This window comes from Azolla caroliniana, unplaced genomic scaffold (assembly GCF_043228905.1).
Source record: "Azolla caroliniana isolate FFs.n. ecotype wild unplaced genomic scaffold, voAzoCaro1.0.p SCAF_14, whole genome shotgun sequence".
Taxonomy (NCBI): domain Eukaryota; kingdom Viridiplantae; phylum Streptophyta; class Polypodiopsida; order Salviniales; family Salviniaceae; genus Azolla; species Azolla caroliniana.
Window position 1 is genome coordinate 2892434 of NW_028230449.1, and position 72089 is coordinate 2964522.

General features: G+C 40.2%; 6 protein-coding genes and 1 long non-coding RNA gene across 12 annotated transcripts; 4 read left to right on the top strand and 3 right to left on the bottom strand.

Moving 5' to 3' along the window:
* Nucleotides 1-20443: 20443 nt before the first annotated feature.
* Nucleotides 20444-23343, top strand: LOC147855170 (zinc finger CCCH domain-containing protein 24-like). Its single transcript, XM_087330246.1, has one exon. It carries the CDS (start codon nt 20444-20446, stop codon nt 22847-22849), a length of 2406 nt encoding a protein of 801 aa, XP_087186372.1. The 3' UTR covers nt 22850-23343.
* Nucleotides 23344-26447: 3104 nt separating this feature from the next.
* CLPR4 (CLP protease R subunit 4) lies at nt 26448-30911 on the top strand. Its single transcript, XM_087330631.1, has 7 exons — nt 26448-26833; nt 28264-28467; nt 28552-28607; nt 28881-29007; nt 29107-29184; nt 29320-29433; nt 30636-30911. Exons 1-7 carry the CDS (start codon nt 26516-26518, stop codon nt 30702-30704), a joined length of 966 nt encoding a protein of 321 aa, XP_087186757.1. The 5' UTR covers nt 26448-26515; the 3' UTR covers nt 30705-30911.
* Nucleotides 30912-33684: 2773 nt separating this feature from the next.
* Nucleotides 33685-38671, bottom strand: LOC147855172 (uncharacterized). 2 transcript variants are annotated; one of them, XM_087330420.1, is made up of 5 exons: nt 37812-38671; nt 34811-35312; nt 34552-34668; nt 34067-34109; nt 33685-33955 (listed from the first exon to the last, which is right to left on the bottom strand). In XM_087330420.1, the coding sequence occupies exons 1-5, from the start codon at nt 38300-38302 to the stop codon at nt 33948-33950; spliced, it is 1161 nt and encodes a 386-aa protein (XP_087186546.1). In that variant the 5' UTR covers nt 38303-38671; the 3' UTR covers nt 33685-33947. The 2 variants fall into 2 exon arrangements, with proteins under 2 accessions (XP_087186546.1, XP_087186547.1); XM_087330421.1 differs by having other exon boundaries at nt 33685-33944; nt 34059-34109; nt 37812-38670.
* Nucleotides 38672-39563: 892 nt separating this feature from the next.
* On the top strand, nt 39564-43589 carry LOC147855173 (uncharacterized). Of its 5 annotated transcripts, none has more exons than XR_015530778.1 (7): nt 39564-39702; nt 40404-40534; nt 41351-41451; nt 41997-42133; nt 42249-42326; nt 42506-43001; nt 43126-43589. It is a non-coding gene; the product is annotated as an uncharacterized LOC147855173 (long non-coding RNA). The 5 variants fall into 5 exon arrangements; XR_015530780.1 differs by lacking the exon at nt 39564-39702 and having other exon boundaries at nt 40018-40534; nt 42506-42657; nt 42942-43001; XR_015530777.1 differs by lacking the exon at nt 39564-39702 and adding an exon at nt 40018-40260.
* A 1189-nt stretch (nt 43590-44778) lies between these two features.
* Nucleotides 44779-45832, bottom strand: LOC147855174 (seed lectin beta chain-like). Its single transcript, XM_087330823.1, has one exon. It carries the CDS (start codon nt 45777-45779, stop codon nt 44859-44861), a length of 921 nt encoding a protein of 306 aa, XP_087186949.1. The 5' UTR covers nt 45780-45832; the 3' UTR covers nt 44779-44858.
* A 2305-nt stretch (nt 45833-48137) lies between these two features.
* Nucleotides 48138-49185, bottom strand: LOC147855175 (seed lectin beta chain-like). Its single transcript, XM_087330661.1, has one exon. The coding sequence runs from the start codon at nt 49135-49137 to the stop codon at nt 48214-48216; it is 924 nt and encodes a 307-aa protein (XP_087186787.1). The 5' UTR covers nt 49138-49185; the 3' UTR covers nt 48138-48213.
* Nucleotides 49186-53483: 4298 nt separating this feature from the next.
* On the top strand, nt 53484-54380 carry LOC147855176 (lectin-like). The gene has a single exon (XM_087330598.1). The coding sequence runs from the start codon at nt 53484-53486 to the stop codon at nt 54378-54380; it is 897 nt and encodes a 298-aa protein (XP_087186724.1).
* The last annotated feature ends 17709 nt before the right edge of the window (nt 54381-72089 follow it).

A 72089-nucleotide genomic window follows, 5' to 3' on the forward strand; every position in this document is an offset into this window, starting at 1 on the left:
TCCCAGCAACAACAGTGCTAATACCTCATCTGCAAGAGGTACTTCCAAAGAGGTGGTTTGATTCATCAATCCTTGGAAGGCATTGATGTGCTCCGCCATGTTGGAGCCATCTTGATACTGGAGTCTCACAATTTTCCTGAAAACGGAGACTCTGTTCACGGCGTTCTTGTTTTTGAACATCATGCCAATCTTCTTCCAGAGGACGTCGGCACTCGTCTCTTCATCAAAGTTGTTGTATAGACTCATGTCTATAAAAAACCTTATATATGTTGCCGCCTTTAGATGCATGAGATGCATGACTTCCCAAGTCGATGCATCAATCTTGTCTGGTCTTTTGTCTCCGAACTGCACCGACAACCAAAGGTCTTTGCACACGAGCATGTCTCTCATCTTCGACTTCCACATTGAGTAGTTGGAGCCGATTAACTTGAACATGCCGCCGAACGAGTCTTCCATCGCTTTGATACCACTTTGTTGAGAATCAATCGGCCACAACCAGTTACACGTATGTGTTTGGGTGCATAGAAACGAACGAGACAATGCACAGACAGAAACGAGTGGCAGAAAACGAAGAACAACAGAAAGAACAAAGACACCGATATTTTACGTGGAAAACCCGAAATGGGAAAAACCACGAGGGTCGACAAAACCTGAGAAACAGAATCACTATATGTAGAGAGGAAATACAACAAGAAACTCAGAGGCTACGACCTCAAGATCTTCTTCGTCAACAGACGGCTATAGAGTTACGCACTAACTCTCTCTCTCTGTCAAGTACACAGTTACAGAGGCCACTACCTTCTTGTAACTCACAACCTAATCATACAACAATGATCTACCCAAACATAAAGTTTGCCCTAGTATATATACTTATACAAATTTATGGCTATTTACATACATAGCCCACATGGGGCTCATTTCGACTATTTACAAATATAGTCTCTCAAGTTGGTTATATCCTTGATGAGTAACTCAGCTCATCAACTCGGCTCTTCTCTTCCCATCTAGAGGGACCTGTTTCCCAACTCTAAGATGGAGGTTGAAGAAATTGTTTCTTAAAGATGTCAACAAAGTCATCCCATGCACTAGGCAACTTTTGGGCATTGTCAAGCCCATGCCACCAAGCAACAACTTTACCTCCAAGCTCATGACTAGCATAGGCAATCATCATATGATCTAGTTTGGGATGAAGCTCGAAACGAGACCCCCAAAGACCAAGCCAAGTACTAATAGCTTCTTTGGTCCATTCCTTCTTATTTCATATGTAAGGTTTCATCACTAAGGATTGTTCACCTTGCTTGTCCTCTTTCAAGGAAGAATTCACGTGCATATCCAACACGTGAAACTCAAGAGCTCCGTGAGATCTCTGAAACCCTAAATAACCACTAAGGAGACATAAAATAAATTATTGTTCCTTATCTCTATATTGAATGACCATGGCGCCTCCTGGAGGCTCAATCATGTTTGTTGACAAAAAGCATGATCCAATCACTTTAAGAATGAAATGCAAACATTGCCCACGTATGTGGTTTCAACTCCTTAAGTCCAACTCTGGGACCCCAAATTACACATTACAAATGCAAGATTGAATGTCTATGTTTACTAAAGTCATCTCAATGTTTATTCATATTTATTTTTCTCATCATGAGCATATTGATGACATATGATACTCAAGTGTGTGTAAGGTCATGGTTCGTCAATTCTTATGTATTGTGGTCAATAAAACAAATTTTAATCCAACCCAATTGTAAAAATATACACTAGAATATGAGAATGTTAACAATGTGTCACCGACTGTGCACCTATATAATTTATTTATTTATTTTTGTTGAAAGTATAGATCTATAGCAATAAATCAATATGTATGTTAATACAGATATATATACATCATATAGGTCAACAAAATACAAGAACATAAATAAATAAATATAGATTATCAAAATTGAGTGAAAATTAATAAAAGCATCCTAGAGCAAGAAAAAAAAATGCAACATAACACCATAACTATTTATGGAGTTTTGTTAGTTGTAGATAATTTTAAAAGAAAAAATTTATTGAATTTATGTATTTAGATATATATCTATATAAATGTGTGTGTGTGTGTGTGTAATTTTATTTTTTTAAATTAATACATTATAAAAAACTAGGTGGAACAAGCAAAATCGGCGATATGCAACATGTGCACATGTACATTAGGAAATGTACATAAAAATAAAAGGAAAAGGAAAGGAAAGGGCATTGATGGAGTTAATAAAAGGGAATAAATGTGATGTGTGCAATGGTCCACATACACACGTATAGGGTAGTGGGGGAGTGTGAAAGTGAGGGGGATTAAATGTACTTCTCCCATCGCCCCTCTAGATATTGAATTTGGTTGTACCCACTGAAGCCATCCAGGAAACTGTACATCTCATGGCCTATGACCGCGTCTAGAACCCCACCAATGAATGGTGGAGGGAAACCATCGGTGATGGTCGCGACATTCAACTTCTGATAGTTGATGCAGACTCGGATCTTGCCATTTTTCTTCAGTACGATGACAATCAGACTAAGCCATGTGGCTTGTTTGACATGTTGACTATTAGGCCGATAGGACGGCCATGATGACTATTAGAGCTAGATCCTAATATAAGCATATGATAATGATATAATAGATAGATAGAATAGAAAGGAGAGAGAGAAAGAAGGGTGTTGATCTTTTGAGAATCGTACTCGGCCACAACCGAGTTTCAAACTCTAATGGAAGATTAATAGAGAATTGGAACAATGCACTTACACATATAAACGAGACAACACCGAATGTTAACGTGAAAAACCTCGAGAGGCAAAACCATGGGAGTTCTCTAACTCCGAACACAATCACTATAGAGAAGAGGTACAACAATGTGAGACTCGGAGGCAACGACCTCACGCTCTAGCTTCGCCAACCGGCGGTTACAATAGGAGACTCTCTCTCTCTCTCTCTCTCTCTCTCTCTCTCTCTCTCTCTCTCTCTCTCTCTCTCTCTCTCTCTGTATTTGGATGTTACATTCCTCATCAAGATTCTAACTTTTATGCTTGTTTGGATAAAGATTGCCAATCTAGAAGTTATTGCAAACTTCTATGGCATGCCTGAGATTTCAAATACAGAAACTTACCTACAATATACCCAGAACTATACTAAATGCCTCTCTCTGTAAGAAATAAAAACCAAAGCACATAAGACCCAAATATCCAAAGCCTCTTCCATAAACATCGTTTAAACATACAGAATCATTTGCAAGAATCTATATGAGTTATTGCTGACCAAAAGCAAATTCTTTGCGAACACTTTATTCCCATCCATTGGTTGACATGTCTTTGCCTTCAGATCAACGAAGTGGCTGCGCAACCAATTGCTGCCCAGAAGGAAACTCTCGGTTGATACTTTCATCAAGATTCTAACTTTTATGCTTGTTTGGATAAAGATTGCTTTGGATATTGCTTATTTCAAATCCAAAGGGGAAGTTATTGTCTTTGGTGACATGAATGCTCATACAAGAAGTTTCCAACTTGATTCACAAGAATCTTTCATGCCACATATCTCAAGGATGCAAGAGGATATGCAAATGTATAGCCGCTCTTCTAGCGATGAAAAAGATCCATACCAATTTGGGAAGTTGCTCTTACAAATGTGCAATAGTACCGGATTGCTTATTGCAAATGGTATTTCTTTATGGCCCAACACTAATGGTTTTACATGTAGAAAACACAACGGAAATAGTGTGATTGACTATGTGCTACTTTCCGAAGGTATTTTGGATCATATACATAAATTCTCACTTGGTGAATGGACACCGGAATCCGGTCATAAGCCTTTATGTATTGATCTCAAATGTATGCATAGGTTTGATTGTGAGAAGAATATGGAAGATAATAAACAACCACACTTGAGCATGAACCTTAAGCGAGCGCCCATGTATTCCAAGATGGTTGAGGATATGTTCCAAATGACAAAGATACAACATGGTGCCACACTAGAATGCAAATGGGAAGCTTTCAAGAAAGTCATTCTCTCATGCACAAACAAATATTTTTCGTCCAACCGCACATCTTCGAAATGCACCAAGAAACTTAGGAAAAAATGGTTTGATAAAGAATGTCGTGAAGCTCAAAAGTGCCTTATGGTTTTGGATGTAGTTAAGGATAAAGAGAATTACCAAAAGCATTTGCATGAGTATAAAAGGCTTATTCAAAGAAAGAGAAGAATATGGGAAGATACTCAACAATTTATCGAAACTCAAGAGAAAAGCACACGCATGTGCTAAATTTTGGGGAAATCTAAAGGGGAAACGTGTTGAGAGTTATGGTGACTTAACTCTTCACGACTTGTGTATGCATTGTAAGAATTTATATGAGTTATCTCTTGCTGGAAAGATGATGTGTTATGGTTCTCTTTCACATATGTCCCCCTTCTTTACAATTGAAGATATATGCATAGGACTTAAGAAATTGGCCTCTCGAAAGGCAAGCGATCTTCAATGTATAATGGCTAAAATGCTCAAATGGATGGGAAAGGAAGCACATGTATGGATAAACGATATGTTTAATGATGCATTGCAACATGGTATGTCGTATGATTGGACTACAAATTGGATCAAACCTTTACATAAAGGTGGAGATATAAATCATGTAAACAATTATCGAACCATCATGGTTGGCTCATTAATGCCAAAACTATTTGGATGTATAATGGAATCAAAGACAAGTGTATGGGCTGAAAAAAATGGTAAGAGAGCTTATGGACAAGTTGTCTTTCGAAAACACCCTAACACCATTGATCACCTTGTCACCCTTCAAGTATTAATGGAGGAAAGTCGCCTTAGAGGTAAAGGTATATATTGTTACTTTGTAGACTTCAAGAAAGCTTTTGATATGGTACCTCGTGAGCATCTTTGGAGGCGAATGGAAGAACTTGAGGTGCTAAGTGAATATATGCTTGCAATTTCCCAAATTTATGAGAAGATTATATGTTGTCGGCGTATGAGAGATAAACTTTCAGATTTTTTCAAATGCACTATTGGTATTAAGCAAGGATGCCCACTCTCACCAACACTATTTGGTCTATGCATTGATGAATTGGAAGAAATGGTTACCAAATTTGCAAAGGAAGAATGTGTTGAAGATGTTGCCATTGGGAATGTTGTGACTATGCTTTTACTATATGCCGAGGATGTAGTGCTTTTAGCAAATACTTTAGGACATGCACAAAAGCTTATGAAGGCATTGGAAAAAATTTGCATGCATACTAAATTAAGTGTCAATAGCTCTAAAACAAAGATTATGCTTGTGAAGAGCCAAAAAAGAGATAAACCATGCATTATGTACAACAATGAGCCACTTGAATGTGTGGAAAGCTTCAAATATCTTAGCCTTGAAGTTCCTTCAAATCATAGATGGAATGAATGTGCTACACGCCGCTTAGAAGGGGGTAAGCGAGCATACTATGCATTTGAGAACACATGCAAACTTGGAGATATTAAGTGTTGGGTCCTCAAGAAATATCTTTTTGACGCTTTGGTGACACCGGTTCTTCTCTATGGGGTGGAAGTATGGGGTGGTAGCATCCCTAAATCTATGTGGAAAGAGTTTGAAATTGCCCAAAAACATTTTTTTACAAAGTTTCTACAAGTTAAGAAACAAACGCCCTACTCCCTCCTCTTTGAGACAGGATTGCTTCCCATTGAGATCATGGCCATGGAAAGGGTTGTTGAATACATGCTTAAGGTTCAAAAAAGTCCCTCACATCCACTTCCTAGAATTGCATGGGAAGCAAGGAAAAAGATCCAAAAGACGCATAAAAACAAGATTTTGTGTTCCGGTTGGATGCAAGATATAGAAAAATGGTTTGGTAGATGGGATGCGAGACACTTGCTTCATGATGCATCACTAGGTTCCTCTATAAATGAGGCCTTTTTGTAACGCCCATGTATCATGACATGGGACAAATGTAAAGGCTCACGCTTCACACATTATACTACACATGTTGCACCTAACTACAAAACCATATTCTTTGCGGAACGGGGAAACCGTACACATCGATACATGTTAGAGCCCATATTGTTATCTGCCATTTGAACCATTGCTTCCATGCGACTTAGCTCACATGCATTGCAATGTGAGACAGAGCGTTGGGGCACAAGTGATGAGCGTGGTCAACTATGCACACTTTGCCCTAAACAAGTTCGCGATTCTGAGTATCACACTTTGATACAATGCTCTGCCTTTGATCATATTTGACCATGCTTTCCACATCTCTTCGACCGAGCTCAATCCTTGCATGAATTCCTCTCGCAACCACAACGTGCTCTCTCAATTGCAACATTCATTGGTAAAGTTCTTGAACATCGAGAGTCACTACTCACTTTCATACGTATCACATGAAATGTAATATTTTTGGTCTCATAGGTCATATTTAACCTCCGAAGACGATAATATATTTTCTGGATCCATCCGATCCGGTTTCCCAACATTAAATTCTCGAATTATTTTAGAACGTAAATTTTTCGTTTTAACATCAAGAATTCTCACTGATACATGTGGTTTAGAAGATAATTCCTCAGAAGTAACCAGAGTTTCAATTGTAACTATATTGTTGCCAGAACCAAGAAGTTCTTTTAGACAACTTACATGAAAAATTGGATGGATTTAGACGCCATCAGGAAGAGAGAGACAGTAGGCTAATCGGCACCCTTCTTTCTCTCTCTCCTTTATTTTCTATCTATCTATTATATCTTTATCATATGCTCATTAGCATATAGCTCTAACAATGACCTACTATTGTGCATAGTCGGTCACATTGACCTGTTGCAGGTACCTACTTCAACAAGTCATGTTGACCTCTTGTTGGTTTTATCTTCAGTTAACTAGTTGCAACAAGTCACGACCCAAATATATATATATATCATAAAAATAAAGAAAAAAATAGATATATGCATATACATGCATGTGTAAAGAAAACTCAGATAAATTTAATTATTTATTTTTAAATATAAATAAATAAAACCTCGTGTTATTTGTCGGTAGCTATGAGCCCGGTTTCAGCTCAATCCGAACAGAATCGTTAATCCATGGTTTAACGGTTTATCAATTCCAAAATAATTAAATGGTTTGGTTTGGTTTTAATTATTAATAAACCGTTCGTTTTTAGTTCGGTTTAGTTTTGAAATTCGAGTTTATCAATTTATAAGTTTAAAGGTTTATTGGTTTTTGGGTTAACCTTTTTTTCCCTTAAATGTTTATGTAGTTTAATGGTTTAATTAATGTTTTTTATTGATTTAACTTAAATGTTTCTTTAATTTAATATCTTAATTTATGTTTTTTTATTGATTTAATTAATTTAACATACATGCTTATTTAATTTAGAGCATTTTTGTTTATTTAGTTTTTTAATTAGTGTTGATGAGTTAGGGTTAAGGATGATGATGATGATGATTGACGGGAACTGGTTGTTCCTTATGCTCAACGCTCGGCCACAACCGAGCTTAGAATCATACACAGAAAAAACGGGAACTAAATGCACAACACAAAGGAGAGAAAAAGTACACAAGATGTTTACGTGGAAAACCCAAACTAAGGGAAAAACCACGGCAGCCCACAGGCTGCAAACTATCACTATGTTGGAATGTACAAAGTGAGTTCACGGAGGCAACGACCTCGTGCTCACGATCTTCGCCACAAGCAGCGGTTACAACAGAGGCAGCGACCTCTTTCTCTCTCTCTCTCTCTGTACATTGTTACGCGCTCTGATCTCACGCAAACAAGAAATAATAACAACAAACTAAAAGTTTGCCCTAAGTCATATTTATACTAATATGACTTTTCGGCTATTTACAAATATAGCCTCGATGGACTCTCAAAAACATATTTACGAATATGTCTCTTCATCCAGTGAGCATTCCTCACCGGGTCTGCACCATCCAGCTCTCCGTAGCCGGGTACTCCTCATCCGATTCTCACCGGGTTTGCACCATCCGGCTCTCCATAGCCGGGTGCTCCTCATCCGGTCTTCACCGGGTCTACACCATCCGACTCTCCGTAGCCGGGTGCTCCTCATCCGGTCTTCACCGAGTCTGCACCATCTGGCTCTCCATAGCCGGGTACTCCTCATCCGGTCTTTACCGGGTCTGCATCATCCGGCTCTCCGTAGTGTTGGGAATCGACGCTCCGATTAACCTTCACCACTCGGCCACAACCGAGGAAGCGCGAATCAATGCAGCAGAAAATAGGAAACACAGAGAAAGACACGAATACACAGGGATTAACGTGGAAAACCCTAGACGGGAAAAACCACGGGAGTGCAAGACTCCAACTATCACTCTACGCTGGGAAATATACAATGGCGAGCTGCAAGGCGACGACCTTGAGCTCGCTATCCTCGCCACAGGCGGCGGTATTACACAGAGGTGTCGACCTCTTCCTTCTCTCTCTCTCGGCTGCTCTCACTTCGCTCCCTCTAGATGAAAACAGAAAAATGAGCAACAACATTAAAACTGTTTGCCCTAAGTCATATTTATACACATATGACTTTTGGGCTATTTACAACTATAGCCTCAAGGGCCCTTGGCAAACATATTCACAAATATGTCCCCGCATCCGGATCTCTCTCCGGGTACATTCGTCATCCGGCTCCGTAGCCGGGATCTTCATCATCCGGTTCCGAAACCGCAACCGGGCTTGTCGTCATTCATCTCCGACATCCGACCATCCCATCCGAAGGGACCGTAATCCCAACAAACTCCCCCTTCACTTCGGCATGGGATGTCTCTCCAATCCGATCCTCTTCCGGCATGCTTCCAGCTTGTTGGGTGTGAGCACCTTGGTCAGCATATCCGACCCGTTCTCGTCCGTGTGGACCTTCGTCAGCACGAACTCCTTGTCTTCTATCCTTTCCCGGATCCAGTGATATCTTCGCTGGATGTGCTTCGTCCGGGAGTGATAGGCCGCGTTCTTCGCAAGGTGGATGGCACTCTGACTGTCGCAGTAGAGTCGGTACTCCTCCTGCTGGATACCGAGCTCTCTAATGAAGTCCTTCATCCATATTATTTCCTTGCCGGCTTCAACAGCCGCCATGTACTCCGCCTCCGTGGTTGACAATGCAACCGTCTTCTGCAGCCTCGACTGCCATGAAACAGCTCCCCCTGCATACGTCATCACATACCCTGATGTGGACCGGCTGATATCTGCATCAGCCGACATATCCGAATCGGTAAAGCCGTCGAGTTCGGGCTTACCGGAGCCGAATCGGAGGCACACGTTTGCCGTGCCCTTCAGGTATCGGAGTATCCACTTGGCCGCGTTCCAATGCTCTTTGCCGGGATTGCTCATGTACCGGCTCACCACTCCGACTGCGTATCCAATGTCCGGTCTTGTACACACCATTGCGTACATCAAGCTTCCGACGGCAGAGGCATATGGCACTTTCATCATGTCCTCCTTCTCAGCCTTTGTCTTGGGGCTTTGCTTGCTGGACAGCTTGCAGTTTGCCGGGAGGGTCGATCCGACCGGTCTTGCTTCCGACATGTTGAACCGTTTAAGCACCTTTGTCACGTACTTCTCCTGTGACAGCCACAACTGCTTCTTGCTCCGGTCCCGGATGATGTGCATCCCTAGTATTTGTCTCGCCGGACCCAAGTCCTTCATTGAGAAGGTTCGGTGAAGAGCCTTCTTCAGCATCCGTATCTTGACCTGGTCCCGTCCGACGATCAACATGTCGTCCACGTACAGGAGGAGTATTAGAAAGTCTCCTCCTTCGAACTTCTTCACAAACACGCAGTGGTCGGACTGCGTTTTGAGGTACCCTTCGTCGGTCATGAAAGAGTCGAACTTCCGGTACCATTGCCGGGGAGCCTGCTTCAGTCCGTAAAGGCTCTTCTTCAACCGGCATACCAGGTGCTCCTTCCCTTTCTTCTCGAATCCTTCCGGTTGCTGCATGTAGATCTCTTCTTCGAGGTCACCGTGAAGGAATGTCGTCTTCACGTCCATCTGTTCTACCTCGAGGTCCATGCTTGCCGCTATGCTCAGCACCGTCCGGATGGAGGTCATCTTCACTACCGGGGCAAATATCTCGTCGAAGTCGACGCCCTTCTTCTGCTGAAACCCCTTCACCACGATCCTGGCTTTGTATCTCGGGGGGTTTCCGGCATCTCCCGGTTTCAGCTTGAACACCCACTTGTTTCGAAGTGCCCGCTTTCCTTTCGGCAACTCCACAAGTTCATATGTGTGGTTCTCATGCAGGGAATCCATCTCGTCCTGCATGGCACTCAACCAACTGCGGCTCTGGGTGTCATGCTTTGCTTCTTCAAAGCTCTCCGGCTCCCCCTCGTCGGTTAGCAGCACGTGCTCTGGTTCCGGAAATCTCCGGGGGGCCCTTCTCTCTCTTAGAGGATATCTCCGTTCCGGAGCTTCGGTAACCGGCTCCTCCGTTTCCTCTTCATCCGAATCCATTTCGGGATCGGGGCCGGTTCCGGTATCAGTTTCATCTTCCTCGGCCGGTTCTGTTTCTTCACCGTCTTCGGCCGGATCCTCGAGTGCTAACCGGTCCCTTGCCGGTCGGGACTGCTCCTCGTAGAGTTGATCCTCACCGGTCGACTTGGAGCTCTTCATCTTCTTCTCCGACTCCCAGTCGGCGAGTGTCTTGTTCTCCATGAAGATGATATCACGACTCCGGAATATCTTCTTGTCGACCGGGTCCCATACTCGGTAGCCGAACTCGTCATCGCCGTAACCGAGGAATATGCATGGCCGGGTCTTTGGATCTAGCTTTCCTCTCCGGTCCTTAGCCACATGCACATATGCGAGACACCCGAACACCTTCAGATGCCGGTAGGATACTTCCCTACCGGTCCACACTCTCTGCGGCGTGTCTCCGTCCAAAGGTACTGAGGGTGATCTGTTTATCACGTATGTCGCCGTCGACATTGCCTCAGCCCAAAACCCCTTGGGTAATTTCGCATGCGCCAGCATACTCCGGACCCTCTCCATTATGGTCCGGTTCATCCTCTCGGCCAGCCCGTTCAGTTCCGGCGTCTTCGGCATAGTAAACTCGAGCCGGATTCCCTTCGAGCGACAGTACTCCTTGAACTGCCCCCGGTATTCCCCTCCGTTATCCGCTCGTATCGCTTTCAGCTTCTTGCCGGATTCCCTTTCCACTCTCGCGTGGAGTTCTTTGAAGACGCACAACACTTGGTCCTTTGTCTTCAGCGGTGCCGTCCACAGTTTTCGGCTATGATCATCTATGAATGTTACGAAGTACTGGGCTCCGCCATGTGACTTCGTTTCTACCTGACACACATCAGTGTGCACCAACTCCAATGGTGCGCTACGTCTCGTCGGTGGCCTTGAGTGGAAGGAGGTTCGGTTCTGCTTACCGGCCAGGCAATCGGTGCACTTCTCCAGGTGCACATGCTTCACTGGAATAAGGTTGTCTTCTGCAAGCCTCTTCATCCCCTTCTCACTCATGTGGCACAGTCTCTTGTGCCACAGCTCACCGGCAGTGTCGGCTGCCACGTTCAACTCTTCCGGACACAACCAGGCATTCATAAGGTACAGTGTGTTGACTTTCCGGGCCCGAGCCACTATCAGGCTCCCCTTGCTGAACTTCATTACGCCGTTCCGGATGCTACCTGTGTAGCCTTCATCGTCTAGCCTCCCGGCCGAAATCAGGTTCAATCGAACCTCCGGAACGTGTCTGACATCCTTCAGCAGCATTTTGCATCCGGTCGAGGTTGTCAACCACACGTCTCCTACGCCGGCAATCCGGCACGTACCTTCATTTCCCATCCGAACACAGCCATGATCACCGACTGTGTAGGATGAGAAGTATCTTCTTTCCGGGGTCAGGTGGAACGACGCTCCGGAATCGACCACCCAGGTAGTCTCATCGCCGGCAATGTTTAGTTCACCTTCTTCAGTGATGAGCATGATCTCCTCTTCACTTGCCGCGAGTGCCGTCGTTCCTTTTCGGTCCTGCCCTCGCCGATCCGAACCATTCCGGTCCGTGGCTCCCCGGTAAGCACCGTTCCGTTCCGAAGACTTCTTCGAATCGGTGTCGTCGGCTCCGTTGTCTTTTCGGTAATGCCGACAATTCTTTCGGAAGTGCCCCGGCTTCCCACAGTGGAAGCATGTGGGCCTTCCTCTTGACTGCGACCGGGTCCCCGACTTCTCCCGTCTTTGCGGACTCCGGTTCCGTTGTCTTCCCCGATCCGATTCGGTAAACAACATCTTCGGATCGGAGGCCGGTTCTTTATCTCTCCGACGCGCTTCTTCGTTCAAAATACTTGTCTTTACCGTTTGTAGGGACAAGTTATCTTCGGTGCAGGAGGTGCTGAGAGTCACCACCAAGTTCTCCCAGCTTTCCGGCAATGTACACATCAGAATGATGGCTTGCATTGCATCCTCCAGCGGGAACTTGATCGCCGCAAGCTGGTTCACGAATCCCATGAACGTGCTTACGTGTTCCACCATACTCTCGCCGTCCCGGTACTTGAGGTTCACTATCTTCCTCATCAGGGAGGTCCGGTTCAACGCATTCTTCCTCTCGTAGAGGCCCGACAGCTTCCGCCACATCTCATATGCGTTGGTGTCGTTCGCCACATGTTGTAGAACGCTCACGTCGACGTATTGCCGAATGGTTGCAACGGCTTTCCGGTTCAGAAGCCTCCATTCCGTCTCAAGTACCCCCTTGGGTATTTCCGACCTGTCGATCGGTTCATACAGGTCCCGAACAATCAGCAGATCCTCCATCTTTATCTTCCAGTCGGCGTAGTTCTGCGCATTCAGCACCATCATCCCCGGCTGCCCGCTGCTGCCGCCTTCCATTTTCTGCACTGCAGTCGCTCTGATACCAGTTTGTTGGGAATCGACGCTCCGATTAACCTTCACCACTCGGCCACAACCGAGGAAGCGCGAATCAATGCAGCAGAAAATAGGAAACACAGAGAAAGACACGAATACACAGGGATTAACGTGGAAAACCCTAGACGGGAAAAACCACGGGAGTGCAAGACTCCAACTATCACTCTACGCTGGGAAATATACAATGGCGAGCTGCAAGGCGACGACCTTGAGCTCGCTATCCTCGCCACAGGCGGCGGTATTACACAGAGGCGTCGACCTCTTCCTTCTCTCTCTCTCGGCTGCTCTCACTTCGCTCCCTCTAGATGAAAACAGAAAAATGAGCAACAACATTAAAACTGTTTGCCCTAAGTCATATTTATACACATATGACTTTCGGGCTATTTACAACTATAGCCTCAAGGGCCCTTGGCAAACATATTCACAAATATGTCCCCGCATCCGGATCTCTCTCCGGGTACATTCGTCATCCGGCTCCGTAGCCGGGATCTTCATCATCCGGTTCCGAAACCGCAACCGGGCTTGTCGTCATTCATCTCCGACATCCGACCATCCCATCCGAAGGGACCGTAATCCCAACACGTAGCCGGGTACTCCTCATACGGTTTCGGCCTCGGCCGAGTTTGTTCATCAGCATTGTTCTTCTCCCTTTCCATCCGGAGGGACCTGTCTCCCAACAATGATAGGGTAGTGATGGGGATATTGATAAGCATTACGAGGTGGGGGGTGGAGCCATTCTCCCAAGGGGGTTCAACGTGAGGGAGGAAGAGAGAGAGAGAGAGAGAGAGAGAGACGTCAAGAGATAGAAAATAAAGCGAAAGATACTTCATGTTTCATTCATTCCCCATAAGGGGGTTAAATAATACAATGGGGGGTTACATACATAGGGGTGCATGCCCCTTTAGCCATCCACACATATCACTCACTCACACCCTTTCCTATCTGTCCACACTTACACATATACTCACACTCATAATCGTATACATTACACATTCACACAACACTATAATCATTCACCCTCACTCATCACACTCAAATCTCCGTACATCTCATGCGGTAACAATTAGTTTGACTTCAATGTGGTTAGGTTTAAACTTTTTATTAAATGGTTCGATTTGGTTTCAACTTTTCCCTAAATGGTTTGATTTACCTTTTCTTAAATGGTTTGGTTTAAATGGCTTGAATGTTCTTAATTGGTTTTGTTTGGGTTTTGTTTTATATAAATGATTTGGTTCGGTTCGGTTCGGTTTCTTTGTCTTGAAACCGAACCGGGCCCATTGTTAATTGTCAGTTAAACAACGAAACCCTAATTGGGTATTCAATGTGAACTTGAACCACCACAAATAATCACACATATCGACGAAAACGAACCGATGCTCGTAGAAGAGAAACCAAATATTTTACATAACTACGAAAGAAAAAGAACCGAGAATACTGAAGTTCTTGAGTTGGTTGTCATTGATTGAGAAAACACACTCCATTAATTACTCCGAGATTAAGAAAAACATAAAAAAAAACAATAGAAGAAAACATTAACCATGCTTTGATACGAACTTTTAGAATCTTAATTAATGCTAAGCAAAATTAAAGAAAAAAAATAAAGAAGAAAGGGTGTGAGTCCACCCGACCACTACTTAGCGAAGTTTAGAGATGGATCCAAGTCCCCCATTGGTGTCCCATACCACCGTGTACGAACATGGATTGTACCTTGGGTTTAAAGAAGGAGGCACACATGGATGAAGCTAGAGCTTTGCTACAATAGAAAAGACATCCCCTTCATGAGGTAGCTAGCCTTCTTATATAGGCTCAAACCCTAGCTCCATGTGTGCGTTTCATACTTAGTTGCTTTTTTTATAAATAGTAACCAAATGGTGAAACAGTCTAAAGTTATCTCTCACCATAGGATAGAGATTAACTCGATCCTCATCCTTCATCCCTACAAATTAGCCCACAACTAGCTTACGGTTATGCTCATAACACCATGACATGGTTAAGATCGACTTCTGACATAATTTCAAAGCAAAGGGTAGAAGGAGGGGTTGGTGAATCAAACTGTAATGAGCTAAGAGAAGTGGAGAAAGAAAGCAAAACTAGGTGGAATAAAATGGGTAAAGATGGGTTAGAAAACTCTCTAGAAGAGCGTTCTAACAAGCTATAGATAAAAGAAATGGAGGTCTGAGCTAGAAATTGTGTGAATGACAAGAACTAAGATATACTAGTACAGGAGTACCATATTATAGAGATATAATAAATTATAACTCTCTTAAAAGTTGAGATAGAAAGCTATGTAATGCTAGAAACAGAGCTCCGAGAGGAAATGATTGCACGACATAAGACACTATTTCGCTAAAACTAGCATTGATCCTCAAAGGATCAAGAAGACGAGTTCTCCTTTTGTATTAACCTTAGGATTAGATGTACCACTAATGTAAATCCCTTTTTTTAGAGGTTATGTGTATCACTTCTACATGCAATATTCACATGTAACCACTCTTTTACAATCAACTTTAATAAGAGCCACTCAATCAATCTTAACCTTTATAATAATTCCTAAACATCACATTTATTCCATAATGACCAAAATGGTAGAATGTGTGACTTGTTACAGGTCCAAACTAAGGGTAAACATTTGCAAGATATAATATGGTTCAATTTATTGAACTAAAGCCTATTAATATTATGGGTATTTCCATTTTCCACTTTCATTTTTGGGCATGTCAAAACAATCTTGAATCTTGATTAGTTTGAACCTTTGAACTTACAATGCACGATGGACAAATCAATCCGTTTGAGTTAAATCATCTTCACGTCAAAGTTCTTTTATTTAAAATCTCAACTCAATGACATGAAGTTAATACTTCACAATAACATCAACTCCATAAGAAAAACTTGAACAACCAACTTTGATTAATTCTTAAACATTTAATAACTAATCCAACTAACATCAATCTCACTTTGGTTAAGTTGATTCTTAAACATTTAATAACTAATCCAATTTGTTTGATTTCTAGACTCAAAACATGTGTTCCACCTATTTGTCTCTGGGACATTAATACCATGATAATTGAAACTTTTCGTCACGTGTATTGGTTCTCTCTTGTATTTAAAAGTGGGGTAGTGTCTTTATTGTATTGCCTTTATTGTCATTGTTTTTGTTTTGTTCACGTTTAGTAGTAGCTTGCTGATTCGACAAAATATTTGCAATGTGTTGACTATTCTGTATCATCCAAAGTATGTGAGAACAATATACAAGTGTTTATTGTTTCTTCTAGTTTATTGCTACATAGACCCAAGAGTGTGGAAGAGATTGGATGCTTTTCTTTGTACCCATATTGCTTAAGAAGTGCTTCGAGAAACCATTATCCAGTTTCTATTGGCATCTAACTTGCTCATACGGTCTTGCTACAACTGCTTTATATTCTTATAGCAGTTGGATATCTAACATTCTTTATATTCTAATGGTATAGTTGCAAAGTCTTTCTTGAAGTCCACAAAACAAGAATGTAGTGTTTTTATTCAAAGTAATCTTTCTTCCATAATTACTCTTAGTGTAACCAAATGATCATTAGTGGTATCTTTTTATTCTAATCTACTTCACCAAGTGCTCTTTTGTGATGATGTTCAAACCAAGGTCTACTTTTTTGCTCCATGATAGTGCTTTGTAACTTGGCTTTAACATAGCTAGCCATGATAGTTCATCTCCTCCTTTATAGATCGGTGTGATCCAATTCGTGAGCCAAAATTCTAGAAAAACTTGTTTGATAGTTTGATCAATAATAGTTGTTATCCACGGTGAGTTTGTGGCCTTATTCATTACAAGAGCTCGATTTTTGTTAAAATTGCATTTGACGCTTTGCCCTTAGACATGTTTTTGCCCTACTATTCACATCTCAATAGACACGAATGCATTTTATGGTGTTTCCATAATGTCATAGGTATTTTCCCATCATATAAAGGTTATTATATATATATTGTTCCATCTCTTCATTGGTCAATTCACCAACCATATCTTCTTTTTTTACCCTTCTGTTGTCCATTAACTTTTTGATAGCAAGGTCATATTATGTGACTCTTTTCCTTTTGTACTCTAATGAATTAGTCAATGTGTGAGTTTTTTGTTGCATTGTGTAAGTATAAGGGCTCGTGGTCTAAGTTTGGTGACAATGGGCCAATTTTGAATATATTCACCATGGATGCAACACATTCTCTCATTGATCCATGGACTCATCCATGGGAAGTTGCTAAGTAATGCAAAAATAAAATGAAACACTTTAACACTTTCCACAAACAATATAACACATTGAAAATATGCACTAACAATTCAATTCAGCAAATGACAACATACACATTCAATGCATTTATCCAAAAAGAAGATATTTAAAAGTAGTAGTGAGGAAGCATGTGATAAATGAATTGTTTTCAATAAAGATAACAATACCATGTTTGTTTATGGCATGATAATCATTCAACAATCTCAGTGTGTAAGCTATAGAATCATATGAATCGTGTGGGTGTGGGTGGAAATTTCACGCACCCTCGACATCATTGTTTTTATACGTATAGCAAAAATGAAATGCCATTTACTTTGACAAAAACACGAACATTCACATTCAATGAATTTATCGGTGTAAAAGATATTATCAAAGGTAGATAATGAATCAACATGTGATAAATCAAACGCTTTCATTTAAGATACCAAGACAACATTTGCGCGCTGGCATGATATTTGAATTTGAAGGATCCCCTTGCGTAAAACGTACGCATTATAACCATGTTGTGTGGATGTGTATGTAAAGTTTACAAACTAGATTATTTTGTTTTTATTAACAAACAATGTGATTCATTTTCTTTAGATGAAAGTAATTCTCATCAAGTTTTGATCTATTTGTGTCCTTCGTTACTAGGTTTTACATTTATATATATATATAGACTTCATAAAAAGGGAGTTGTAGAATGTTTGATTCGGCACATCATAGTAAGTTAATCAATGAAACCTCAATAGAGTATGTGAGTTTGTACCCTACTTGAAAGGTAAGGACGTAGCTCTCATACTTTTACAATAAATCTAAAACTTAAAATTTTTAGACTAATTGTTTCCTTTTCAAGCTCATGTGTTAATTCAATTCATTTTTGTAGAGATAATTTAACATGACGATATTCTAAATAGATTTTGTAATGTTGGCAACCTCAACAAGGAGGTTCAGTAGTGTTTACTTCATGTATAGACCTATTCTAAGACTACGTCCAACAACATTGCCCAATGATGATCTCAAAAGGTCAACCCTGATGCTTTTGTTGGAGAATATCATTGTTTCTTTAAGAGCGCAGGTGATTCGATAGGTCATAGATGAACAACATGTCCATGTAAAATAAAATAGAGAAAAAGATTTCTTTACCAAGTTGCATTTATGTCACTCTTGAAAAAAGGGAACAATAGAGGTCCATAATGACAAAACAACCATTTTACCACCACTAATGTTTTGTTTTGCCACATCCACCGAAGACGTATTGTTTTGCAACATAAGTTCGGATTTAATAGACTACGAGGTAATTGTATTGAATGGGTAGAGTGACTTGTTAATGGTTAAGGAAGCCTGTGCAAACAAGTAGCATTAATACTAACATTGGTATTTCGAATAGCTCAATGAAACAAATCAAGCCACATTAGAATTTTGATTTTATGGTATTGTCATGAAAATCTAGATTAAAAATATATGATGGTGTACACATCGTGAAGCCTCTCGTGCTTCTCAACATTTGTCATAACGTCTTATTATGGGTTTTGAGGTTGTGTTCAACATATAATTCTAGCCAAAGTGACTTTACACCAATCAGTTTGCACTAGAAAAAACAAAGTGGTTTCACAACATTGAAATTGTCCCATGTCCTACCAGGTGAAGCTTGAAAAACAATGGGATTATCGTCTTCGAAATGACAACACTAAATTGAAGTGCGTGAATGTGGTATGAGAGCATGGTCATGCTATATAAGGACATTCGTGTCAAGAGATGAATCTTATCTATTCTCCTAATAGTGCATATAGGTGCTCACAAGATCATCTAGAAAGAGAAAGCATAACTAGTAGAGATGTTTTGTTATGAGGAATTTTGTAGTTTGAAAAGAGGATCATGTGCTCCTCAGAAAAAGACACCACTAGCTTGTTGTTTTTTATATATTGGCAAGAAACTGGTGTTCACAAGCCTTTCCTATCTCTTGATTTAGTTGGAGAGCATAATTAGTCACATGTGTATTGGATGGGTCTCTGATGTCTATAATTGATTGATTTGCATCTTAGCATATGTATCTAATCATTACAACGAGGTCTATGGTTTGCTAGGGGCCTCATCATGGTCTCAACTCGAGATATGCACAAAGAGGTAGATAGATAGATTCTATTATCGTCTTCAGAGGGCAATATATGATCTATGAGACCAAAAATATTACATTTCACGTGATACATGTGAAGTGAGTAGCGACTCTCAATGTTCAAGAACTTTACCAATAAATGTTGCAATCGAGAGAGTGCAAATTGTTATTGTGAGAGAAATTCGTGCCAGGATTGGGCTTGGACGAAGATGTGCGAAAAGCATAGTCGAATATGATCAAAGGCAGAGAGCACTGTATCAAAGTGTGATATTGAGACTCTCAAACTTGTTTGAGGTAAAGTGTGCATAATCGGCCACTCTCATCACTTGTGCCCCAACGCCCCGTCTCACGTCGCAATGAATGTGAGCTAAGTCGCATGGCAGCAATGGTTTGAATGGTAGACAATGGGATGGACTCTAACATGTATCGATATGTACGGTTTCTTTGTTTCGTGAAGAATATGGTTTTGTGGTTATGTGCAACACGTGTAGTATAAAATAGTAGACTTTAGAGAGAGAGAGAGAGAGAGAGAGAGAGAGAGAGAGAGAGATGCCACAGAAATCATGTTAAGAAAATAGTAGTAGACTTTTTTGGAAGAAGAAGCAGAAGAAGCAAATAAAACAAAATGAGATAAAAGAAGAAGGTAATAATAACAATAAATTGCAAATGTAACAAGAAAGAGAAGAATCCAATAATAAAATAAAATGCATAAATAATAAATAAGATAAAATAAAATGCATAAATAAATAAATAAATAAATAAAATAAACATGAAGGAATAATATAGAAGTCATTGAAGCAAGGTTATGGAAAAGTAGAGAAATAAAAAAAAACACAAGCACTAAAAAAAAATCTAAAGAAATAATTAAGAATAATAATAATAATAATAATTGGTAACAAATATGTACATAGTAGCAGGAGTCAGCAGTGCAGTCATTATAACGGCGGTGTAACGTCCGGCCCACGTCGGGAGGCGCGCCGTCATAGATGACGTCCGAATAACGGCCGGCGTCAAAACAAGCGGCCGCTCAGGTGCTCATCTTTCAAAAGGGAGGGGGGGGGAGCACGTGGATATTTATTTTATTTAATTATTTAATTCATTTGTTCCCTTAACTAACTAATTAATTAATTAATTAATTAATTAAGTAGGTAATTAATTAAGCACCTGCATGCAGAAGAGGTCTTCTTCGTTTCAGAATCCCGCCATGGCCATGGAGAGCTTCCATCGGAGGAGGAGGAGGAGGAGCTCAGACGCAGAATTAGCAGAATCATTAGCAGAAGCAGAGGCCCTTGCTTACCATCCTGACCTTCTCGAGCTCGCCTCTCAGAATGACCTGCAGGGCTTCAAACAGGTTCTCCTGAAGCTTGGCCATGGCAAGGATATGGAGGCATCTTCGATGTGCCTAGGGTTCGGCGTATGGTACTGCCGCCGCCCCGGCACTCCCTTCATGGCCTGGGAGCAGAGGAATGCAGTCATGATCGCTTCCCTGTATGGGAGCGTGGATGTGTTAATCTATGTGTTGAGTCTCCTCTCTCGTCACGATCCTGGCCCCAAGGGCACCTCCGAAGAAGGCCATGGCCATCGCCGCATCATCAACACCGCCTCGGCTTCCGATGGTAGCACGGCTCTGCACTGTGCGGCTTCGGGCGGCTCGGCCCGCTCGGTGGAGACTGTGAGCCTCCTTCTCGCCCATGGAGCAGACCTCGATTCCCCTGACAGCCATGGCAGGAAGCCATCGGATCTCATATCAGAGCTTCCCGCAGGGATCGGCAAGAAGACATTGGAGAGGTTGTTGAAGAAAGCCAAGAAAAGTGGCCGAGACGAAGAAGAAGAGCCATTCTATGATCCACATCAGGTAGACGATGATGATGGTGATGGTGATGGTGATGGCTCTTCTTGTAGACCAGATTATCCTGCAGATGACATGGATTCATTACCAGTAGGCAGATTATGCTCATTTCGATCATATTCACATGAATCGGCCATTTCCGCGAAGGATTGCAGAGGAGGAGGAGGAGGAGGAGGAGGGGGATCGAATGGAGGAGTGGCCATGGAGTATCCCATCGACCCGTCCATGCCGGACATAAAGAGCAGTATATCGTCCATCCCGGACATAAGGAGCAGTATATCGGTCATCGATCCATCCATCCCGGACATAAAGAGCAGCATATATGCATCGGACGAGTTCCGTATGTACTCCTTCAAGATCCGCCGCTGCTCGAGGTCCTACTCACACGATTGGACCGACTGCCCCTTCGTGCACGCGGGCGAGAATGCCCGGCGCAGGGACCCAAGACGGTACCATTACAGCTGTGTGCCATGCCCCGATTTCCGGAAGGCTAGTACGTGTAAACGTGGCGATGCGTGCGAGTATGCACACGGGGTCTTCGAATGCTGGCTCCATCCCGCCCAATACCGGACCCGCTTGTGCAAGGACGGCCCCGCGTGCTCGAGGAGAGTTTGCTTCTTCGCTCACGAGAGCACCGAGCTCCGGCCTTTGTATGTGCCTTCCTTACCATCTCCGACCTCTCCTTCCATGGATGCACATACCCTAAGCCCGCAATCCGCACGAAACTCTCATAATAGTTCGTCGAATTATGCTACCCATGGGGTAACATCCAATGGTGGTGGTGCTCGGACATCGTCTAATCATCTCCCGGGTTCAATATGTTCATATAGTTCGAGTCGGCTGAGGCCAGCATTGAATTCTCGTGGGGATGGCTCTTCTCTAGACGATTTTGGAAGTAGGATGCCCGAGTTGGATGGAAGTGATTTCCCTAACTCTATTTTGGGTATGTCGGAAAGCTTGTTGGCCGGCCACGGTGGGTTAGACTTAGACACAGCCGTTGACACCGGAAGTAGTGAAATGTCCTCAAGGTATGGGAGCGTGGACCTCCCCATGGAACCCACTAACCTCAATGACTTGTTTTCATCATCATTATCATTATCGTCATCATCATCATCATCATCATCCTCGCCGGAGCTAGGGTTTCCTATGCGTGACTCATCGTCCCCCATTACGGCGGAGAAGAAACCACACCTCCGTTCACAAATGAGTAGCCGACAAGCATATATGCCCACACCCCCGGAACAAATGCCAACGCAAGGTCCATCAAGGCATTATGGTTCTAGTTTGGCACCAACACTACTCCTACCGCCCAAGTCTTCTCAATCACAAGATTCTCGGGGGTTGCTTACCCGAAAGATGTCGGGCCTCGAGGAGTTTGATGCCCTCGATATAGGGGAGAGTTTAACCCAGAATGGACCCTCGTGTTTTGCGTCCCTCATGTCCACTCGAGGATCATTTGCACAAGGTGACAAGAGGAGTCATAGCTCTAGACATTTGGTAGCAAGAGAACGGAGTCTTAGCTCTAGACACTTGGAAGCAAGAGAACGGAGTCTTAGCTCTAGACATTTGTTAGCAAGCTCGTCATTCTCGGATTGGGGATCTCCTACTGGGAAGGCTGAATGGAGCATTCACAAAGATGACCTATCCCGATTTCGAAAGTCCGCATCATTTGGTCTTACAGGAATGTCATCAGACCATAGGGACTTCAGGTGGCTTGCCGACCATCATTTGGTCGAGAACAATGAAACAATAACACGGTAACCACCATAAGAAACTCTTCTGAAGAAGGTAGTGACAACACGAGAGATGGTGTTGTGCTTGGATCATGGATGGATGACATGCACTCTGGACGAATTGTTGCTTGAAGTACAATTTTTACATAATCTTAGAGTATGCCCTTTCCTCGTGGGCATGGTCTCCAAACACAACATGTTTCTTATTTCTTCATGCCTTGGAGGTGAAAGGGTTCCAAATGTGATTTATAGATAATATGTTTAGCAAAGTATATATTGATGCTGAAACAAATACCAAAGGACGAATGTTAATGCCCATGAATTGGGTTATGATCATTAGCCAAGATAGCATGCTAACGTGTGATGTAACTAGCCATTGTAAATATAGATATGTATAGATTGTTTGTATTATTTGATTAATTATATCATCCAACAACAATCCCCGCACACCATAACATTCAATGCAATTCTAAGACTAGGAATTGCAAAAAGAAATGTACACTTTGGTGGCTTGTTTGTTTGTTACAAAAATACATGTAATTTATATTTATTGACAAACAAAGATTTTCCATCTGTCCAATGTTAAATTAATGAAGAAAATGTTCATTTGCCAATAGGCATGCATGAATATGATGATAGTGAAATGCTCAAATGGATTGAAAGTTAGGAAACACATGCTTGGCTAAGTGACATGCTTCATCGTGCACTATAACACCTTTGGTAAGTACACTATTGAATGATGATGATCGGCTTTTTGATGGAAAAGTTTTTTTGTGTGTAATGGAAGCAAAGCTAAGTGCATAGGTTGAAGAGAATGGAAACTTGGATCTTTATAGACTCATAGAAGAACTTGAAGTAGCAAATGAATCTATGCTTGTTTCCCTCATCTAAGGTCGAAGGTGATATATCATACATATACACCTATTCATTCTAGTTTATTATTGTGAAAACCAAAGAGAGTTCGGTGGTGAGATTGGGCATCCTTGCTTAAATAATATATTTCTAATGCATCAATTAGAAACCCTTTGAACTTGATGCATCATTTTCACCTAGTATTTCAAGTTCTTTGATGCATCTTCAAAATTCTTTCCATCCTTCTACATCCATGCAATTAGCTTTGTGTCTATTACACCTCCGAAATTCATTTGCCATGACAAAGGCGTCAGATAGAAGATCCATAAAAGCATATGAGTGCCCTTGAACACTTTTCTATGCATACTAGGTTGAGTATCTTGAGAACGTTAAACCAAAGGTTATTATTATGAAGATTCACACAAAGATAATTGTGTGGTCTGGATAATAATGTAGCACCACTTGAAATTGTAGAATAAACTTCAAATACCCAGGCTTGAGGCTCCCTCTAGTGATATGTGAAATAAAAATTTTACTGGCTATATAGAAGTAGATAAGAAGGTTTCTATCCATTTGCCATTTGAGGGTAATGCAATAGAGGAGAAATTAAATGTTAGATTCTCTAGAAACACATGGTTGACCCTATTTTGGTGGCACCGATGTTCTTTATATGATTCAAGTGCCGTTAATAACATCTCTAAGTTCACTTGGAATGAGTTATGTTTTGAGTAGCTCTATCGTGGTCCACGAGTGTTGTTGGCCTTTCTTTGCAAGGAATCTTCTTGTCTCTAAATGCTCTAAAAAGGATTGGTACTAAACAAGACCCATCAATATACTTTAGGAGTTTTTGTTTGCCCAAAGGTTTTTCTACATCCCATATATTCTAGGAGGGCAATGATCATCCCTCCCATACCCTTGCTTAGCTCGTTTACCTCATATTTCTTTATGTGCAACTTACATAATTAGAGTTTCATCTTAAGGAGGAAACCTTCTAAATGACTATAACTTATTGTGTTTTGCACTACAGAGACGGTTACACCAATGAAATCACAATGATTATACCCAAAGATACAAAACAAAGTCAAAGAGGATTTATATTATAAATTTTTAATGTGGTAACTCTTGAGCATCATTGGAGGCACCTAAACGATTTCAATTACCAAGTGAATGTATGCTTGCAATTTCCCGGATCTATTGGAAGGTTAAATGTTGTGTGTGTCTGGATGGTAAACTTGTAGCTTTCATCAATAGCACTATTGGAATTTGGTGTTGAGCAAGGATGCACACTCTCACCAACTCTATTTGATCTATGTATAGATGAATTAGAGTAACTATTGCCAATTTTGTAAAGAAGGATAACATTGACGAAATTGTCATTGCGAATGTAGTCATCATGCTTTTGTTGTATGCAAATGATGTGTTACTTTTTTCAAATGCTTTGGAGGGCATTGGAGGAAATTTGCACGAATGCAAATTTAAGTGTCCATAGCTTTAAAATAAAGATTATTCTTGTTAAGAGTCAAATTAAGGATAAACCATGCATTATTTATAATAATGAGCCACTTGAAATTGTGGAAAGTTTTAAATACCTTGGCCTTGAAGTTCTTTCAAATCACAGATGGAATGTATTTGTTACCCGTTGCTTAGATGAGGAAAAGAGAGCATCATATTATGCATTTGGGAACACATATAATCATGAGAAATTAAGTGTTGGGTACTAATGAAATATTGTTTCGACGCATTGGTGACGTTGGTGATCCTCGATGGGGTGGAAGCATGGGGCAATATCATCCCTAAGTCCACTAGGAAAGAGTTTGAAAATGTCCAAAAGCATTTTCATACAAAGTTTCTCCAAGTAAAGAAACACATGCAATACACCCTCTTACTCCTTGACATAGGAACACATCCCATTGAGATCTTGAGCATAGAAAGGGTTATTGAATATGTGTGTAAGGTTCAAAAAAGATCCTCGCATGGACTTCCAAGATTCATATGTGAAGTATGCAAAAAGATACAAAAGACACATAAAAGCAAAATTTTGTGTTTCAGTTGGATGCAAGATATGGAAAAATGGTCTGGAAGTTGTGATGCACCACACTTGCTTTATGATGCATCAATAGATTCCCTTGTGAGTTAGGTGCCAAATATATCATGACATGGGAAAAACGTGGAGGCTCACACTTCACACATTATACTTCATATATTGCACCTAATGACAAAACCATGTTCTTTGCCAAATGGGGAAACCGCACACACATTAATACATGTTAGAGCCCATCCCATTGTCTACCATCAAGACCATTGCTTCCATGTGACTTAGTTCACGCTCACTACAATGTGAGCCAAGGCATTTGGGCACAAAGTGATGAGAGAGTAATTGACTATGCACACTTTGCCCTAAACAAAGTTTGGAGTCTTAAGTATCACATTTTGACATAAAACACTCTTAACTTTGATCACATCCAGCGTATGCTTTCCAAAAATCTTCAACCAAACCCAATGCTTTGTGTCGAACATCAAAACAAACCACATGATCTCTTCATCCAAACCCATCCACACACACTGAAACACTACTCCTAGATAGAAAGCATATATATGTAGATTGAAGCAATACTAGGATTTGGGGCTATATTTGTAATTTGTATAAACCATAGGGCTAAAACACTACTCCTACATAGGAAGTATATACATATTTGTAGATTGAAGCAAAATATTGGGGCTTGTGGCTATATTTGTAGTTTGTGTAAACCATAGGGCTAAATGCCGATGAAAGCCTCTGTTACTTTGAAAAACAGAGGATAGTGTGAGGAGTGAGTGAGTTGCAGAGATCGAAGCGAGAGATATGTCGACAGGAGCTTCAATGGGAGTAATGGGCGTTTCCTCCCCAACAGACAACTTCTGGGTCTCTCTGAAAAATTCGAGTAATATGAGTGGTTGTGTTAGTGGTAGTCCCATCAACAACCGGAAGATATCGTCATTCGCCCACAAAGCTTCCTCTCCTCTCAGACCTCAACTCAACCTGAGAAGAGAGTTTACAACACATTTTGTTGGTGGAAGCTTCCATGGATCCTTCTCTGGTACCTCTCTTTACAAGGTGAAGGAGTCTATTGATAGGTTTGCATCACCCGAACCTGGCTCTCGGAGAGGTGTCGTCACCATGGTATGTAAATTCTTCTATGCTTTTACATGCTCTATCAATAAACTCTATATCATATATATAGCGAAATATAGGTCAATTGATATCATGTGGGCTTGTGGCCAATCAGCCACATGTTATTATGTTGTGTGATGTGGACATTGTTATCTTATGGCCGCTTGCCATATGCTGTATGGTTCAATCTCTTTAAGGTGTGAACATACACACAAACATTGTCAACATACAATCTCGGCAGTTTTGGACTAGTTTTACCCCGGTGCATCTTTTATTAGTGAATGGACATGATTTGGATTTTGGGTCTTGTGGCTTCAAGCCAGATGTAATCTGCACAGCTATGTATGAGGGCATGGATATTGCAGATTGGTTTGGATAGTTATAGGATAAAGTTTGGACAAGGACATTTGCCATGCCGAATCCATAGTTGATAAATGGCTAACCACCCTTATGCGTCCCAGTCCATCCAATTATGGTGTCAACAACATGCATCATCATGGAGGTTTGACCCAAAGGAGCTAAGGTTCTCTTATTAGCTGGCCTCTGAATTAGAATCATTTCTTATCTTTTTTTATGAAATTTGCCACATTTACTTTGAAATTTGCATTCATTGTGAATCGTCATGCCCGATTTGACATCATTGTATTTATGAAAAAGAAGTTTGCTAAAATAAATATGGAGCAAGGGATGAGAATACCCAGTTTGGCTAAAAGTTTTGAGAAAGGTTGATGTACTGGATACCGAGCTTGATGGCCATTGTAATGTGTGTGTGTGTTGTGTGTGTGTGTGTTTGTATATATCACATACCACATGGTGTGATGCTTTGCCTGCCAATACCCATCAACTAGTAAAGGCTAGAGATAGGTTAATCAGAAAGGTTAAAAGCATTTTAATGGAAGGTCAGTTTGTATTCCACAGAGAGTTTCCCAGCAGTGATTCATTTTACACTGTCCATATCTCCTCTGAATAGTTATTTGGTATTGGCACTGGCAGTGTCTATCTACAGTTTCTAGGCTTTAGTTATATGAGTGGCTGGCTATCGTTGTGAAGGGAATCCACCTTTGTAGTGGTGATTTCTTGAATGTACAAATAATACCATAGATACTTTTCTAGAGAGGCCTCAATACATTGTACGGTGATTGGTCAAGTGGGGGAGTCACTATCCTAGGCTTAATCTGATATTTGCAGTGCACATACCTGTAACAAAGATAAATTCCCAGATAAAACGTTTGTTTTCTATTAGTGGCATGTTTGTTTTTGCTGAATATGATACATCAAATTAGTGTATGCAAATGATTCTTCTCTCATACTTGGCATCGTTGCCTTTTATGTTTTCTTAAAAACAGAAGGTTAACTTGATCCATGGAATCTGTTTGGGTTAAGACACAAATTTCCGAAATATGGGATATCATTTAGTGTATTTTTTTTCTTATATGCAGGTAATTCCATTTCAAAGAGGAGATGCTCGGCAACAGCCACCACCTGATTTGCCTTCTTATTTGTTCAAAAATCGCATAGTTTTTCTCGGAATGTCCTTAGTACCATCAGTTACTGAATTAATAATGGCAGAGCTACTTTATCTTCAGTATGAGGATCCAGAGAAGCCTGTCTATATGTATATAAATTCCACTGGTACTACAAAGGTATCAATGGTTTTCTGTTAGAAAATGATTATTCTGAAAGTGCTTGAGATGCGATTCATGAAATATCTGTCGGTTAATTAACAGGATGGGGAAAAATTGGGTTATGAGACTGAAGCTTTTGCTATATATGATACCATGCGGTAAGAATCCCTATCAACATGTTTATGCTACTTTTATTGTTAGACGAAATGCTTAAGCCTTAATAAGAAGCAAATACAAAATGTACAATTCTATTCAGAATCATAAGCTATCCAGTATGATAATGCAATGCATTTACCAGTGTGGATATCTATCCTTCACAGCAGTTGTTTTTGGATTAATAGTCTTCCTTCTGAACTGTGGTTGAGAAAACACCTTGTGCATGATTTTGTTTTTGATGTACCTTCAGCCATGAATACTGTTGTGAAAAGCAGGTATGTAAAGCCTCCTATATTTACGCTTTGTGTCGGTAATGCTTGGGGGGAGGCTGCATTGCTTCTCTCAGCTGGCGCTAAAGGAAACCGTTCAGCGCTTCCATCTTCCACAATCATGATAAAGCAGGTATACCTTGTTATTGCAAAGTAAAAAGATCATGAACGATCAATTCTCTTCAAGACCTGATCATATTGTTGTTTAATCTTTTATTACCATTTGTCACAGCCAATTGCCCAATTCCGAGGACAAGCGACAGACATTGATATTGCACGGAAGGAAGTTCGCAATGTGAAAAATGAACTGGTATATATAATAAATCTATATAATTGCATTTACCTAGCATTCTGTAGTTGTTTTTATTTTACTTCAACTCATTTATGGAATGGAGGGATAATGGTGAACTTTATTAATAATGCTTTCACTATGCGGGGATGGCAGGTTACACTCTATGCGAGACATACAGGTCATTCAAAAGAAAAAATTGAAGAAGATATCAGAAGACCGAAGTATTTTAGCCCTGATGAAGCAATGGAGTATGGTATTATAGATAAGGTAAAGTTGAAAGACATATCTGGTTAGAGTTTCTTTCCTTCACTTTTTCTCTGGTTGAGAAACTCTAGCTTTTGTCTCTATAATATCTCCTCCTAGGAAGCTAGAATTCTCGATAGGTGTAAAATATTGTTTCAAGTTGTTTTTTTATTATAATTTTCTATGAATGGTTAGATTAGGTGATGCAGATTTTCTACTATCTAGGGCTTTATGACTCATCTCTGTGAATGCATAAATTATAATACAAATTACCTTAGCTTGTATCTATTACCCACTCAAAAATTGATGGCTATGATGTTATTCTTCCTACTCATGTTAGATTGTGGGTACGACTAGGTATGTGCCTAGGTCAGTTCTGTTTCTTGGCCTTGAAACCAAAACATTCAAGTCAAATTAATTTAACAATTAAACAAAAAGTATAGTAAATTAAAAAACATTCAAGTTAAATTAGTTAAATCATTCAACAAAAGAACCATTAATTAAACTGTTAGGGAAATAAAAAAGCTAAGCAGAAACCAAGAAACCATTAAACCGATCCACTTAAATGGATAAATTGATTGGCCGATAAACTCGAGTTTTATAATTAAACTGAACTGAAACCAAACCATCTAATGATATTTGAAGCCAAACCGCACTGTTTAATCATGTTTGAAAACCAAACCACATTGTTTAATGATATTTGAAAACCAAACCAAACTGTTTAATTATATCCAAATCATAAACATTAAACCATGGCTTAACGGTTAGGTTCAGTCTAAGCCAAAGCAGGGCATGTAGCTAGGTATGACATGATGCTAGCTTTGATGCCATGTTCATCGCAAGTTTGCAAAAAACTGTTGTCCGTCGCGACATATAGAACTATTGATTCATTTCTGTACACAAAGAGATGTTTAGATAATGATGGTGATGTTTACATCTAGCATCTCGTGTTGGTCATGTGTACTTCTGTACACAAGAGATGTTTAGATTATGATGGTGATGTTTACATCTAGCATCTCTTGTGTTGGTCATGTGTACTTGTATCGATGAGCATATATATTTCATATGCCATGATCCATCTCAATTGGGTCCTGGCATGTGATATTTTCTGCGAAGTCACGACAATCATGATACATGATATGAATAAAAGCTAAAGAGGAAGAGAGAGTTATATTGCATCTTTTATGAAAAGAAGAATAAGAAGAAGAGAGTCTATTCTGTTTCAGGTCTTGCATTCGGAAAAAGGGCAAGAGAAAGGTATTGTTGCTGATCTGAAAAGATCTCAATTAATATAAAGGATGGGAGTAAATGAACTGAAATCGTCTCATGAACCCAACTAGAAAGGCACTCTGCATTCTCTCTTTATATATATACATATACATATATATTTGTCAAGTTGAAGAGGCAGCAGCAAAGTTGTAAGAGTTTCTCGTGCTTCCGCTTTTTGTCATGTGGATGTCATTTTTTATGCCACGACGTATGATGTGTTTAATTTGACATTACACTAGTCTTTGTATTATTAGGATCTAGTTGTGATGTTTTTATGGAATTGTATGAAGTAAAGGCTTGGTATGTGAAGCTCTACTAAGATGAAAGATGTTGAGAAGTTATTCCAAGCATTTTGTATATGTTGTGCATGAAGGGTTGTTTTAGATGGTTTGTCCAGTACAGGGTAAGATAGATATCTTTTTAACATCCAAGGGATGGGAGCGATTGTGATCTTGAGACAGGCCCAAGCCCAAAGCGAGAAAAATGTTGTCAAAGACCGGGTCGGGTGGTTATGGCTCAGAAGGTCACGTTTAAATCCCTACATTACATATTTGTATAAACTATGGTGTCCTGCATGTTCTTCTCTATTTTAAGTCCTCCGAAAGCAAGTGTATGACTTTCCAAATGTTTGGGATTGGTTGTTTTGATGTGTATTTGTTCGATTCTTTGGTGGAACAGTGATCATTCATTCCACTAGCTGGTATTGAGTCTTCGGTAAAATTCAACACTGGTTTCAATATTTTTCCACTTAATGTACAGTTGTGCATGTACATACATACATTACACATACAACATTTGCCTGTAGGTTTTCGAAGTGACTTCCATCTCATCTCTAACTTGTTTGTTATACACTAGATCTATATGTACTCTTGTTTCACTAATGTCGACTTCCATATTATTGACTTGCCAAATTGGTGTACATGATTTAGACCAATTGGATTCGGTTAACCCTAACTTGGTTTACTTTTATGAAAGTTTTTTTGTCTTATTGCAATATTCCAAGGATGTCTTCTGATTATTTGGTTCAACTCAGACCATACCATAGAGAAAATAGAAAAGGATCATCGTTTTACTCTTTACATTTGTCTTACTACATTTTGCAGACCAAACTAAAGAGAAAATAGAAAAGGATCATCATTTTAATGTTGTTTCTCAACTTTTTCACATGTAAGCCTTGCTTATCTATGTGGGCATGATCAGAGGCATAGTGAACACTATTTTGCTCCTTGTTTTTATTCGTCTATCCTCATTCATTTGCGATCCTTGCATGTCAGCATTATCTTCAATAATTGGTTAAAGATTGTGTGGTGATTTGCAAAATTAATTTGGAACCACTGCCAAGAAACTTCAATCACCAATAAGTACGATCTTTCTGATTAATAATTGTCATTTGTAACCATCAACAATTCAACAATTGTGAAGTGGTATGTAAGCACTCAAACGGGTTTTTTTGTCTACAAAGCCCCTCTTACTTTGGGTGGGGGACTTACGAGAGCTATATACATGCTTAAGCTTCCATTTTTGGTATTAGTGAGATGAATCCATATCATTCATGTTGATGACAAAGATTGTTGAGTTGGAAGTTGGGTAGGGGGATCAAGGAATCTATATACATGCACAAGCTTCATTTTTTGGTATTTTAACAACATGAATTCAAATTATCCTTGTTGATGAGGAATTTGTTTCATGTAACTCCATACTTGTATGCCAATCTTCACGAATGAGGACATATTCTCAAAGGTCTACAAATGGTTTCTACTATAGCAAACCTCATAAATATATAATTTATCTAATTTTATTCTAACAACATGAATTCAAATTATCCTTGTTGATGAGGAATTTGTTTCATGTAACTCCATACTTGTATGCCAATCTTCACGAATGAGGACATATTCTCAAAGATCTACAAATGGTTTCTACTATAGCAAACATCATCAATATATAATTTATCTAATTTTTAGTTCTCATTATGTGTCCTTATTGTTTAATCTCATTGAATCTTAAGTAAACACATAGTCCCTTTGAATGCATATATGCATAATGTGAAATTTGCATATTGCAATGTTGTGGAGGAATCTTCCGATATTGCAAAAGAGTCCTTTTGAGAGCATTTTGTATCTTAGAGTAAGAAGTTCATGCACATTATAGAACAACATACACATACAAACTTTGTATTGTGGACTTAAGAAACACATCTTCGCGTAGCATAAAAACATGTGGACATAGGACATCTAAAAATATAAAAAAACATAGAATCTTGTATCTATCATAAATAATCAGAAACTCAGAACCTTGCACCTATCATTGTATTCTACTTTACCTCCCTCTACATAAGGAATGTGAGAATAATTTGAAATAAGGGGCTTGTTCAAATCAGTTTTTTTACATTCAATAAGCAATGGGCTTGGTTCAGTTTCAGTTTGGTTTGGTTTCTTGGCCTTGAAACCAAACCATTTATTAATAATAGAAACCGAACCAAATTGTTAAAATTTTTGAAGCCATTTAAACCGAACTGTTTAAAGCCAAACCGTTAAACCAAACTGTTTACAAAAAATTTAAAACCAAACCAAACCACTTTATCATAAATCAAAACCAAACCAAACCATTTTTTATTGATATTAATAATCATACTTATTATAAATTTGTGTGAGAAAATCATCATAAAATTTGTCATCATATTGATCATAAATTTGATTATTATAAATGAAAAGGAGACTCTACATATAATGCATATAAAATTTAATAAGTTACAACTAGAGTTTAAAATTAAAAGTTAAAAGTTAGAACCTATAAAGAAAATTTATAAGTATTTTTTAACCTTTAAACCAAAGCACATAAACAGAAACCGATAAGCCGATAAACCGGTAAATTCAAAACCAAACCAAACCAAAACCGATTAATAGCTTTTGAAACCAAACCAAACCGTTTATTTATCTTCGAACCTATAAATCGTTAAGCCACAGTTTATCGGTTCGGTTCGATTTGAGCCAAAATCGGGCCCATTGCTACATTCAATTAAGTATTATCTTGTATGGTTCGTAGTACAATGGTGACGATTTCTCTAATAGCATGAAACATGTGACAGCAATGGTACATATATATTACATGTTCTTATGAACTCAAAATATAAATGTAATCATCACAGATGTGAAAAACGCCCTCTTGACAAAATTCTCTCGTCAGAAATCACAATTCATGCATTCTATATCACAAAGGCTGATTTACATAACGAATCAAGAAAGAGTTTTGTTCCTTCTAAGAGCCCCCTGTCACAAATGTATATATTCAATGTGTCAAAAGATGTTTTAAGTTATACATATAATGAACGAACCAAAATCTCACAAATTTAGATATAATGAATGGTCTTTAGGATCTTGTACCTTTTAAGGAATTTTGGAATATGAAAAGCTCTTGAGATCTTTGGCAGAGTTCTTGTTCAAGAAAAATAAAAGGTTAGCATTCTGATCTGAAGATTCAGTAAAAGTAGATTGAAATTGAACATATTTAGAAACTCGCAGACATGGCACTTCTTATTAGAACAAAAAATGCCATGATCCTCTTTACGTTACAAAATATAAATGGTTGGGAATATTTATAGGTTATGAAAATTTAATGTATAGAGTATAGGGCAAAGCTTTCAAACTTTAGTGAATATAAGTCGCATATTCCTTCATTTATTGAAAAAATGGAAAAATATTTCAAAATCTCCAGCATAAAAACAGCTAAAGTTTTCAGAAATCTTGAGAAATAGCCATCAGGCTCTAAATAGCCATTGAAATTTTTCCCTGATCTTTAGAGACCGAAACCGAAACAATAAATAAAACAAGGACTTTCAAGTGCCAAGCCAAGTTTTTGTTATACGCCGAAATTTACCGATTGAATGTCTTTTGGACGTGCGAGAGAAGACATTGGTCCTGTAGTCATCACCTTGAGCTCTTTAATTTTAGAAGATAATATATTCCTCTTCTGCTCCAACTGATTTATTTTATCCTGAAATAATGATTAATTAAAATAAACATGTTTTTCCAAATAGGACCCTTCAATTAAATTTGTGATCCCACATTTCTCACAGTTTTTGACCCAAGTAAAGAATGATGAAGATGATATACACAAGAATTCTATTTGTTTTTACCTTGTACTCCAAGGCTTCATGCATTGCCATATCAATTGCCTTTAATATCCAATCAGTATCTTGTGGTGGAGAAGGCGATGTTTGAGAAGAGTTTGTTGTAGCATCGAGTCGACGAAGGCACTCTGAACCACAGGAATATAACTTCTCCTCAAACTTGTCCATTTCGGAAGCATCCTTGAATAGACATAGATACACTGGCCATCCCATTCTCACCCAAAAATCAAAGAAGATAACCGAACAAACACAAAATGTCAAGAAACATCGTCCGGAGACTTTCCTATAACTACCCGTGAGGATATCAATACCATACAAGAGGTAGATGATAAAGGCCATCAATGAGTACTCGCTCGTGTGTGAATACTCGCTCGCCATCAGATAGTCTTTGCTGTTTCTACAACGGAATAGAAGAATGAGGAGGATGGTGAAATATGTCAGTGGGAGGATCAAGAAGGAACAGATCTTCCATGGTTCATTCATCTCACAATTTTCGCAGTCTCCATCCCTGATTCCAGGAAAAAACTCATGTGTTATAGAGTACAAAAATGCAAAGCTGGAACTTAAAATTTTTTAAACAAGTTAGAACTTTAAGCTAATAAAGAAGAAATTTACTGCTATAAAATTTTAAAAGTGCAGCAAACAGATTTGCTTGAAAAAAGTATATGATACTCCTACTTAAAGAGAGTACATTTAATAAACCAACACTTCTTTTTGTGTCATATGGCACCCAGCCTTCATAGGGCAGGGAACTGTACAGATTTAGAGAAACCTTCAATCTCGATGATTGCTCACATGATAAGAAGAAAAGCATCAGTGCCCTATGATATAATCCAGATGGAGATGACTATCCAATGGATTTGGGAGCTCCCAAAGAAAAGATGCTCAAGACTGGTATTTATGTCATGAAGACAGCTGGCGGAACATTTTATTGCTATGTTGAAATGAAAGAATGGTTTTAGTTGCATAGCATAAGCATAACTGCACTACACCCATTCCAATACAGCTTGGATTGTCCACACCTAGAAATGACCAAAGTGGAAAAGAATAGAGTGATTTGGACTGATATCATTAAATTGGGTAATGAAAGAACACAGATCAGCCCCAAAACAGCTCTTGGTAGAAAGATGGATCAATATAAGGCCCTCCTTTTACGTACATCACAAGATGGATTTATCGTCAGGACTTCATATATGGACATACATCTACCTCATCCACTCCATTGTGTGATGGGGTAGCTCAAGAACTCTTCACATCAATTAGGGAATGAGATAAGCAGCAACCTGCAAATTGTGCCATTGGGATATGGAATCAGAGGAACACTATGTTTGCCATTGTACTGTTTTAACGAAATATGAAGAAGATCCACTGCCTTTTCAAACAAGCCTTTGGCCCAATACATGAGAAAAGGAATACAATGACCAATTATGTTGAGGGCTGTTCTAGCTAGAATTGAAGAGACATAGAGAGACGTAGTTGTTGGAAAACAATACATACACAACGGATCATCAGCAAGGAACCATCACAACATTCTTTAGCCACTTCACACTCCTTATCTGTGAGTCAATCAAGGTCAGGGTCTCAACAACAACAATCAAAATGGGTTACAACAGATTGGGCAGCCAGTAGTGATCGCTCGTGCACATGGCCAACATCCCCATCACCCTTGCTTCAACAAATCAAGGTCATTATTACTCAACAATAAGATGATTACCTTGCTTTGGAGGCCTCCCCATATTGGATCAGTGCACGTTGGAGATCCTTTGAAGGCAGAACTCTCAGCACATCTAAGCTTAGAATGTTAAATGCTTGGCTAGCAAAATCATTTGATGTCTTACACAGTTTTAAAGATTTAGTTATTTTTATTTTGGCTTGTTTTGTCATAGATTACGCATCATTTAAGATGTAAATCTCTTGCTCAGTCTCATAGTCCATGTTGGCTGCTCCGTCTCACAGCCTAGATTGTGTTTGCATTATGAGAGCTTCTACAGGGGGGTGAGGCTCTGAATACTTAGTGAGGAGCATATGTAGGAAAGGGTGCAGTTTTTCCTGATGCTTCCTTACAGTGTTCAACATTGTGATGTCTGCATGCAAGTGTTCAAACATATTTAGGTGTGATGGAGGCAGGGGGTGGGCTTGCACGTACCACACATACCTAGGAATGCTCCACCTCACCTCCAAAAGTTCATAACGATAGGTCCTATGGGAATCATAATCAGGATATGTCTAAGATTTCTTGTGTTTCATAGATAGCATCTAGAGAGGGAGAGAAAACAAAATAGGAATATTACAATCCTCAGGAGGCTAAATATGATCATTCGAATCCAGAAACACAACAAAGCAAGTTAATTTTCCCTCTTTTGGAAAGGGGGATCTCAAGGCTTTTTTTCGTTTGTCGCGATGCTGAAATGTGTGCTAGATATGGCCCTAATACCAAAGGTATGAGGTACTTTGTTTGCTTAACACATCATTGGATGTTTTCACAATTTTAGTATCAGAGAGGTATGGAGTGATCTTTTGTTAGGAGAGAAATAGTGCATCTAGAAAATACAAATATAAGTTCAAATGTTTGAATACATAACATGTTGCATGACTCAAAGCATAGCCTGTATACATCATTGTTTCGATTCATTACTTCTTTGAAATTCTAAAATTCAAATGCATAAAACATTTACAGTTTAGCTGCAAAGCTTATGACTTGCAGGTTTAAGCTTGTGGGTTTGAATTTAGATGTTTGTTGTGTTCACTATGAGACCGTTTCATAAAATTAGTTCTGGATCATGCGCATTAGACATAGGAAGGTCTGCTCCTAAAGCAATGGCTTTACAATATTGAAATTCTTTCTCTCTCCAAAATACAGAAACAAGCATCACCCTGCCAAATGCAATCATAACAAAACCAATAGTCGAACGCAAGAATAGACATTTCATTCTGCCCTTGATGGATCAAAACGAGAAAAGCTTCCAAAAGCATAGGAGAGAGAGGGAGAGACGGATGAATCACATACCCGTACCGGGTAATGGCGTTGCGCGTGGTGCCAATAAGGGCAAAAGTGACGCTTGGAGCCCAAAGTACAAATATGTAGAGGAGAGTCCACGGTGACCTTGGGTAAGAAGCCGAGGAAGAGAGGCGGAAGAGCCGGAAAAGCCGAAGGATGAGGCACACGAGCCAGAGGCAAAAGCCGAATGTGAGGAATATCCAGAAGGTCCAGAGAGAGCAGATGAGGAGAAAATCAAAGGCCGATCGCCGAAAGTGGAAGTTTATGACAAAGGAGGCAATGATCCATGAGAGGCCAGCAGCAGATCCTGTTATTATTAGGAAGGATCCTCCTTGTGCCCGGAAGTAAGGGCGGCGGCGATTGGCCAGTATCACAAGATTGGCGGCTATGTATGGTATTGCCGCCGCCACCGCAAAACCCAACAGCACAAAATCCCATTTAGTACCTGGAGAGTCTAGATCTTGGCTGCCGCATGAGTTCGTCTCTTTGATTTGCTTCATTTGTCTGATAAATTAAGATGTTCGGAGGTTAAGGAGATGGGAGTGGGTTGTTCACCTTTTGAAATGTTGTAATGTTATATATGCAATGGAAGCCTGTGTTGTGTGTCTGTGTTCTTAGGGCAGCCTTCTGCTACCATCTCTGCTTCTTGGGTCTCGTTTCTTCCTTCCTTTTAATCCTTGCTCTGTTCTGGAGAACATTCTTCTTCTTCTATTTCTTCTTCTTCTTGATCTTCTTCTTCTATTTCTTCTTCTACTACTACTACTACTACTACTTCTTCTTCTTCTTCTTCTTCTTCTTCTATTTCTTCTTCTTAATCTTCTTCTTCTTCTCCTTAATCTTCTTGACCTTCTTCTTCTTCTTCTCCCCTGCCTCTGCCTTCTGTCTGTCTGTTTGTCTCTCTCTCTCTCTCTGCTATATTGACTATTGATCTATAGTCATTTGGGAAGGTCTTTGGTCAAGGAGGCAAATATGTATGTACACACATATATGTATTGGTCAAGGAGATGAGTCAACTGGTCAAACCCCCCTCCACACACACACACACATTTTCAAAAGATTGACCGAAACCGAGCCCGGGAATTCAATCCTGAAACAACTGGTTCGGAATCCGATTCGCCCGCCTTGAGGGGCTCATAGACAGACTCGGAAGGCCCAATTCTGTAATCTTATATAGACCACCCCCACGGAATTCCCAATTGTGTCTCCTCACAAGGTCAAGTAGAACCTCCTCATATTCAATCAGTTCAACCCTTTCCTAGACAATATATATATATATATATGTGGATACTTTTGATCTTGATCCATTCTTCGAGCCATTCTCGCACTCGAACTCACCAACGACTTTCTAGGAAAAAAAAAAGAGAGAGCATTTTCTGTCTTGTTTTGGTCTCCAATGGTGGCCTGATTGAATGAGCCCCTCTCAGATTTTTGTTAAATTCTGAGATTTTATGGATGGGGTTCGTTTGGGCTAATAGAGAAATGAATGGAGTGGATGATTAGATGACACGTGCACCTTGTGTATGTGTGATGTTATCCATGCGATCATGTAGATAAGTAAATACATTTGGAAGGCTATGTTACGTGTTGGGTGTGATAAATAGACATGGTGGCACCACATGTCACTTTAAAGCCTCTCAAGGGGGTGATTGCACATAGCATTGCCGTGTGCGCCTAAAGTTCCCATGATTAATGACACGTGATATAAAATCTTTTTCTTACAAAAGAATCAATCAACCTAGACAGGCACATGAATGAGCAAAACAAATAACTACACAGAAGTCATTGTGTTTGTACAAATCTTGTTTGCCACAACTATAGTGTATGGCAAACTATCAAAAGTTGTTGGGGGGTATCGGGCCCTATAACATAACTAGCACCAAACCCTCATCAAGAACATAAGGTGATCATATCAATATATGTTGGACATTCTTATGCTTGTACATCAATGAAGTGGAGACTCTTGTGGCTAAGGTCTACCTAGAGTCTACTTGCAGGCACCAAAGCTTCAAGATGAGCATGTTTGTCAGTTTTTACGATCACGTGTCAGCCATCATCTCCTCTCCCCACGAAGAATTATGGTTTTGATTACATAAATTACCCATTCTTGATTAGCGTTAAGCACCACGGCTTCTGTTCGATCGAGGCTGACTGACCGACAAATCATTACCGATACAAAATCACTCCAAAAAAAAGGGTGTAAATCGTTATGTTCGGAAGGTCTCTAGCATCGATCGATCGATCCGAAATGGTGAAATCTCCAAAGTGAAGGCACACGCACTTGCAATAGTAGAAAATAATGGGGAGAGATCATGATTCATGATGCACTAGGCCAAGGCCTATGTGTGCTACAAATCTATTCATATCTGTCTGTTAGGGACTCTTAGGATTCATATCTGTCTATTAGGGACTCAAACCAAAGCAGTGAATGATTCTTCTGCAAACACCAAATCCATGGCATGTAATGCTCCCCCAAATGATTCTTCTTGAAAGCTGAATTTGTCATGGCTTAGGGTTTGCTTTTTTTTTTTGTCTTTTTTTTCTAGAATTTTGGACATCAGCACTACCCTTAATGCTCTTCCCCTTGCATTCTTCTTACTGCAGGAGAATCAAACTGCAGGAGCGTGTTTTTTGTAGCATTGAATTCGTTGGATCGGTACAAACGATCAGGATTGTGGAACAATGCTTGGATAGACTAGAGGAGGAGATTACTGTCACTCCTTCCTGACAGTCTGGTAAGACTGGATTAGAATTGACATGAGAGTATGGGAAACTCAGGCTTGTTTAGAAAGATTTCTATCTCTTTTTCTTTCTTTCTTTCGTGACAACCTAGTATTTGTTTGGGTATTATTTCAAATATGATCAGAGTATGAAGCATATAAGGTCAGTTTAATTTAATGCAAGTTTTTAGCTCATATTCTTGGTTGGTAACAGAACATGTTTAACAGGATAGTCAATCATGATAGAAACTACTGAGCTTATTGACATAACTTCAGAATTCTGAAAAGCATCAGTAAGTATTGGAATGTTTGCATTACCCAGGAATTTTGTCATGTCTATTCATTCTTTAGACTCCTAGCGAAGTTGCCATTTCCTGTTACATAATGGATTCTGGCTCATTAATTAGGGCAAAAGCCAAAACGGTTCTCTGTATGGAAGTTTTAATGCCATGGGGATGAATCTCTTCATATATTTCTTTAAGAATTTTCCACTTACTGTTTTATTTTTTCTTTTTCACATGGGCTATTTCATTTTTTTTCTTTTGATATGCATTTTTATGTGATTAGTTATCAGCAGGAAAGTGGAGATCCTGTAACATGCAGTAGCACTATTTTCAACAAACATCTTGGGATTTCCACTTTTTAAATGTAGTAGATCAAGGTTTAATCTTTACTGTAGAGGACACGGTTTTAGTTGAATGTAGAATTTGTCTTGTAAGCGAATTTTGGAAGGTTTTTTAGCTAACATCTTGAGAAGTAGAAAATTTGAACTGGAGTTGAAACAAGCAGTTCTCAATAACAAATTCCTTTTTTCTGTCTGGCAAATTGCAGATGGCCTAATTGATTGACTCCACTAATGTATATGACTGTGTGCATATTCATAATGGAAAGGGGGGATTGAAGGTCCTTTTGACAGCGACTGGAATCCACAGGTGAGTTCTTGCTGTCAAAAGCATATTGCAGATATTTTTTCACTATTGTTTCTGAACTTGAATAAAAAGCCTTACTGTCTTATATAAGATACCACATACTAAAACATATGTTGATTCAATCACTTCCATTAATCCTCTATTTATAACTCATGAAGATCCTTCATAAACCAGATACGCGTGGCTAATTGATTATTTCTATTTTCCTATAAACATGTGATGGCCTGTCTACTAGTTATGATAAAAGACAAGGTGTCACACATTTGATGAGTGGTGTTTGCATCTCTGTGACCGCCCTCTGTCTTGACAATCGCAAATGTTGGCTATGATCTCCATTTATGGCTTTTTGTCTGTCTTTAATCGTTGATGCTTGAAATGATTCACTGTCAGTGTTCATGGGCTTTGGTAATGTTCTGTCGATCATTATCTTTAAGGTCGATTAAGTCCAGTAGAAAAGCCATTTCCATCTTCCAGATGTGATAGTTCTCTTTTGCAAGTTTCTAGATGAGATATTTGCTAAGCATCTATGAATTGTTGTTTTCTGACAGTTTTTTGCACTCCCGTTTCAGCATCAAATCAATGACAGAAAAAGGCATCTCTTAATGTGTCTACTCTGATATAATGTGAAATAAGAGAAGGATAGATGTGCTAGATTTGCACAATCTTATATTCTATTGATACAGAGGTGCAGCCATTGATATTCTATTGAACATTAACTATATAGAAATGAATGATGTATTTTTGGGTAGCCTATAAATTCTGTTATGTTATATAAAACTTAAAAAGCATCTGTGGTGCAGATTCAATGTCAGAACCTCAATGATTTAGAAGAATTGGAACCAAGAGTTTGTCAGCATGAATGCTCAAAACAAAGCCAGGTGTATGTATGCATAATTTTGGCAGGAACTATTGGAAAAAATCTTGTAGAGAGCTGCTGTTTATTATGATCAAGAAGTTGTTTGCTTGATATCTACTTTGCCATTGCAACATTAGATCTAGTGCTTCAGAGTCTAGAATCAATTTCCGTTTTTAAATTTTGATGTTCTGTATATTGCAGCTGTGCAAGGATGGAGGATTATTGAATTGCTGTGATGGATGTTCTTTTTGCATATCCTGCTGAATGTCTCGGTTCTGATTTAAAACTGGCAGCAAAAAATTTAAAATCAAGGGTTCTGTCCACAATATGCTGGTGAAATTTGTGGCAGGGAGGTAAGAAACAATGTGATATTATATATAATTGTGTTGGAGAGTATGAGCACAAAATCAAAACTGATGTGAGAAGATTCATCTTCATTGAAAATCTGATTCATCCAAAAGTATGGCATATATTTGCAAATAGCCCTTCTGTGTAAGAACCATTGCTAAAAAAGACTACAAAATTTAGTTGGGGAATGATTGCTTAGAGTTTGATGGTAACACACGTAAGGTAAAACATGTTTTAATTTTGTAGTTGCATTCTTCCATTCTACAACTGACTTTGATGATATCCACAGGCAGAATTGAGTGGTCGTTGTGAAAGGTTCTTAAAAGTCGATCATGACCATCCTTAGGAGGTGAGAAATTGATTCCATTGTACAAGACTTCAATCTTTTCTATACAAAACTAGGCTGAACCATGTGGTGTGTATATGCATAACCTCTTAATCTTAACCTTCTTTCCTTTTTGTAACATTTGCAGGCATACATCATACGTTGTTGCTGCCATTGCAGATATTTAGGGCATAAAGAAGGGGATGAAGGAACAATAGATGATGAGCAGATTGTAGAAAGAAGAAAGAAAGATATATTAACGTCTTTTGAAAGGCCAAAATGGCCTATAAGACCAAACAAGAGAAAAAGAATTTGTATTGGTTCCATTGACTTGGCATTTTGCCATTGGCTCACATGAAATCCAAGGTTTCCAAGGAAAAACCATCAGATGTTACCAATGGAAAAAATCTTCCCCTTGCAGACAGATTGGTTTGATATGTCCTCTACAAAAATCACTGTATTAAATGGGTTATCTCAAAAGAGACTATGACTCTTGTCTAGAAAAGGACTCGTTTTTCAATGTTTTTTGCCTTCATAACAATCGAATTGTTGTCTTATGTGTATGCTTTATCCTAAATGCCCCTAGTCAATCCTAGATATCAGAGTTGAGCAGTTACATAGTCCATTCATTCACTCTTTTTATTAATGATAAATGCATTGTTATGCTCATGTCAATGTTAAGGTTTGGATTTGTTACTGAATCAACCAATTTTGTGTCTTTTCAACTACGGCTCATGCTTAAATAAGTCAAATGTCCATGTATTCCAGGAAATGGTTTAATGATTTACTTGGTGACATGATCTTGCCATGTTGAAAGGTTGAACAAACGACCTAGAGATTCAATGTCTATATTTATTTCTAAACTAAAAAATTGGACATTGAAACTAGAAATCATTGAAAGGATTTTAGCTTTCCTTCTGAAATCATAAATAGTTTTTTGAGCTTAAATTAGTAACAAAATCCATATGGGTCTTGACCGTAGATTTCTTCGGAAGCCATAAACATTTTTTTAGGATGAATTAATAGTAAACTCCTTCTATAGCCGAGTGATTAGGGCATGGCAGTGGACTCTGAATGCATCAAATGCATATAAAGTATGGCCATCTTGAATCCCATGGCTCAATTTCAAATCTCCAAAGAGCTTTCAAATATGTAATAAAGGTGGGCACATCACAATTGAGACATGATCAAGCTTGATGAAATTGTAAGTGTATTTCTAGGATCAAATTCTTTTGGTTATAACTTTGTTAATTACTCTAGTGGTTTGGACATTGGGCTTTATCCTATTGACCGAATTTGATTCATAAAATGGTTTGACCAAATCCATTTAAATCGCAAATGCAAGGTACTTAAGTATGCGTCCCTTACCAATTTCACCATTCTTAACTTGGCTATCTCTATGGTGAGAATCTGCAAATACAATTGCTATCTTATGAGTGCTCTGGCCGTCATACCTGGCATTGACCAATGACATTGAGCAATTTAAGACATCATAAAGGTTGCTAAGCATAACAGTTACACGATGTCTTGTTGTCGATACAAACTGGATCCCTGAGATGTGGATGCAACATACATACATGTACCCAATGTACATGCATATGTACATACATACACATACACACACACAGATACATACATACATACATACATACATACATACATACATATATATACCATTTCATGAGAGAGACAATTTGACATAGTTGTGGCTATTCTATGTGAGAATAGGTATGCCACTGGATGAATTAGCAAGGAATGTACACACCACACATGTTTAAAATGCCCCATGACCCTGTTAGTTCAAGCAAAAAAGTTTATATTACAAACATTATTATTGGTCCAAAGAGAGAGAGAGAAACATTTTAACATAACAGGAACAATTTAGGTTTGAATCCCTTTCCTAAGGACCCATTTAGTGCTAAACTTCCAGTCATAGAGAAAATAAACTCCGTCGGTAGTAACCGGAATACGCGACGAGAAACCAACATATGATCGTTCGTCCACAATGGATGCGAGATCCAGCCCCGAATAAGACAAGAAAAGCTTCGACTTCTTCTTATTGGGTTTCCCATTGGTTGACACGTTCTGGAAGCGCACCGAGATCTCTTGTAGGCTCGCATCGTAGTCGATAAACACGGCAACTTTCCGGTTAATAAAGCGTGTCCCATTCCACAAGAACCGGCTCTTCACCGAGTTCACACTATTGATGTCCAAGCCGACATGTGGGATCTGTGGGTCCCAGCTATAGGCCTCATCGCGCGAAGTGTCGATCTCCACGGCCAATGTCTTGGGATTGGGAGTCCCGCTCGCAGGCTTCCCCGTGGCATCCTCGATCTTGAAGAGACCGAAGCTCTCGGGTCCGCTCTCCCCTACATCAATGGTCGGGGTAATCGCAAACGCAATGCCGCCCCCGAACACGCGTTTCACGCTCCGCTCCGCATCCCGTTTGACGTTAATTGTGAACACGGTCGAGAAGGATGCGGCGTACGGCGACCCTTTCTTCCATAGTTGTACCTTCTTTTTGTATTGGTAGCGTGCCGAGATGACTACGTCGTCATTGCAGAAGATGATCCGGCCGGGCGGCGACGAGGGAATGCACACTTTGTCGCGGGTTAGGCCGAGCGATTTGTCGAACCCACAAGCTAGCTTATTGGTGGAGAATGGCGGGAACGAGAGGGTGATGCCCGGGGGCAGCTCCGGAGCCACTAATGCCTCGGTGGCGAGCATTGGCAAGGCTAGCCATAGACATAAGGAGAGCACTACTATTGAGGATGCAATGGGGAATATGATTGGCTTGGACATGTTGTTTCCTAGAAACTTATGTTTGTGTCTCTTGTGTATGTGTGTGCTTTGGAGGGGCTACCTTATGAGTGTGTGTATATATACATATACAAAGCTCATGAGCCTCTTTTGCCTTTGTCATTCTTGTGTGTAGGTAGGTGTGTCCCACCATGACCATAGACCCAATTCAAATAAACAAATGAAGTTTTGGGCGAGTTTTTGCTTAGGAAAAAGAGAGACCTTATTTATGACAATCTAAGCTTTGTTGAAGTTTTGGGCGAGTTTTTGCTTAGGAAAAAGAGAGACCTTATTTATGACAATCTAAGTTTTGTTGAAGTTTTGGGCGAGTTTTTGCTTAGGAAAAAGAGAGACGTGCAATAACTATGTGTGTGTCATGGCCCATGGGCTCGAATAAAATGTAGGCTAGATCAATTGCATACTCTCTCTCTCTCTCTCTCTCTCTCTCTCTAGCTCTCAACTTTACCTGATGTAGCACGATTATGTACATATAGTTTTGGCTGCTGCTTTGGGATCTTCACTATTAGTATTTTTTTCCACTCTTCAAGGATTTGTTCTTGGAAACTTCAACATGTGTGAGCCATAAATGTGTGGAAAACGACGAGTTTTGTTACGATGGTTAGAAGAGGATTTTAAGTGCATTTAACTAAGTAAAACTCTCCAGGATTTTCATATCCTAATTTTAGTGTATGCAAGACTAAAGCATTAACAACATTCAATTGGATTATATGGAGAAAACTTATTCAATGCTTTTACCTAAATTTTCTCATATTCGAGGAGTCAAGTGGTCAACGTTAATTTAGACCCTTAAGTTTCTCAAGCTTTTCCATTTCTGAAAAGTGGAGTGATAAAATTCTACGCGTCTATCTTCAATGAAGAAGTAACCAACCAATATTTGTTGGTTGTTATTAATCTTTTTTTATTCAAGTGGTGAAACTAAGTCACACAAATCAAGTATGACATTTATAAGGGCATGTCATAGATATAAAATGTAATCTATGAAACAAATCCTTTTGTGATGCTTTGTGGTGAATTGATTCCCATTAGTTACTCTATGAAACAACATTGTGCATGCTCATGTTTTGCACAAAAAGTCAAACAAAATGATATTGTTACATTATCATTGTCCAATGTGTTGCCATTTATCGGATCTTGCCACACCCCTAGAAAACAATTTGCTCACCTCTTCAATTATTGAAAGGATAGAATGACTTTCTAGTGTCAACCTTTTACGAAAAAAGGAACAAGTCGCTATCCATAAGCTTCACAAATATTTTAGTGAGCTTGAGAATTTGTACCATTTGTGGATTATTATGACATTGTATTTAAGTTTGGATATGTAAAATTAAAATAGTTGTCGGTTGCCCATTTTATATAACACTATATACTATGCACTTGGATGACTCTTTTTATTTACTTAAAAAAATTTCAATGCTATTCAAAAGTGCAAGCAATATATCGACGTCATCTTATGTGCAAGCAACTTGAACTTAGATATGTTGAGCCTTACTTGGTTGAGTAAGAAATTCATTTGGCAACTTTGGGAATTGATATTTGGATAATGTTGCTCTCTCTCAAGGTAAAATGAAAGGAATGTTGGTAATGCATTTTTTTGCACCACCATTTCCCCTTTTTGCTATTAAAGAGAGAGAGAGAGAGAGATTTTATTATATCCTCACTAGTTAAATGTGACCTATAGGGGCAACAAGTGATTCATTTTGCATAGTATGTTTGGGTTGAGTGGTGACTCTCAATGTTCAAGAGTTTTTATTGATAAACTTGGCAATCATAGTGCACTATTGTGATTGTGAGGGGAATGCCTCATGAGTGTAGGGGGTGGGGTGAACTGACAATGCATGGAAAGCAAACTCAAATGTGGTTGAATACAGTGCATTGTATCAAAGTGTGATACTTTTGACTCTTGCACTTGTCCAAGGAAAATATGCATAGTTCATGAGTCTTCGTACTTGTGCTCCAACACCTCATCTCACATTAAAGAGATAAATGTGAGCTAACTCGTATTGAAGTAATGATGGGGATTCGTTACAAAGGGATAGGTTTTAACATGTATTGATAAAGTGTGGTTTCCCTATTCAGGGAAGAAGATGGTTGTGTAGTTTTGGTGCAACATCTAGAATATAATGTGTGAAATGTGATCCTCCAAATATCTCCAAAGTTGTGAAATGTTAACATTGTAAAAAAACCTCATACACAAATGAATCTATTCAAATATCATGAAACAAAGGTGGTGCATTCCATTTTCCAGAACATATCTTCAAATCTTGACACACAAAGTTATCCACAAAGTTTCAATCACAACTTGCTCATACGAACTTTAATATGGGAAGGCTGTAAAGTTAAGATTGAAAAAAGTTCACATTATTGTTCGAAAAAAGGAAAGAGAGAAAGGGATAAATTAGCATTCATTGAAACAAACTTAGATTTTAATCCCTTTCCTAAGGACCCATTTAGTGCTAAACTTCCAGTCATAGAGAAAATAAACTCCGTCCGTAGTTACTGGAACACGCGACGAGAAACCAACATATGACTGTTCGTCCACAATGGATGCTAGATCCAACCCCGAGTAAGATAAGAAAAGCTTCGACTTCTTCTTATCGGGTTTCCCGTTGGTCGACACGTTCTGGAAGCGCACCGAGATCTCTTGTAGGCTTGCATCGTAGTCAATGAACACGGCAACTTTCCGGTTGATAAAACGTGTCCCGTTCCACAAGAACCGACTCTTCACCGAGTTCACACTGTTAATGTCCAAACCCACATGGGGAATTTGCGGGTCCCAACTATAGGTTACATCCCGCGAAGTGTCGATCTCCACGGCCAATGTCTTGGGGTTGGGAGTCCCGCTCGCGGGCTTCCCCGTGGCATCATCAATCTTGAAGAGACCGAAGCTCTCAGGTCCGCTCTCCCCGATATCTATGGTCGGGGTGATTGCGAACGCAATGCCGCCCCCGAACACGCGTTTCACGCTTCGCTCCGCATCCCGTTTGACGTTAATTGTGAATGCGGTCGAGAAGGACGCGGCGTACGGCGACCCTTTCTTCCATAGTTGTACCTTCTTTTTGTATTGGTAGCGCGCCGAGATGACATCATTGTCATTGGAGAAGATGATCTGGCCGGGCGGAGATGAGGGCGTGCACACGAGGTCGGGGTTTAGGCCGAGCGATTTGTCGATTTTGCACGTTAGATTAGATGCGGAGAATGGCGGGAACGAGAGACTTACACCCGTGGGCGGCTTCGGTAGAGTTAATGCCTCTGTCACCACCATCATTGTCGGGGCTAGACATAGCCATAAGGAGAGGACAGCAATTGATGATACAATGGGGAAGATGATTGGATTAGACATGTTTTTTCCTAGAAATTGTTTTGAGGGGCTGAAGGGGATATGAATGTATATATAAAAGTTTGTGAACCGCCTATTCTATTGCCTTTTATTTTATGTGTGTTGGGTAAGTGTTAGTCCTATGGTGAACATGGCCCCAAGAGAGAAAAAAGCCACCATTATGTGTTGATGTCTTATTAGTCAATAATGGATTGATTGTCTTATTTATTTTATGGCAATCAAAACTTTTTGTTAGTTGGGGGAATTTTCGTTCAAAAAGGGGATAGGCCAAGATGTACACACCCCAATGCCCAATGTCGGTTTTGTAATTTAACAAGCCAATATAGATTAGAGTTCTAATATCAATCGCATCACGTCTCTCTCTCTCTCTCTCCCACATGGTTTTGCTCGATGTAGCATAACTATGTAGAGTTCAAGCTGCTTCGGGATCTTCACTACGTCTTTATCTTTTATCTTGTCTTATCATGGTCATGATTGGCGCCAGGTCGAAAAGTTGCCCATTAGGTGTCGATGCCTTATTTGTGGGAACCTGCGATGTTGCTCAAGGGAGTTCGTTTTCTTCCATAAAGATCCCATGACAAAGGCGCCCACATTGCAATGTCAATAGGTCAAGCCCATAGTTATGATATCTATCACATTATTCTCTCCTCCTTACCCATAGTTTTAATCCATGTAGCACAACTATGCACAATTCTACCTACTCTCGAGATTGTTGACTCTTATATATGTTTGCTTTCACATGTGTGCATCATGTTTGTATTAATAAAGACACAAAAATAAAACAACTCATCGTTACTATTGTTTAAAAATGGCCGAAATAAACTATACATTAAAAACATTTGTTTGCAATATATTCTTTTGAGAAATATATTTATCTAAATACATTTCTCCAAACTTTTCTCAAACCCTTAGAATTGTCAAAGTTAATATTGACCCTTGAGTTTCTCAAAGTTTTTCTATGCTTTGAAAAACATTAGATTGGGATTATCTCCTCAAATCTCGAAAGGATGTGATAAAATCAAATGTCAACATTTACAAAAGAAGAAACAAGTTGGTATTTGTTTGTCCGTTATTCCTTTCCTTTATTTACCTTTGGAATCGGGATGGTGAAACTCAATCAAACAAAGAGCTTGTGACAAGCATAACATAGAATCTATGGAACAAATCCCTTATGGCATTTGTTTACAATTAGTTGCCACTACTAACTAGCTGATGAAACAAAATGATGTTTGTTACTTAATCATGGTTCAAGGTGTCACCATTATCCAATCCAACCATTTTCCTTGAAAAGTTGATAATGAGCTCAACTCTTCAATTGTTGAATGGATGTAACAACTTTCAAGAGTCGAGCGTTCATAGAAGACAAAACAAGTTGTCTATCACATATACAAATATCTTCCATGTGTGGATAATTATAAGTTATAACATTGCATTTAGGAGTGTGTATGTTACTCTCAAATCCAAATTTAATGTGTAAATGGTTACAACTTGCCAACGTGGTTCAACATTGTAGCGTGCAAGTGAACGACCCTTCTACTTTAATCACTTTAATATTGGCTCTTCATTCAATTCAAGATAAATATTTCACAAGGTGAAAGTACTTATTATTAGTTGGTATTTCAACCTTTTGTTGTTGACTATCCAGAATTGTACCCACTATATAACATCCTCTAATGCTCAAAAGAATAGACAAGCAACATGAAGATATGTTCAGCCTTATTTGGATGAGTAAGGAATCATTTCATCAACTTTTTGAATTGATATTTTGATAATGCTATCTTGATCATTGGCTTTTCCACAAATTTAAGTAGATAGTTTTGTAATAAAGGTGAAAGTTGAAATTTCCACCAATTTAAGATTAGATCGTTTGTATTAAAAGCAAAGGCTGAAAAGCACCAAAGTTCTAGTTCTTGAAACCCAAACTTTTTGTGTGATGAGCCGAAGATAATGTACACTACTTTTTATACCACAATTTCATGCTTTCACATGTAATGGGTGTGTATCTTTCCATTTATTTTATCTAGATAGTACGACGACCACTTCCAATGTAGTGTGAAGCACTCAAGAGACCCATGATATGGTTGTGTGAGCTTGTAAACAAGCATACATGATATAGGTTTCTTGGAATGAACATGATACCAATACCAGACTATACATAGTTTCAAAATCATTGCATTATTGAGGTTGGCACATAATGTTGCCTAATAAACAACAAATAGATAGCAATTCACATTAGGTGACGATGATTAGGAGACTTTTTTTTTGTCATGAGTGGTAGCAAGATTGCCATCTACTTTATTCTTATTCAGATATTACTAAGGGGCATTCAAATGTCATTATTGGTAGCATGACTATCACGATCCATTTAGTTAGATACTTCGATAAAGAAAACAACCTTCATTAACCATTTATAATAAAACTATGATTAGGGGACAAGTTGTGTGCATATAACAAAGGAGAGGGATCAAACTTTGATGGTAGAAGTTGAATTGGAAGAAGTCATAAGCACAATCAACTACATGTAATCATTTTGTGTAGAGAAACACATTGGGAGCACATATTAGATAAGAAACCTTGAAAATTCATTGTCATGACACATAATATAACATTGCATCTTGTCTCAAGGATTCTACCTCCTTCTGTCTTTCAACATTGTATGGTGACACAAAGCTTGTAACAAAGTATTAGAATTTCTACATATTTCTATAAACGAATAACATGGTAATTACCTCTTCCATATTTGAAAGGAGATGAGAGCTTTCAAATGTCGATTTCAATAAACATAAAAAGTTATCCACGAATGTATTCAATTGATGTATAGCTCAATGAAGCTGTAAATGAGGTTCAAGCTCTCAAAAATCAAAAGTAGGTGATGCATTCATACTTTTCATGCTTTTAGTGAAATGTGTGTAAAGGCTTGCGGGGTCGTTCAACTCTAGAGGTTTGAAACATGATCACCTAGACTATGGACATGTATTCTAGAATATAGTGTCTTCAACTTACTTTAATTGCTTACACATTTATCTGGATTAGTTCTAGATAGTTTTTAAATATAGCATGGACATTCGTGAGATCTATAAACATGGATGATGGCACAAATTAACAAGGGGCAAAGTCAACATTGGCCATTATGTACGTTAAAAGTACACATAGAAAAGAAACTTTAGATTTCCCCACGATTTTGATATAATTTAATTATTGTGTGGCAGAGTCATGGTCTTACCTTATTAAAAATTCTAAATTTAAATTGGTTGATAAATTTGACAATGTAGTTATTACAAGCTTAATGGACTTTCGCTTGGGGTTCGAGCAATGGGTTTGATTTGAAGCTCATTGAAAAACTTCATGTTTATGTGTTTGAGCATTGAGGTTGTGGATACTAATCATTTGATCCCAAAACAATGGGTTTGACTATTCACTTTCAATTACCCTAGGCTTGGGAAAAATTCTTTGAAATAGCTAGTGAACATTATTGTATTGTTGACTTCCAATAAATGGGTATTGCTGGGCATTTTCATAAAGGCGGTATCATGTTGCTGAGTTTTATCCAAATTTTCATAAAGCAACATTATTGACAAATGTCCATTTATATTCAAGAGATTGGTCTATCATTTAGCAAATATGTCCGATTCTTGGATAAACCAAAAATAAAAGACTAGCAAGCCCTCTTTAAATGACATTTCTTATTAGATGATACTCACGGTTGGTTCAAATTTGGCAAATTGGCTAGCATGGTACCTTTAAAACGTAGAAAAATTGTTTGGTCGATGCCAATTACTCTAATTAGGACTAACTAGGAAACTAATAATTTACTAGACAAGTTACCATGCCGATTAGTTTTGAGGATCGTCACAATGTTAAGAATAGAACTTTGCACAGTAAAACAAGGTTAAGCATTGGGTATGAGATACAAAAATTACGATCTAAAGCAAGGGGGGTAAGCAAATTATTTGACCCAAGTAGGGAATAAGGCAATATATATGTTTTAATGGACAAAAAAGAGCAAATGCCGGACATTACCGTCACTTTTTTTGGTAGCTGTAGCCAATGGTTTTTCGACAATTGAGGTAGCACACAGGTAGGTGACGCATACATTTTACTACTACTACTACTACTACTACTACTACTACTACTACTACTACTACTACACACACACACACATGTTCCACGGTGTCGGTTTCGTGTCATGTAGTCAGCGCAAACTATGGGCTAGTGCCAAGGGCATTATGGGAATATATAAAAAACCTAAGCTCTATATATAACCCAAAAGAAGCAAGCAAGCAAGTAAACAAGCAAACCAAGTAAACCATCCACTTGGCTTGATGGAGAGGCTTATCAAGATTGTGGCCATGGCGGCGGCGGTGCTACTACTTGGTGGCGGAGATTTCTTATCGGCTGAGGCGGCACCGCCACCGCCACCCGATGGCACAACCATAACGCTCCCCCCGTTCTCTAACACCACCATGGTCTGCAGCTTCGACCCGGCCATAAACGGGGGCAAATCAACGGCCATGGCCATCTGTAGACAATCCTACCCTACCCCTGGCCAATACATATACCTTAGCAATGACGATGAGCAAGTCTCGGCCCGGTACCAATACAAGAAGAAGGTGCAATTGTGGAAGAAAGGGTCGGCCTACGCCGCATCCTTCTCGACATGGTTCACCTTCGAGATCAGCCCCGAGATCGAGAACGACGACCAGGGCATCTTCGGTTCGGGCCTTGCCTTCGCCATCACTCCATCCCTAAGTGTCGGCACGAGCGGGTTCGGGAGCTTAGGGCTTTTCGAGATCGATCGTGCCACGGGGAAGGCCGTGTCCAGAGGAAAGAAATCGCCCAAGACACTTGCGGTGGAGATCGATCTTGACCGCGATTCCGAGGCATGGGACCTCGAGGCCCCACACGTGGGGCTCGATCTCAATAGCCTCCGGTCATCGGAAGGGGCCTTCTTGTGGGATGGGTCAGGATTCGCGGGGCGACGGATCGTGGCCTTTATAGATTACGATGCCGCGAGGCACAAGCTTGAGGTGCGGTTCCAGAATGTGTCGAGCAGAGGAGTGGCGGACAAGAAGAAATCGAAGCTCTTTTTGTCGGTCTCCGGGCTGGATCTGTCGAAACATGTGAACGAGCGCTCGTACGTGGGCTTCTCGTCTCGTGTCCCCGTCACTACCCATGGTGTCTACTACATCTACAATTGGCACTTCACAACCCAATGGGTACTTAAGAAGAAGAAGAGGGCATTGTAAGATTTTGATGGGCATCCATACATGCTTGTGAAACCCACACCTCTCTACTCCACTCTGATCTACATTATACATTTATATACATTGTATGGCATGTCAATGTTACCATTTCTTGTCTCTTGATGATAAGGAGCCTCATAGCATGATCCCTCCTCACTTCCCGATATGTATCCGATATGTATCTGGTCAATGTAGAGATTTTTGCAATGTTGTATCCGATGTTAAGGGTAAAACTTGGGTCCATGTAGAGATTTTCACAATGTTGTATGATGTATCCAACGTAAGGGTAGAACTTTGGTCCATGTAGAGATTTTCACAATGTTGTATGATGTATCCAACGTAAGGGTAGAACTTTGGTCCATGTAGAGATTTTCACAATGTTGTATCCGATGTAAGGGTAGAACTTCTAACAAACAATCAATCGCCTCTCGCCCGACGATGTACCCTAATGTTTTCGACTTTTATATGGGATGCCATGTTTTAAGATCATGTCTTTTTTGGAGGGAGGGGATCTTAGCAACTCTGGGAAGCAGTCTTGCTAAGGGCAATCAACATGTAAGTAGTTTATTCGCTCATTTTATTCACTCACTTCGGCATTGTGGGAAGCTAAAGGAGTTTGGGACAATAGAGACAAGAGGGGTTGAAGGCATGTTGGAATGGAGCTTGATTCTCTGTAATGAAGGGGGCACATGAAAAAGAGGCTTAAGAATTGCTATGGTGCATGAATTGTTTCATAAAACAAACATGTGTGGTTAGTGAAGGGGGCACATGAAAAAGAGGCTTAAGAATTGCTATGGTGCATGCATTGTTTCATAAAACAAACATGTGTGGTTAAAAGGTAAGTTGTCATTCATGGGAAAATTTAGAAGAATGAGGAAGTTGTGGGAGGAATGGGGGAAGTTAGTCATTCCTCCATTTCTTCAACACATGTTTGCAATGACTCCCCTTCATTTTCTTGAATTTTTGGCAATGACACATCATTTCAAGGAGTGGTAGAACCTCCACTACCATTGTGTGCTATGATAAGCATTTTGCCATGGAAATGATCCAAATTACCACGTTTGAAGCAATGTCTGCCCAAAAATTCTCAATGCATTTGTATTCTTTAATATCAACCACACAAATCGTGTCGTGTATCAAGGACAGGTCATATGCATTTTGCAAGCTTAAAAGAAAGTGAATAATATAAAAAGGTACTAACCGATGATAGAAGTGAGGAATGGAAATTTTGGAGGAAAAGAGAAATGCACAACAATGGGTGTATGCATATTCTAGAAGCAAAACACACACACACACACACACACACACAACAGACATCCAAAGATACATAAGTAACCGTTTTCAAAAAATTGGTTTGTTTGTGGGCAAATTTCTCTATGAGATAGTGATTTTGACATCACTTATCTTTGGTCCTTTTCCTTTGATGATATACAATTGTTGAGATGGCATATAGTATATACTATTTGTATATTGCCTCGGGCCACTTTAATTTTAATACCAATGGAGGATATTTTTTATGGATTTTTTTTTTTTCATATCGTGTATCTACTTGTTCCGAAATATGCATAACTTGTATTGATTATACACTTAAGCATTGTTGCTCTTGTGGGTTGTGATGGGGGTCTCCAAACAAAATGTTGGAGCATAGGAATAAGAAAGAAACCAATAAAGGGTTGGAGAAGGAAGGGACAATACACTCTAAATGACCTACTATTCCACTGGCCCACCAATTAGTGTGAGGTTTTCCTAAATACATAATAACCAAGAAAGCAAAAAACAACCATCCCTTGTATATCTCCCAATGGTTTATATAAAGAGTAGGGGATGGAAATGTTACATTGGATGGCCCGTTTATTTGTTTTGACCATTCTAAAGGTTTGCTCGATGAATTTCCACCCCTAAACTTGATGGACTTATATTCATTCCTAATTATATCACAAGTATGATGGACCCTTCCTTAGACTAGAAAACAACGACTACACTCCACTAAAACCCCAATATCTTTTCGGAACAAGGACCAAACCTTTGAATTTTTGCACACTAAAAGTTATCACAACATGTGAATATGAAGATTCAAAATGTGAATATGAAGATTCCAACTTGTGGCCCTTAATCAAAAAGGTCACATATACTCTAATCATCACACCCACTTATTTTAATTATATTTTTAGTTATTATTATTTAGAGTTATTGGACACTGGACGCAACAAATAACCCCCAAATGGTATGCATGCATGTATGCCAAGTGGTGATCATGTGTGATCTATGTATGTTATATAAGTGAAAAATCTACTTAGTGTTGAACCATTCTAGTTCATCGCTAGTCTTCAACACTTTGTCATCTTGCTCTCTGGGTAATACAAATTCTTGTCTTCTTGTTTTGTTATTACCTTATTTTCTTTGAATTGACATCGTCTTCGAAGCTTCGGTTGTAACAAATGAAGACTTCCCATGCTTTCCAACAAGCTACATGTCACTAAATTTGGTGAAATTTATGTGTGTCAACTTCCTTGCACAAGACAAACTAAAAAACTATCCAAACAAGCAGCTTGCATCATCTATGTTTGTGTTTCAAACATATACAGTTATGAATATGTAAAAACTAGACCAAAGGGATTTTGAGCTCAATATACTCAAGAATAATGAACACTTTTAAACTCTAATTATATTAAGAAGAAGGCTTACAAGATTAGAAATAGGATGAATTATATTAAGCTAAGTGGGTGTGCTTAAACGTAGATTATGTACGCCCAATGAGAGCCTACAAAATATCCAAAAGTTGAGAGAGGGATAGACCACTCTCCAATGTTTTACTTAAATAGTGACCCAAAACAAAAGTTTGTGTGGAATTTGAATTCAAAATTACTTCCAAATTCATCCACTTTTCTCCATTACATGGACAAGTGGGTGTATACTCTAGCAAATAAATTACTTATGTGACATTGTTAAGAAATGGTTCACACCCTCGAGCTTGCTAGATTTCTAATAAACCTATCTCATATAATCAACCAATTGACAACAAGACCTTCGGTTGCTTGGGCATGTGGTGAACTTCATCCGATTCAAGATATTTCTTATCTTGTAAATCCAAAATTACAGATCCAATAGTGACTACCATACATTCATGGGTGTCTCCACGTATGATGGACTCAAGTTAGCAAACTTTATAATTGGTGAACCAACACTCCATGCACATATTAGGTGATCAAGTCATCAACTATCACATAGAGCAACTTCGATTTTATTTGTCGCCCTTTTATCCTCAAACAAGTCATTAGTATCTTCGACTCCTCAATGTAGTAGTTGAGGGAGAGGGACGGAGGGAGAGAGAGTTGGATAGAACTCTGCAAGGTCACATATCATCATATTCGCCATTTGAATTGGTGTGTAGGGTGGTATTGAATTTGTTGTCGCAGTAATATTTACCTTGTTAGAATGGTTCTATACTTTGTAGTTAGTCATGGTGGTGTTTTCTTTCTTTCATAATGAAAGCCATTATTTACGAAAAGAAAAGAAAAGAGAATTGGATAGAGATGAGAAGAAAAACTTTGTAAAAGGAAAAGCGATATATTTCATTACATTGAGAGAGCACTTTATATAGATGCTTACAAAGAAAACACTTAAGGAAGGTGCACGAAGAATCGATAATGATAGTGTTAGATATGAAGTTAATGATGATGATGATGTGGAAGATGATTGAGAACCTATTAGTTAGTCTCGCAAACAAGTAGAGCAACAATAAAATAAGATGGTTGCATAGAGATAGATAGATAGATAGATAGATAGATAGATAGATAGATAGATAGATAGATAGATAGATAGATAGAGAGAGAGAGAGAGAGAGAGAGAGAGAGAGAGATTATATTATCATCTTCGGAGGTCAAATATGACCTATGAGACCAAAAAATATTACATTTCACGTGATATGTGTGAAAGTGAGTAATGACTCTCGATGTTCAAGAACTTTACCAATGAATGTTGCAATCGAGAGTGCACATTGTGGTTGTGGGAGGAATTCATGCAAAGATTGGGCTCGATCGAAGAGATGTGGAAAGCATGGTTGAATATGATCAAAGGCAGAGCATTGTATCAAAGTGTGATACTTAGACTCGCGAACTTGTTTAGGGCAAAGTGTGCATAGTCGACCACTCTCATCACTTGTGAATCGAATTGGTTCTCAATAATGCCATGTGCCTCTTTTTATAGTGTGCTTAGGAGTATTCTTGACATTTCTAGAATTTTCCAGAGAAATCTAGAATATACATGGATTTCCTAAGTGAAATAATAAATGAAAATAATATTCTTTGTATTACATTGTATAGCTTAATGGAACTCGTCGTCTTAGATTGAGGACCTGGTTTGTCGGGATATTGTCGATGGAAGTCTTGAATAAGAGCTCAAGCATTTGCTACTTGGAACATAGCTTAGCCAATCGACCAAATAGTAGAGCTTGTTGCGAACAATCTTGGAATCGAGGATGGCTACAACTTTGTACTTCGGTCCTACTTCAAGCTCGATCGGGGTGGAGGTAATACGATTCGGAATAGTGTTGTCTTGATAGGGTTCGAGGAGAGAACTATGAAAAACCGGATGTATCTATAGTTACGGAGGTAGATCAAGACGAAAAGTGACAACATTAATTGTTTCGATAATACAGAAAGGACCTAATCATCGATAATCCAATTTATCGCATGGTCGAGTAGTGTTGATGTGTCGTCGTAATAGCCATACCCGATCTCCAATGTGAAAAAAGGATGGAAGCCGATGACGATCTGCATAATCCTTCTGTGTTTGTTGAGCTTAATGTAAATGGGTAGATAGGCCTGTTTATATCTTGCGTTCTCGTGAAGAATGTGTTTCGCGATATAAAAATGTATATATATATATTGTATTTAGTAGTATTTGAGAGACTTGAACCCACACCCTTATATACGAAGTACAATATACATACCCCTAGCCTAAGCTATTTATTTTTAAAGGTATTGTAAAGAATATACTTCATGATATAAAAATGTATCTAAATATTGTATGGAGTAAAATTGAGAGACTTAAACCCTCAACCTTGTATACCAAGCACAAGGTATACACCACTAAGGTAGGTTATTTATTTAATAAGATATATTTCCATCACTATACTTATCCTATATCTATTTTCATACATGAGAGCTCAAATGAGCATGATGGCTATCATGCATCACATGTAATGCATGTACGCCAAATGGCGATCATGCATCACATGAAAGTCATGCATTGCATGCATGCCATCCTCCCGCACATTACCATATGCATGACAATACTTATAAGGAAAACAAGAGAGGAATCAAGAGAAAGTTAGAGAAAGAATATGATTAAACAAACAAGTTAGCTCATTTGGGAAGAGGCTCGTGTTTCGAAGTTGGAGTCAAGGGTTCAAATTTAGAGTTCAGTGATAGAAAAGTCTCATCTGTCTCTCGCACATTACTTCTAACTATTGTTCTTCCTATCCTTAATCTTTCTAACATTGTTGCACAAGCCTTATAAAATATATAGCTAACTCCTTTTAACCTTAGTCCCTGCGACTTCACCGCACGAACCACAACTACCCCGACACATTTGGTGAACCCGACGTGAAAGCGGCGACAAGGAAAAATGGAGGAGAAAATGAGGCTTATGTGTATGATGATGGAATGAATGATGTGGGAGCAAGGGATGATGGCAAGCATCGACAATATTCTCGCACGAGTAGGAATCTTCGAAGGTATAAATTTAACAAGATTTCTAAAGATTTACAATGAAGAAATGCTTAAACGTGGTGTCGACGAAGCTGCCAAAATTAATAGCTTTAGTCGAGTCATTGCTATTGGGCTTCAACAAAGGATCGAGGAGCTACAGAGGGAGCATCAGACATGAGAAACTTTCGAAAGAGCATTACTGAATGAATACAACCTCAATGATATGTCAAGGATGAGAAGGCGAGCTTTCATGGATTGGGTAGAGTCTGATAAATATTTAAGTGTTTTGGAAGTATTAAAAGAGTTTTCTGAAAGATTTGCGCAATTAAATGTTAGAGATAGAAATATAATAGCGCTAGATAAAGTAATAGTGTTTCTACAAGCTACTAATATTAAAGATAGGAAAGACTTGGGAATGCTTTTGGAAGATCAGAATAGTCTGAGTGGACTTACCGAAGACTGGGAGGAGGTGAAAAGGGCTTGAGCCCATTTCTGTAAAAGAAAGCTATGGTTTATGGAGCTGTTGGAGAGAAATGAAGAAGAAACGAGGAACGAGCCAGGAGAAAAGAAAGTAGAACAATCTCTCTTGCACGAATTGGTGAAAGGAATGAAAGACTTGTCGATCAAAGTGATGAAGCTGGAATCGCCACAAAGCTCAACTTCGTCAAGACAAGGAGGTGGAATGGTCCAAAGGTGTATGTGGTGTGACAGTATCAACCACCAGAAGAAAGATTGTCAAGAACATAGGGACGCTCTTAATCATGATAAAATCTACTATCAAGATGGCAAGATTCACTCGATAGAGACTCGACAACCACTTCAACTCAACTTTGGGCGAGGTGGAATGAAAAAACTAATGAAAGATGCTAAGAGAGAAACAACTCAAGTGATACAATCTGTGACAACCTTAGGGTTGTGTGTAAAAGACTCATATGGTGGATCTCGCTTTTGGCAAGATGTGATGGAATATGCAAGAAAAGGGAAGGTTCGAGTGAATGAATTAAAAAGAGCGGGAGATGAAATACGGAACTTAACTGAATGGGATGATCCAGTAGACGCACTATTAGCATACGCCCAAGTGAATGCACAAGAGGTACTAGTAGAAGAGAAGCGAAAGAGAGTTGAGGAGGCTGATCCAACAAAGAAACATGAGACACGAGAACAAAAGAGAAGAGAGATGGAAAAGGGTGCTCCTGAGACGAAGGAAGCTAATAGAGTAAAAGGGGAGACAAGCCCACCTTTCAAGATTGCTTCAGACATAGAAACAACGATGGATATAAAAAAGGTACTAGAAACAAGAATATTAAATAGTAAGGTAGAATTTACTTTAAGAGAAGTGTTGGGTATAGCAAAGAAAGAATTTCATGAAGTTATCATCGATATTATTAGAAGAAAGAGAGAGGTGACGAAAGAAGTTACGGGAGGGTGTGCAACAACACTCTGAGATTTGTAAGGTGGCACCATTAATGCTGCAAGTGTAAAAAACAGAAATGATGTTGGGGTTCATGAAGAGGATAGGAGTCACTATACAAGGGACCATTGGGTTTGAACAACAACGGAGGCACCTACAAAAATTGGGGAGCAACAAATTCCATGTATTGCTTTGATCGATCATGGATCCGAGATTAACATGATGTCATCGGAATTTTACGCTCAAGGGCGGTGGCCGATCAACAAGAATCATGGGTGGAAGATAAGAGCTGCCACAGAAACTACGGAGGATCTATTTGGAGCATGCCCCAATGTGAAGGTAACAATTAGTGATGTGTCGGTAAATCAAAATTTCTTTGTGCAGAATTGATCAACCTACCCCGTCATCCTTAGTCAGCCTTACATCACCACAGTCAAGATGGAAACAAAGGTGATTGATGATGGTTTAGCTTTCACGAGAATCAAGAGTCAAGATGGAAGAAAGACAATCCAATTCTTAACCGTGAGGCCCAACCAACAAAAGAAATAAAGAATGCTTGAGGGAACATCCAGTTCGGGAGGTGGATGAAGAATTTTCCCAGGATTTTTAGATAGGGCTTTTACAGGTAGGGGTTGTAATAGCCCAGACATGAAAGAAAACCCCATAAATAATAATGTAAATAAAGATATTCCTTGTACAATCTCATCTAGTGGTGCTACTTTTATGCTAAAAGTAGATAATAATAAAATACAAAATGCTTCCGAGTACTTTAAGTGTTCTGGATTAATAGGTGATGATGAAGAAATTCAGGATATGTTTGAAGAATTAAGTTTTGAAGATACAATAACTCATCTGGAAGCAATGGAGGATGACAACGAAATCCAAGTTCCTGTCCATTCGATCAAGATGTACAAGATCATTAAAGAAGTTGCTCGAAAGGATCATGAGGCATATGTCCTAACAAAGTACAAAACAGTGGAGAAGAAGGTTCGTCCTATTGTTGCTCCACTTCCAGGGGATAGTGAAAGGGCAATCAAAGAAGCAGCCATAGAGCTAATGATCAGAGACCCACGAAAGGTGGGACATGTGTTTACTCCGGAAACAATACAAGGGATGAAAAGAGGAGGGGGTGACTTCCTATTACCAGTTGAAGAAAAACGATTCCGGGAGATGTTAAAAAGGCATGGAAAGGCGTTCACATTCCAACCTGAGGAAATAGAGTGTGTGGATCCAAGAATAATAGAGCCCATGGTTATATTCACAATCCCTTATATTCCATGGAACTTTAAGCCAATACCCATGCCTAGGGCTAGAATCCCTCAACTATTAGAACTTCTAAAAGAAAAGGTAAGGATGGGTATCTTGGAACCATCGAACGCTCCTTACTCAAGTTGATGGTTCGCTGTGTTAAAGAAAGATGGATGGCTCTGATTTATCCAAGATATGCAACCCGTGAATAAGGTAACGATCCGAAACTCGGGAGTAGGACCAACCTTTATTCTGGGTATGATCAATTTCAACTTGCTATCAAAAGTCAAGATATTACTTCTATCAAGACACCTATAGGGTTAGTACGGATATGTACCTTGCTGCAAGGAGCGACCAACTTAGGGCGCATATGATGAATGGAATGAACAAGGTACTTCATGATTTTATTCCTATATTACAATGCCTTTTTTAGATGATGTTCCGATTAAGGGATGCAAGGAGGAAGAGAAGAATCAGGAATTTGGAAGAAAGTGGTTGCCGACAATTCGTTGCCAACCATATCAAGGATTGTGAGAAGATACTATGAAGGATGGAAGAAGTGCATTTGACCTTATCAGGGGCGAAGTCAATATTTGGGGCAAAAGAGATATTAGTAGTTGGTCATATGTGTGGCCCGTATGGGAGAAAGCCATCCCCAACCAAGGTCAATGCAATTCAAAACATGCAAGAGGAATGTACACCCGTCTTAGAAGTACGAAGGTTTTTGGGGGTATTTGTTTTTTTACTGTAGATGGATTCCGCATTATGCCCATTTATCTAAACCTTTATACAGACTCCTAAGAAAAGGAGAAACATTTGAATGGAGTGAAGAGCATTCAGAGGCAATGAGGAAATTGAAGTCCTGCTTGACACACACTCCACCATTAAAGCAACCTGACTACACCTGGCCCATATATCTCATAGTAGACTCCAGTCCCATTGGAATTGGATGGGTGATAAGACAACAAGATGGGGAAGAAAGGTATCTAGTCTGATTCGGAGCGAAGGTTCTTAGTGGTCGACAAAGAAAATATGCACAAGTCAAAAGAGAGCTATGGGGGGTAGTAACAACAGTTAAGAAAAATAGAGATTACTTAATTGGTGCTCAAGTAATAATAGAAACAGATTGTTCGCCTATTCTTGGTATCATAGCTAATTGTGATATTCCAGATCAAGCCATGTTAAGATGGTGTATCTATATTAGATCAGTCAACCCTGAAGTTAGACATATATCTGGGAATAGAAATGCAATAGTAGATATGTTATCAAGAGCATGGTATAAGGAAGAGGAGATTCCAAACTCAGATGATGAGGACAAAGAACAAACATTCCTTACCACAAGCATTACCCGGGAAGGAGGAATGCAGTTTCTAGAAGAGGAGTATGAAGAAGAATTCAAGGAAATAGGGAAATATCTACAAACCCCTGACAAGTATAAAGGTCAATTTGGAAAAGAGTTCGCACAGTTTCACAAGAAAGCCCATAAGTTCTTCCTACATGAAGGATATCTGTGGCGACATTCAGAAACCAAGACTAGAAACCCGTAAAGAGTAGTATGTTCTGAAGGGCAAAGAAAGGAGATAATCAGAGAGTTGCATGACAAAGAATAGGCTGGTCATCGAGGAGTGTGGGCCACTTTCAGTAAGATTAAAGAACCTTTTTGGTGGCCTTGATACTATGAGGAAATAAAAATGTATGTGGAAACTTGTCCCAGTTGTCAATATTATTCAAATGCAAAATTTTGTGATGAGTTACACCCAACATACTCACCGGGGGTGCATTACAAGTGGATGATAGATTTGGTAACAATGCCACTTGGAGTAGGACAAAAGAGATACTTGGTTCTTGCAAGAGAAGATCTAACAATTCAAGTGGAAGGACGTGCACTGCGAACAAAAGGGACATTAGCAGTATGTCAATTCATCTTGGAGGACATTGTTTGTAGAAATGGATGTATCGGGAAGATAATGGCAGATAGGGGAGAGCTCAATTCTGCAGAAGCTCAAGATTTTTTCGACAAAATAGGGATTCATCGTTCTTTGACAACGGCATAAAATCTGGAAGCTAATGGAAAGATAGAAAGGGGACATGGGCCAATAGTGAAAGCTTTAGCAAAGGCATGTAAAGGATGGGTCGGTGATTGGCCAAAAGTCTTACCCTATGCATTGTGGGCTGATAGGACAACTCATAGCACTGTTACCGGATATATGCGTGCAGAATTAATCACAGGACAGAAACCGATAACGCCAATTGAAGAAAAGATAACTACATGGGTTGTGTTGCCTTGGGAATCAGAAATGAGTAGGGAAGATTTACTTGGTATTCAGATATGACAACTTCAATCTAGGACAGAAGCCATAGAAAAAGCTGCTACTATTGAAAGAGGCAAGAATCAAGAATAAGGGCAGATTTGACAAGATAAAAAGAATACGACCAAGGAAGGTGCAAGAGGGAGACTGGGTATTAGTATATGATAGTAGCCTAGATAATCAATACAATATTATTCAGAAGTTCGCCAAAAGATGGTTTGCACCTTATGAAGTTAGGAAAATAACAGATAAGGCCACATATTTCCTCAATGCATTAGATGGGACCGAAATTCATATCCCAATTGCAGAAAAAAGGATTAAAATATTTAAAAGGAGGGAGTCACTAGAGCCCGAATTTTATGAAGAAGTAGAAGACTAAAAGAATCGGAAGAAGTGTTGGATGAACTCTGCACAACCAATGTGCAAGTTCAGAGGGGGTGGGTATCGTGAAGAATGTGCTTCACGATATAAAAATGTACTTAAATATTGTATTTAGTAGTATTTGAGAGACTCTCACCCTTATATACGAGGTACAATATACATACCCCTAGGTTAGGCTATTTATTTTTAAAGGTATTGTAAAGAATATGCTTCATGATATAAGAATGAAGCTAAATATTGTATGGCATAAAATTAAGAAACTTGAACCCTCAACCTTATATACCAAGCACAAGGTATACACCACTAAGGTAGGTTGTTTGTTTTATAGAGTATATTTCCATCATTGTACTTATCCTATATCTATTTTCATACATGAGAGCTCAAATGAGCATGATGGCTATCATGCATCACATGTAATGCATGTACGCCAAATGGCGATCATGCTTCACATGAAAGTCATACATTGCATGCATGGCATCCTCCCACACATTACCATATGCATGACAATACTTATATAAAGAGGGGCAAGATAAACAAGAGGGGAATCAAGAGAAAGTTAGAGAAAAAAATATAATCAAACAAACAAGTTAGCTCATTTGGGAAGAGGCTCGTGTTTCGAAGTTGGAGTCAAGGGTTCAAATCTAGAGTTCAGCGATAGAAAAGTCGCATCTTGTGATCGACATTGCAACTTTGGTAAAATATTGTGTTGTTAATATAAGTGTGTTCTTATAATACATTTTCACTTCTTAAATCATACATTATTTCTTATCTCTTATCTATGCTCATCTGACTCTCACACATTACTTCTAACTCTTGTTCTTCCTATTCGTAATCTTTCTAACATTGTTGCACAAGCCTTATAAAATATATATCCAACTCCTTTTAACCTTAGTCCTTGCGACTTCGTCGCACGAACCATAACTACCCCGACAACGTAGGCGCTTTGAATGATCCTTTGCATGAGAATTTGTGGGTAACTCCGGAGTTTCGAATACACACCACCGAGGATGATAGCCTCTATAAGCATAAAATGGTGTAACCCTAGTCGACGAGTGGATAGAGTTATTATAAGAAAATTCGGCAAAGTGGAGACTATCCGCCCAATTATCCTGTTGATAGCTTAGAAAACACTGAAGATACTGTTCCAACGTTTGATTTGTTCGTTCTGCTTGTTCGTCGTTATGCTTGTTCGTCTGTTTGAGGGTGATAGTCGGAGGAGAGGTTACAAGTGACCTTGAGCATTTTGAAGAGATGCTTCTAGAATTTCGAGACGAATTGAGGTCCACGGTCGCTGATGATACTATTTGGGAGGCCATGCCGTCTCACACATTATTATTCTCTTCCTTTGATTTTAATCAACCTCGTTTTATGATTACCACATAATGCTTATTTCCTTGTATTTGATGCATGGTCTCCCATGTATGCAATTATCCCTTCAAAACCATTTAATTTTTTTGCCTACTTTTAACATCTTCAAGGAGAAACTAATGACATTAAGAGACTTTGAAAGCTAGGAACTTCTAGTGAGAATTTCTTGTCTTTACAACTACTCATTTAAAATTTAGACTTGTAAAAAGGTAACTACTTGGATTGTTGAGGCTTGCAACCACAATCTTACAACTACAACGCACAACTAATACCATCATACTTAGCCCACAACTATCCCTCATGTTGAATCATCCATACAAGCTCAACACAGGCCAGATCGGCTGTGCAAGCCAAGAACCGGATCGGTTGGGATCGATCAATTAGGCCGGACCGGTGCATAAACCGGGTGCGTAAACCGGTGCGCAACGAGAAGCCGTAGCGGTGTGTAAACCGCGAGGCCGTTGGAAAGATATTCCACGTGGGAATATATTTTTGGGAGTTAGTGTAGAGCTCACTTATGGGCATTGAATACATGTCAGTACTTTTGTCAGTCCGTATGGACTTCTATAAAAGTGCTCATTGAGCAGATCCTATGTACAGATTGTGTACTATTTTTGAATTGAGTCTTTGTGTGCATTCTCTCTGTCTCTCCCGCATACTTTGTATATTCAGGCTCTCCATTAAACCTGCGTTTCTATGTTCGGTTTCCTATTGCTTCCGCACGCTATTCTTTTCACATGGTATCAGAGTGCGAGGGTTGAGAACCTCTGCAGCCGACCTTAGCTCGAGAAGAAAACCTAACATTCGTAAAGAACAGGAAAAACAAAATGGATAGAGGCATGGCTAGCTCGCTTCCTACCGAGAAGCTCGACAAAAACAACTACGCGTCTTGGTCATACAAGATGCACGAGTACCTACGCGGGCATGGATACTGGAGCTATGTCGACGGAGCAAATGATACAACACCCGATTCGACACATAGAGATTTCCCAGCGTGGGAACAGTCGGCGAGTAGAGTCCTCTACTGCTTCACGTCTTGTGTGGGTGAATAGCTTTTAAGCTACATTCGGGATGCAAAAATGCCAAAGGATGCTTGGGGAAATCTAAAAAAGATTTTCGCCGCAAGCACCACAGTCAGAAAGCTCCAACTCCGACAAGAGTTGAGCAACTTGCGACAACACGATTTGTCGGTGGCTGTAGAAAGTAGCGTGCGGAAGCAGGTATGAAGACAGAACAGAGGAAGGAAACTCAGGTTCAATGGAGAGCTTGGGCTTACACGGTATACGCGGCAGAGACAGAGAGAGTAGACACAAAAAACTATATTTCACAATAATACTCAATCTCTGTGTACATAAGACGTGCTCAGTGAGCACTTTTATACAAGTCCTAGAAGGACTGACCGAAGTACTGACAGTACTTCAATGCTCATTAAGAGCTCCTACACTAACTCCCAAATATATTCCTCACGGAATATCTTTCCTAACGACCTCCCGGTTTACGCACTCGGCCTAACCGATCGGTCCCAGCCGATCTGGTCCTCGGCTTCTTCAGCCGATCTGGCCGATGTTGAGCTTGTCTCTCAACACTCCCCCTCAAGCTCAACTTGAGGCTCTTCGGGATCTTCATAGCACCGGTTCCTCCTGGCTTTTCGCCTCGCTCGCGCTCCTCGACCTGTTCGACTCCGCGCGCTTCGACCCTTCCGGTCGGCTTGTCTGCTCATGTGGCCCTCATCAGCTCTTCTGTTGTTGCGGTGTTGACGCTTCTTCTGCTGCCTTTTCTTCCGCTTGGGCCTCGGTTGATTCAACTTGTTTGAATCAAACATCCGAACCGACTCGGCTACCTCCGATCGGTTTTCGCTCTCGTCCGAGTTGGCTATCTCCAACTCGTCTTCGGTTTTCTCACCCTCGATGGCGTCATCTCCCCTATCCGTGGTTGGCTTCGGCTTTCTCCTTCGGCTGCTTCCCTTCTGTCCTCTTCCGAACTTTTCCGCGGGTCCGCCCTCGGCTTCTTCAGCCGATCCGAAGTCGCCCTCGGCTTCTTCAGCCGATCCGTCTTCAACCGAGTCAACAAACGAGTCAACCGACTCGGTGTCATGGTCACCGCTCCTTTCCTGCTGCTTTGCTTGGTCGTTCGGGACTGTTCTCCCCCTCAAGTTCGGCACGTCAAGGTGACGCAACCCGAGCGCACCTGAGAATTGCCGCAACTTGTCCAGACCAAGAGGCTTGGTGAAGATGTCGGCAGCCTGCTGATCCATCGGAACGTACTCGGAAAGGACACGCTCACGGACGAAGTGGTAGTGCACCTCAATGTGCTTGGTCCGTGCGTGGAAAACGGAATTTTTTGCGAGTTGGATGCTGCTGAGGTTGTCGCAGTAGATCGTCGTCGGATCTGACACCTCCTCTTGCAGGTCCTTAAGTAGCCGCTTCAACCATATGGCTTCGCATGTCGCGACAACCGCTCCTCGGTACTCAGCTTCGGTGCTCGACAGTGCAACTGTCCGCTGCTTCTTACTGCTCCACGCGATCGCGACACTCTCGAGGGAGAACGCGTATCCAGACGTGGATCGGCGATCGGCGGCATTGCCAACCCAATCAGCATCGGTGTAGCCGACTAACTGCGCGGCTGCACCGGTCCGATATAGCAGTCCCCGGTCCTTAGTGCCGTTGACATACCGAAGTATGCGTTGCGCACACTGAAGGTGCTCCTCGGTAGGTCGCGCCATGAACTGACTGATCACCCCGACCGGATAACTGAGGTCGGGTCGGGTGATGGTCAAGTATATGAGGCTTCCGACAATTCGTTGGAACCTCGTCAGGTCGCATACCTTTCCCGTATCGGAACGAAGCTTCACGGTTCTATCCAGTGGAGTCGAGACGGTCTTACATTCGGCCATCCCGAATTTGAAGAGCATACTCAACACGTAGTGACGTTGGCTGATCAATATGTCTTCGGGGGTACGGATCACTTCGATCCCGAGGAAGTAATGAAGGTCCCCCAGATCCTTCATGTCGAACGATGCCGCAAGCTGGAGCTTCACGCGGTCGATTTCACCTAGGTCGGCGCCGGTGATGACCAAGTCATCAACATACAGTAAAATACTAACCGGTCCGAGTCGACCTTTCCGGATGAACAGGGAAGAGTCCGATTTTGACGTGACGAAGCCCATCCGACGCAGTTGTTGCGTTATCTTCGCGTTCCAGGCACGCGGGGCTTGCTTCAGTCCCTAAAGGGACTTCTTTAGTCGGCATATTGCCGAGGAGTTCATTCCAGAATGAAATCCGGGGGGCTGTACCATGTACAAATGTTCCTCAAGGTCACCTTGTAGGAACGCATTCTTTACATCCATCTGATGTAGGTGCCACCCCTTGGCCGCGGCTATTGCGAGCAAAACACGAACGGTCGTCATTTTCACGACCGGCGCAAACGTCTCATCGTACTCGATGCCGTGCTTCTGCGCGTAGCCCTTTGCCACTAGCCGAGCCTTGTACCGGTTGACCGAGCCATTGGCGTTGTACTTGACTTTGTACACCCATCTACACCCAATCAGCTTCACATCCTTCGGTGTGTCAACCAGGTCCCAGGTCTCGTTCTCCGCCAGTGCGTGCATCTCTTCCTCCATCGTGGCACGCCAATTTGCGTCTTCCGCCGCGTCTGCGTAGCTCTCCGGCTCACGCATTTCCGCTACACGGGTCATGTACGCATAATGATGCGCCATGTACTCGTTGTATCTGAACCACACAACAGGGTTCTTTTGGCGGGTAGATCGGCGTAATCTCACATTAGCCGATGTCGAGGCCTTCTCGGTCGACGCGGTCTTCAGCTTTAAAGACCCGTCACCGGTTTCCTCGGAGTCGGACTCGCGTCGGTCTGACTCGTTCCTTTCCGTGCTGGAATCCGACACCTTCTTCTTCCCTTTCTCTTTGTGCGTAAGCCATCTCCTCGGCTTCCTGCGCGAGGAATGCACGGCCGAGTCTCCACTACTCGCCGGCTCTTCATCGGACTGGTCGTCCTGACTTAGTCGTCCAATCGGTCCGCTTAACCGGAGTGAAATCGGACTGTCTTCGCGTGTCTCGATTTCGGGCTCATTCGGAGGCATCTCGGCCTCGCTGACCTCATCGTCAGAGATCGGATTGGTGTCGGGGTTCCGAGGTGAGGGCAGGTACCAGGACGCGGACTCGTCAAACACAACGTCACGGCTGACACGCGCTTGTTTGGTGCGAGGGTTATAGCACTTATAACCCTTCTGCTCGTCTGAGTAACCAACCAAGATGCACTTCTCGGCCTTTGCGTCTAGCTTCCTCCTTTTCTCCTTCGGTACATGCACATACGCAATGCTACCGAACACCCTCAAGTGTCGCAAGTTCGGCTTCGTTCCGAAATATAGCTCGTGCGCCGACACTTTGTCTCCAATCCGGTTCTGGATGTATACCGCGGTCCTTACCGCCTCGGCCCAGTAGAACTTGGGCAAGCTCTTCTCCTCCAGCATTGCCCGTGCCGCTTCCACAATCGACCGATTCTTCCTCTCGGCCACGCCGTTCTGCTCTGGCGTGTATCTACAACTGAATTCGTGCCGAATTCCCATTTGTTGTAGATAACCGTTGAATTGACCGGAAAAGTACTCTTTCCCGCCATCCGACCGCAGGCACTTGATCTTTCATCCCGTTTCGGATTCCACGAACCCTTTGAGGTCCCGGAAATAGTCGAAGGCTTCGCTCTTCCTCTCAATGAGGTAGATCCATGTGTGCCGCGTGTGGTCGTCGATGAAGGAGACGAAATATCGGCTCCCGTCAAGACTAACGTTTTGTGCCGGCCCCCATACATCGGAGTGTATAAGGTCGAGCTTCTTCCGGCTCCGGTTTCACTCGTTGGGGAAAAGAAGTCGGTGTTGCTTCCCGAGCTGGTAGGCTTCACAAACTTGTGCCCTTCGGCCACTAAATTTGGGCAAACCGAACACTACCTGTTTCGTTTGCAGATCTTGAAGCCGCTGGTAGTTGACGTGGCCTATCCGCTTGTGCCACAAGTCAATGTCCGACTCGGTCTTTTGTCCCTTCGCGAACATTGCGGTGCCGCCGTCAGTGGAGTCGAGGATGAACATCCTCCCATCTCTGCACCCTTGTGCAATCACACGGCCTTCTTCCTCAATGAAGCACCTGAGGTGTGTAAACCGAACCTCCATCCCTTGGTCGACGATCTGTCCGACCGAGACCAAGTTCTTCGTGATTGTCGGAACGTGCAACACGTTCTTGAGTTTCCCTTTCTGCCCGACATGGCTAAGGGGAACTTC

Bases quoted from the DNA above. Each gene is read 5' to 3' on its own strand.
- LOC147855170 (XM_087330246.1), top strand. From the start codon at position 20,444: ATGGCCATGGAGAGCTTCCATCGGAGGAGGAGGAGGAGGAGCTCAGAC.
- LOC147855175 (XM_087330661.1), bottom strand. From the start codon at position 49,137: ATGTCTAATCCAATCATCTTCCCCATTGTATCATCAATTGCTGTCCTC.
- LOC147855172 (XM_087330420.1), bottom strand. From the start codon at position 38,302: ATGAAGCAAATCAAAGAGACGAACTCATGCGGCAGCCAAGATCTAGAC. The intron at 34,669-34,810 runs GTAAAAACAAAT...TCATTATTTCAG, and splicing joins ATGAAGCCTTGGAGTACAAG to GATAAAATAAATCAGTTGGA. The intron at 34,110-34,551 runs GTAAATTTCGGC...TTCTTGAACAAG, and splicing joins GTCCAAAAGACATTCAATCG to AACTCTGCCAAAGATCTCAA.
- LOC147855174 (XM_087330823.1), bottom strand. From the start codon at position 45,779: ATGTCCAAGCCAATCATATTCCCCATTGCATCCTCAATAGTAGTGCTC.
- LOC147855176 (XM_087330598.1), top strand. From the start codon at position 53,484: ATGGCGGCGGCGGTGCTACTACTTGGTGGCGGAGATTTCTTATCGGCT.
- CLPR4 (XM_087330631.1), top strand. From the start codon at position 26,516: ATGTCGACAGGAGCTTCAATGGGAGTAATGGGCGTTTCCTCCCCAACA. The intron at 28,608-28,880 runs GTAAGAATCCCT...TGTGAAAAGCAG, and splicing joins GCTATATATGATACCATGCG to GTATGTAAAGCCTCCTATAT. The intron at 29,008-29,106 runs GTATACCTTGTT...CATTTGTCACAG, and splicing joins CCACAATCATGATAAAGCAG to CCAATTGCCCAATTCCGAGG.